The 72089-nt window shown below is 44.0% G+C and overlaps 1 protein-coding gene across 1 annotated transcript; it reads left to right on the forward strand.

Annotated features, from left to right (window-relative positions):
- The first annotated feature begins 8991 nt into the window (after nt 1-8991).
- On the forward strand, nt 8992-44118 carry TMEM242 (transmembrane protein 242). Its single transcript, XM_030195488.1, has 4 exons — nt 8992-9096; nt 24542-24642; nt 27266-27403; nt 43906-44118. Exons 1-4 carry the CDS (start codon nt 9000-9002, stop codon nt 44017-44019), a joined length of 450 nt encoding a protein of 149 aa, XP_030051348.1. The 5' UTR covers nt 8992-8999; the 3' UTR covers nt 44020-44118.
- The last annotated feature ends 27971 nt before the right edge of the window (nt 44119-72089 follow it).

Genomic DNA, 72089 nt, shown 5'->3' on the forward strand with positions numbered 1-72089 from the left:
TGAAAGAAAGGTTGGCGATGGGGTGATAATCTCTTCAGTCACTAGCTAGTTTGTTGGGATCCTTAAGCTTAGGCATTATTGCAGTGACCTTCTAAGCTGTAGGTTCATGACCATCTGGAAGTAAACATTGACAGAAGGAAATTAATTAAAGTTTCTGAGAATGTCACCGCATCTCAAAAAAGATATAGTGGAATTAGAAAAGGTACAGAGAAGGGCGATGAAAATGATAAAGGGGATGGGACGACTTCCCTATGAGGAAAGACTAAAGCAGCTAGGGCTCTTCAGCTTGGAGAAAAGACTGCTGAGGGGAGATATGATGGAGGTCTATAAAGTAATGAGTGGAGTGGAATGAGTAGATGTGAATCGCTTGTTTACTGTTTCCAAAAATACTAGGACTAGGGGACATGCAATTAAGTTACAAAGTAGTAAATTTAAAACAAATTGAAGAAAATATTTCTTCACTCAATGTGTAATTAATCTTTGGAATTCGTTGCCAGAGAATGTGGTAAAAGCAGTGAGCGAGGTAAAAAAAAAAGTTTGGATAACTTCCTAAAAGAAAAGTCTATAAGCCATTATTAAGATGGACTTGGGGAAAATCCACTGCTTAATTCTAGGATACTTACAAAATCAAAGTAAGTAGAGCACTCACTTGGAGTAATAATCAGCCACCTCTGTGATGATTTTTCTTTTGATAATCAAGGAGGAGTCTGATATATTCACCACGGCCGATTTCACTTTGCTTGTGTGTGTATTTTTAATCACAGACTCACCCCCCCCCCCCCCCCCACCTTTCCTTAATTCCTGGAACTTAATTTGCTATAGACTTTACTTTGGTAATCATCTCACTCTGAGGCAATACTGTTGATGCTGGCGGCTAAACAACACTTATCTGTATCTGCCGGTGTGCTCTCATTCCCCGACAGGTGCCTGTTTCGCTGTTCAAACTTTGTCAAGGGGGAGTCATAGCACCGGACCTGCAATGGTACATAAAGCTTGAACAGCAGTTGTGTGCTTTGGATTTTGATCGCACAATTAGTACAATACTGACTAAGGGCAGCTACCTAAGTAACTGCAATTAGTAACAATTATAGCCAATGATTGCAATTAGCAGCTAATTAAGCAACTATGTTCATAACTGACATAGTTCTATAACTTGTGCACATAGCTTTGCACGCTAAGGGCCTCTTTTTCCAAACCACTCTAGCGATTCCTGTCGTAGCAATGCTGACAAAGCCCATTTACTTTGAATGGGATTTGTTGGCATTGCCACTTGGGAATCACTAGCGCTGTTTGGTAAAAGGCTCCCTAATTGTAAAAATATCCATGCGAGATGATAGAATTGGGTGGGGGGGGGGGGGGGGGGGGGAGGAGGAGACAGGTAGTTTCCCATTCCAGCTGTACTTATTTCTTTGAGTTTCTTTGCTTTATGTTAAATGTATGCAACCCCATTGGTTCCCAATTGTTCTCTAGCTATCACCCTTCTTAGAAATTTATTTGAAGACCAGTTATCAATAGAAATCAAACAAAATAAAACATGGAAAAGAAAATAAGATGATACCTTTTTTATTGGACATAACTTAATACATTTCTTGATTAGCTTTCGAAGGTTGCCCTTCGTCAGATCGGAAATAAGCAAATGTGCTAGCTGACAGTGTATATAAGTGAAAACATTCAAGCATTACTATGATAGTCTGACAGGGTGGGAGGATGGGGGTTGGTATGAGGTATGCATGGGGACATCAAAGCATATCATTGATATTCTAACAGGATGGGTGTGGATAATTGAGGGGTGGGGTGATCCTTGTTAAGTCCTTTCTGTTGGGTGTTAAAATATTCAATCATTCTGACTTCAAAGGTCTTACGTTCTTGTATGGTTTTAAAGTTACCTTTCAGGATTCTCACTGTGAAGTCACTGGTACAGTGTCCTGGTCCTGTAAAATGTTGACCAACAGGCGTGGGAACCCTACTGGCACCAGTATTGTTCATGTGATGTCTATGTAAATTGAATTTTGTCTTAAACATCTGGCCTGTTTCTCCAATATAGCATCCGCCGTTACATTTTTTACACTGAATGATATATACCACATTGGAAGATGAGCAAGTGAAAGATCCCTTTATGTTGAATATCTTTCCTTTGTGGATGACTTTGGGATCCTGTGAAATATTTTGGCATAGTTTGCAACTGGATAAATTACAGGGAAGTGTGCCCTTCTGTTCCTTTTCAGTCTGTGATGGAAGTTTACTTCTGATTAGCTTGTGTTTTAAGTTGGGTGGCTGTCGGAAGGCCAGTACTGGTGGGGATGGGAATATCTCTTTCAGTAATTCATCCTCCTGGAGTATAGGTTGTAGATCTCTTATGATTTTCCTCAGTTTTTCCAGCTCTGGATTGTATGTCACTACAAGAGGGATTCTGTCTGTGGAGTTTTTCTCTTTGTACTGTAGCAGATTCTCCCTGGGTGTTTTGAGGGAGGAGGCAATATTCTTGGAGATTATTTTGGGGTTGTAGCCTTTCTGTTTGAAGGATGCAGTCAGGCTTTTAAGGTGTCTGTCTCTGTCCCCTGGGTCAGAGCAGATACGGTGGTATCTTGTGGCTTGGCTGTAAATGATGGATCTTTTTGTATGTGAAGGATGGAAGACCTTTGAAGTCAGAATGATTGAATATTTTAACACCCAACAGAAAGGACTTAACAAGGATCTGGGGTTCCTAGCCCATTATAAACCATAAAGCTGTATTTCTCTGTTGATCACCCCACCCCTCAATTATCCACACCCATCCTGTTAGAATATCAATGATATGCTTTGATGTCCCCATGCATACCTCTTACTCACCCCCATCCTCCCACCCTGTCAGACTGTCATAGTAATGCTTGAATGTTTTCACTTATATACACTGTCAGCTAGCACATTTGCTTATTTCCGATCTGACGAAGAAGGGCAACCTTCGAAAGCTAATGAAGAAATGTATTAAGTTATGTCCAATAAAAAAGGTATCATCTTATTTTCTTTTCCATGTTTTATTTTGTTTGATTTATATTGATAACCTTAAGAGTGGACTAACACGGCTACCACACTCCGCTACTATTTGAAGACCAGCAATGTGTATGTGTGTGTTTTCCTTTTTTTCAATTTGGCTCCACAAGATTATCTGTCCCTACTATTGTACTGCACAGAGCCATAACTAATCTCCTGTGTTTAGCTCTCCTGGCATCCTCATTGTCTGTCTAGCTCAGATAAGATTGACAGTTAAGTGTGAGCTGCTGCAGAACATTCCTGCATCACAGATCTGAGACTTTAACCATTTGTTCCCTTGTTTCTCCTGACTCCCTGCCTGGCACCAGCCCACTTTTCCAAAACAAAGTCCATAGGGGCCGATGCAGTAAAGTGCATATGTTTGGAATACATGAACACTTAGGCTTTGTACAAGTTTAAGCACGGGGGAACAGGGCAGAAAGAGAAGTGTGCTGAAGAATGAAAGTCTGAGAACAACGCTGGGGCTTTAACACCAAGGGCCAGATGCACTAAACTTAACGAGCCAGCAATGTGGTTTTTAAACTGGTTCTAGCCAGTTTAGCGCACAAGTAGTAAACCGGGGCATGCACAAAAGGGTTATCCGAGCCATTTTCCAGTCATGGTAGCAGCTAACGAAAATGGAATGCAAATGAGCTAATTTTTATTATAATGTGAATGCGATGCGATGCACTACTGTTTCCGACCCCATGCACAAAAGCAGTCCCTACCTTTATTGTGGAAATTTTAACATGAGGTGTGAACCTGCCGGTTCTTCAATATTGCACAGAAAGGGGCTAAACCAATTGGACAGCATCAGCCTGGGATGTCCCGCCCATGCATTACTGGAGGGGGACACCAGGAAGTTCGGATCCAATCAGTTCACAGCTCAATGTCATCAGGGAAGTACTACAGGAAGGAGGAGGAGTTGGGACAGCAGCCAGCCAATTAGAGTCCATCTTCAGGGAAATTGGCGTTCTAGGATGTCAGCCAGCCAATAGAAGGAAGCAGCAGGAACAGCTGGGGGTGGAACCAAGCCCCAATGCTGCTGATTCCTCACAGAAGAGCGGAGAGCAGCAGAGTGAGTTTTTTCTCACTTTTTCCCAGCAGCCGGAGGCAGGGAGCTGCAATACAGGTATACCCATCCAAAAAAAAAAAGCGCTTTTGTGTCTGCCAAAAAAAAAAAAAAGGGTAAATCTACTGCTATCATCATACACTCAGCTTGTCTGTGTTTATGAGAGCCGTCTATAGCATGTGCAGAGCAGCCACGCATAGCGATTGACCTGCGCATGCTCAGCTCACCAACTTGCTTCACCCATATCGCATGCAAATGAGCTGGTTCGCAAAAGCAACCAGCAGCTCATTTGCATGCGATTTTCTAAGTGAATCCCTCTGTGTTTCTAAATTGGTAAATTTGTACCGATTTGGAAACGCAGACAGATCCTTAACGGGACCTTTGTGCATCTGGCTCTAAATCTTAGCACTTCACCTTAGATCACCAATTTCCCAGACCCATCTCCTTTGACCCTAAAGATGAACCATCCGATCCCCCCCAGACCTAGAGATGACCCCCTGATCCCAGTGATGACCCCCCACCTCCAGTCCCCAGAGATGACCCCCAATCTCCCCAATACCACCACAAAAAATTCAATGGCCCCCTCCTCGATACCCCATCACTGACCCAAGAGATGCCCCATGATCCCCTCCCTGCCACACCCCACAACAAAATCCCTAGAGGTCTAGTGAACCTTCTCTCCGGTGGGCGCCCCTCCCCCCACATACATTTAGTCAGAAGGCAGAAGCAGTGCCCACTCATTCCTGCCTTCACGCTGACACCTTTCAAACTTGCAGCACCTGCCCCATGCAATGCACCATGTGTCATCAGTCTGCCAACCCCCCCCCCCCCCCCATTTTTGCCATACTTGTCAAACTCTATACAGACTCTGCTAAATAAGGCAAAATTCCCTTAGTTGGCAGACTAATCCCATTTGATGCATCGCAGGATTTTCCACACAGGGTCAGTCACCCCCATTTTGAAAGATAGGGTCTTGGAGACAGGAACAAATGGGCATCACTCCTGCCTTCTGGCTTAAAGGTATGCTGGAGATCAAGGGGGGCAATGGATAGAGGGTCAGAGATTATTTTATGGGGGTCAGGGGGATCATATTTGTATTCAGGGATCAGGGTTTCACTAGACCACCAAGGATTGTTTGGGAGGTGTCGGAGGACTAGGGGTCTACTAGACCACTAGAGATTTTGTGGGGAGATGTTGGGAGGATGCAGGGGACCTGGAGGGAGGAAGTGGGATTTTTTTTTTATGTCTTCCTTCCTTCAGTGTTGAGCCAATCAATATTCATATTACTGCAGCAGTGTGCACATTTTTTTTCTGACAAAGCACACTTTTTAACACAGTGGTAATTTGTATGCTACTTGTTTATTGTATTGGGGAGATTAGGCTTGCATTGGGAAGCTGCACAAGTGTCAGTGCACAGTTGTAATGCAAACTTACTGCATCAACTCCACAGTCACTATGTAAGGGGGTCTTTTACTAAAGATTAGCTTGAGTTATGTGCAGCAGGGCCTATTTTATTCCTGGCCCTGCTGCAGATAACTGGAGCTAATCTTTAGTAAAAGACCCCCTGAATGACTAGAAGACTCTCAATCTGTAATCATATGTACTTGAAGGCTTTTATATCCTACAGAACCAATTAGATTTTCAGTGGGTTACAGAAAACAAACACCATAAAGAAAAATACAGTTAAAAAGGCATAAAAACATGGACAATTACGTAAAATAACTTAAAACCTTAAGAAATGCAAATCTTTCCTGGGAAGGAAAGGGGAGAGGAGACTATTGTTGTCAACTCAGCCTCTCCTATAAGCTGTAGAACTGCAAATCCTTTTGAAATTCTCCTTTAATTCAGTCCATAACACCAATCAACAATCTTTCAGCAAGTTTAGCAAAAGTTAGCTGAAATATCCTCGGTTCTCTACAGTATGAATTTGCCATGCAAGTTGTTTATGCACTGAAGGATAAAATTTACAGGCACTCAAGTTGTAACAGAGAGTTAATTAAAATATGTATGTACACTTGTGCTTATTCTTCCAACTTCCTTCCCCTCCCTTTTCCTCTCCTTACCCTAAATACCACCCCTGTTGCTTTCTGTTAGCTGATTCTTTTCTGGCACAGCAAGTCTAGTGATTAATATGATGACGTTGGTTATTGTTGGAGAGAAGACCTGTTACTTGAGTGTCCTTGTACATCTATAACAGTTTGTCATAAACTGTATTATTACTGCCAGTAATTCACAGTTATCAGCTTAATTCTTGTTATATACTTAGCTCCATCCTGTATGCTATTACAGTTTAGTAGACCTTCAGATACATATATATTTATGCTTCATTTTATTTATTTATTGGGATTTATTAACTTCCTTTATGAAGAGATGTACCCAAAGCAGTGTAGAGCAGGTACAGGTTAACATAAAACTTATAATTCTGTTAACAATAAAACAATAGTAAAGTTACCAAATATAAGCATATGATATGAAGTCAGTATAATACTGATGAAGCACCTAATAGGCATGTATTATTTTATTACATTTGTATCCTGTGCTTTCCCACTCATGGCAGGCTCAATGTGGCTTACATGGGGCAATGGAGGGTTAAGTGACTTGCCCAGAGTCACAAGGAGCTGCCTGTGCCTGAAGTGGGAATTGAACTCAGTTCCTCAAGACCAAAGTCCACCACCCTAACCACTAGGCCACTCCTCCATGCCATTAAAATAACATAGATATGATGCTTTTTTGTACAATGCAACAAAATATCTGAATATGTAGCCAAGGTGGCAAGTGCTTTTGAAATATTTAGGTGGGACAAACTCAATTGGGACAAATGGGTGGCTAAACTGAAGGCAAATTGTATAGTTGAATAAGATATGAGGAACTGGTCTAAGTTACAGGGTGTGCAGTGAGCTAGAACAAAATATAAGAAAACCAATGGACTGTGTTAGGGGCTTATAGCCCATTTAGTTATGGTTCAACAAATGAGAAATCTGTTTGACAGAAAATATTTTTATTATTTTGACCTATAAACCACTTGTCCCTGAAACATGCTCAAACAACAGAATAATCCATTTATGTATCTAAAAGGTAAACTTCTACAAACAGATGAAGATATGATTCCATGTGCCCCAATGAAAGGAGAGTTGAATTCTTCTTCCATTTAATTTCAATATATTCCATCATCTTTATAACACCAGGCTTCCCAAGGCAGATTATAGCGCTGCGTACGTATAGTAGCGCTGTAAAAATGATAAGTAGTAGTAGTAGTAGATTACAACAACATAAGATGAACCCATCAGGAAACAGGATATTGTCACTGAAATTTGGCCATCTGTAGTGTAATACAATGTATTTATTCAGTTTTTAGTGTAGAAAAATGAGCACAAAATACAGAGTTTAAAATTGCTGTTTCTACCAGCTATAATAATTTTATAAGCTGCTTTAGTGATATTCAATTGTTATTTCATGATAATTATATCTACACTAGTAAAAAAAGGCCCGTTTCTGAGAGGAATGAAACGGGCGCTAGCAAGGTTTTCATGGAAGGTTTTCATGGAAGACAGAGTGAATTTACGACTGTGTGTGTGTGTGTGTGTGTGTGTGTGTGAGAGAGAGTGAGACTGTGTGAGAGTGTGTGTTCGAGACAGAGAGTGTGCCACAGGGGTCCCCCCTGCATGTGTTGGCATCCTTCCCGCTCCCCCCCCTGTGTTTCCTTTTCCCATATCCATCTCGTCCCCCTCCCCCTCCCAGCCTCAGGGTCGTGGCGCCCCCCCCCCCTGCAGGATCGTGGGCCCTGTGGCGGCGTTTTTCTGTATCGTAGTGTGTGTTTGAGAGAGTGTGTGTGAGAGAGAGTGAATGTGTGAGTGTGACAGAGTGAGAGTGTGTGTGGCGTGTTTGTGCGAGAATGTGAGTGTGTGAGAGGGAATCCCAGCTTCAGGGTGTTGGCCCCGCCTCCCTTGGGCTTTCAGGATGGTGGTCCCGCCGTCTGCCGGCGTTTTTCCCCCTTCCCTCCTCGCAGATTGAGGTTCGAGTGCCCCCCCTTCCCTCCTCACAGGTTGAGGTTCGAGTGCCCCCCCTTCCAGTGCCTTTCATGGTCGTGGCGCTCCCTCCGACTGAAGCTGTCTCCCTTCCTGGCACGTTCAGGCAGGCAGGCTGGCTCCCTGCGTGTGTCCAACGTTCAGGCTGCCTGCCTGCGTCGCTCCCTCCGTGTCTCCGAGTTTGTGCGGGCCCGGGGCGATGGGAGTCCTGCGAAGTTGGGAAATGGCTGCCGAGGGGCAAGGGCAGTGAGATCGCGTGTCGCCGATGCTTACGTCCCCGCCTGCCTCTCTCCGACGTTGTGCGGGCAATGTTAGTCCTCCGGAGGTGGGAAATATCCACCAAGGGTCAGGGACGGGAGATGGCGTTTGGCCGATTGTCATAGCGCCGCCCTCGACTTCATGACGTTATGATGCGAGGGCAGGCGAGACACTCAGGGCAAACCGGATATCTCTGGCGCCTCAATTTCCGGCTTGAGGCTTCAGAACGTTGGAGGTGCCTTTTATTATATAGAGATATGGGAAGCTTTAAAATAAATTAAAAACCTGTCCAATAAGTAAAAACAAAACAAAAAAAAAAACCTTTTGTCCTCCACCTTTTAAGGCACTGCCTATCCAATAGAAACAGCTTTAGACTTGTTACAGATGGACCAACAATTTTAAACAACGACAATGTGAATGCAGCAGCTCACAGGTTTGCTTGCTTTGTTTGAGTGAATGGGGATGACGGCTGCGATGGGAAGGGGAAACTTATATCGTCCTAATTGGCTTCCTTGCTTACAGTGGACTAGATAGGCTCACTTCCACACTCCTGTTTATTAAACCTCCTTGACTAGCACTACCCGCGCCCCCGTACACGCTGGCGCTTGTTCCGCTTCCGGATTCATGGATTAAGCATGGCGGCTCACAGAGAAACCCTGGCGGGAGACGGAGTGAACTGCGGAGAGCCCGAGAGCCCCGCGCCCTCGAACAGCCCCTTATTCCTCATTAAAGGTAGGGCGCGCAGGGAAGCGCTGAGCTTCACGCGCCACTCGCTTCAGAACAACGGGGGTGTGGGGGAGTGCGCTGCCCTGTTACCGTAATTCCCTCACGAAAGAGTTATATTATGTGATCCGTGTTATGTTTATTATTATAATTTCTGATGTGATTAAATAATTAAAGTAAATTCCAATCTGCAAAGTGCTGGTCTATCTATCCCTTATAGATTTGTAAACATAACCCCAAGCACCAAAGACAAAAGAATTATTGTTTGCTTTTAGATTTTCTTTCTTTTAATAGCATTTTAAGTTCTCTGGTAATTTTGAATGATTTGTGGTTAGAGGCCCAAGTCCCAACTGTTCTAGGGATTTTCTGTTGCAGAGTTGGAGGTAGAGGGCTGGTCCAGAAACAGGGTTACCATATTTGCAGAGACGAAAAAGTAGACACAAAAAATAGAATACCACCCCACCTCTGCTGTGCCCCAGTGCCTCCTTGCCACCCCTCCCCCGAAAGCCAGGTTCTATATGTACTGAAAATACTGGTAACATTGTAAATGACATAGTAAACGACGGCAGATAAAGTCCTGTACGGTCCACCCAGTCTGCCCAACAAGATAAACTCATTTTACATGGTATGTGATACTTTATACCCGAGTTTGACTTGTCTTGCCATTCTCAGGGCACAGACTGTAGAAGTCTGCCCAGCACTGTTCTTGTACTAAGTTCTGAAGCTAACGTCGAAACTCTTTAAAATTTACACTCCAGCCCATTCATATCTATTCAGTCACGATCAAGGCGTAGACCATAGAAGTCTGCCCAGCACCGTTTTTGCGTTCCTATTAACAGCATCCCCACCTAATCTCCACTAACATTCCATGGATCCATTCCTTCTAAACAGGATTCCTTTGTGTTTATCCTACACATGTTTGAATTCCATTACCGTTTTCAACTCTACCACCTCCCACGGGAGGGCATTCCATGTATCCACCCTCTCTGTGAAAAAATACTTCCTGACATTACTCCTGAGTCTGCCCCCCTTCAACCTCAATTCATGTCCTCTAGTTCTACTGCCTTCCCGTCTCCGAAAAAGGTTCGTTTGCAGATTAACACCTTTCAAATATTTGAACGTCTGTATCATGTCACCTGTTTCTCCTTTTCTCCAAGGTATATGCATTTTCTTCCATAGTCTAAATGCAAAATTCAAAAAGATGCATTTCCAAAAAAGCAAACATCCATGAACAGTATGTTCTACTTTCCTTTCCCTTCCCATCCATGAGCAGCTTTACCTTCTCCTCTCCCTCACTTCCTCTCCTCCCAGGCCTACCTTACAGCACTGGTGGTCTAGTGGCCTCTTTGGGGCAGGAAATATCTCCACTCTTTGTTGCTTGCTGCTGCCGCTTATCGAAAATGGCTGCTGAGACTTCAAGCGGTGGCCTTGCAAGACTTCCGTGAAGTTATGCAAGGCTGCCACTTGAAGTCTTGGCACCCATGTTCAAGAAGTGGGCAGGAAAGAGTAGGGTTCTTTCCTGCCCCAAAGAGACCACTAGGGCGCTCTATGGTGGGGGGTGGGGGGAGAAGACCCGCCAGCCCAGAAATCCGGACAAATAGGCTGGCTGGAAATAACAAACTGGACCCCCGACAGGCCTCTAAAAAGGAGGACATGTCCAGGGAAATCCGGACGTATGGTAACCCTAAGAAACAGGTCTGGCTCCACACATCCCCCAGAATCTATATAGTGTGACTTAAGTTGCGCGTTCAAATCCGGTCATATTCTGGATTTGTATGTGCAACTTAGCTAACAAGCCAAATGGCACTGATAATTATCAAGCAATTATTGACACTAATTGGCATTAATTAGAATTTAGGCACGAAACTAGCTAAGTGTATTCTGTAAAGTAATGTGCATAATTATAAGGCTCATAGTTGAAAAAGGGTCATGGAATGAGTGGGCTGTGAATGTTTCTAAAAAGTATGCGTGTTATAGAATACACCTGGTCCATGCCTAATTTAAGCATAGGCATTTACACTAAGTTTTACTTGGCGTAATTGCCTGTGACTAAATTTAGTCATGCGGACAGGCAAATGGCATATTCTATAAACCGCCTAAATTTAGGAGTATTCTACACCTAGGCATATTTTTTTTCGGCACCGATTTTTTTGTAGACCTGATATTATAGAATGTAGCCCTATTTGGGTAATGAGGGGCTGATTCTCTTAATACGCGTGTCTTTAGTTGATGGTTTTTATTATGCAGTACTTCGTACACCACTGAAAACTGCTGGTGCAATGATTAGTAAGTATGCAGAAATGATTTTTCGGCACTAATATTTAACGTTGAATACGTTTCCCAGTCATATTCAAATCTGTTCTCAAATTCTTACCATAAGACGTTAGACCCAGTTTTATTAAATAAAATTAGTATCAACTGACCTTGTGGCTCATTGATGTGCAGGGATCTGCTGGGGCTGATGCACAAAGGTTGCCGTTAAATATGGAAGCCGTGAGTGAGCTTACCGAGTTGCTAACAGTGACCGATGAACGCATGCAAATGAGATGCACAGAAATTTAATGGCGACCTTTGTGCATTGGCCCCTGGAAGCGCTTAGCTCATGCACAAAACAGTCTCTTGGAAAGTGTCCATGTTCTGCGCATGTTCTAGGCGCTTTCCCTCCCGAACCACCTGAATACCACCGTTTATACCCTTGCATGTTTTCCCAGGCTATAGACAGAAAATGCAGCCTTCCTCAGGCTCTCTGATTCAAGGTCAAGCGGTGGGTACTAACATCTGGGGGGTTTAAGCCTGTCAAAAATGTGCAAGACATCTCGTAAAGCACTATTAGCAGTCAAAATCTATCAGATCTGAGGCGGGTTGCTGTCCTTGTAGTCACAAATGGAGCAGAAGCCTTTTGTAATTCTTGAGCAGGGCTTATTCTCATATTGCCCTCACACACTACCACAGAAACAACAGCAGCAAAGGTGACAAAGTCCCAAAGGAAGCGGTGTGGTGCAAAATCTTTAATTAGTTGATAATAAAGACTCAACACAAATCATGTTTCGGCTGTAAGGCCTGCATCAGCAGTCTACAACCACAACAAACATATATATTTACACATAGAAGGTAGGCACCCCTCTCTGTGTATCGCATGGAATGCTCATTTTAATGCTAATGAGCTTGTCTATTACACATTTGCATAGAGGTTTTGGTAGCTGCTGTGGTGAACGGTAAGATCAAAGCAGAACCCTTTGTGCATTACTCGCTGAATAACGTGAATGCTAACTTGGTTAGAACCAGTCTAAATCAGATGTTGTGCATTGGCTCTTAAGTTTAGATTCCTCCTAACCTCCAAGGTCAGATGGGTCTGGGTTTGCTATTGAAGTGGTGTGCTGAAGCCTGGTGAGGAGAGAAAGCCCATATTTGCTACCTTGACACATTCTGCTGATCAGTAAGTGGCAGTGAGGATGCAGGGCAGGCTTAACTATATGGCATAGAGAAGCAGTTATTTAGGGTAGTAGCTTTTGGGAGGGGGCAATGAGCAGATGTTTTACTTTTGGGAGGGGGCAAAGCAAAACAATAGGTTCTGACAGCTGTACAAACTAAGGGCTTGATATCAAGCTGAGTGGAAATTCCGATGAAGCCCATTAAAAGTGAATGGGCTTTGTTGGCATTACCGCACTGGGGACTGCTAGTGTGGTTTGATAAAAGAGGCCTTAAAAAATCTATCAGCATATACGTCTATGGACAGAGAGGAGAGGCAGTTCTCAAATAGACAGTACCACAAAATCATTTACAAAGTTACTTTATTGAAAAGCTTTTCGTTAGGTATTTGCACACAAATATATCCATAGGAAATCAAAATATCCTATCCAAAATATCTCTCTCTCTCTCTATATATATATATATATAAAAGGCACCTCCAACGTTCCAATGAAGCCTCAAGCTGGATGAGGCGCCCGAGATATCCGGTTTGGCCTGCACTGCAGTCACTGTAGCTCCGCCCTCGCGTCAAAACGCGATGATGTAGAGGGCGGGGCGCCGAAGGCACAACACGCGACTCACACAGATTCAGTTACAGCACCGCTGCGGCGAGAGCGCTGCGAACTTTCATCGCTAAATCACAAACAAGTGAGTCACTGAGGGAGGGACGGAGGGAGGGAGAGGGGGGGGTTCCAACTCGGAAGGAACGGACGGAGGGGGGGTCTGGAACTCGGGAGGGAGGATGGGGGGGGGATTACCCTGCTAGCACCCGTTTCATTTTTTTCCCGAAACGGGCATTTCTTACTAGTATATGTATAAATTAAATGCAGTCTGGTAAATCCTTGAAAGACTGATGGAAAATCACTTCAGTTATCAATGCTTAAAAATAATTCCAGATGTGATGAACCAAACAGACGAAAACTTGATCCACCAATGATGTTACCACTATTCTGATAACTAAACCATTTCCATACAGTTCCTCCAACCTCCATCCGAATCTATTGATGTTAACTGAAGGATATCGTCACACGTCGTAGCTCTATAAATATAAAATCCTGTTAATTCTTTAGCGCCACCTCTACTACTGATTGTCCTCGCTGTATTTTGCTCAGTGCTTCGTCAGGAAGTACAATTATCTCTCAGGAGGAGAAAATTCCCAGGCATGGTTACAGCAACCGGCAGAAAATGCTGCTCCTGGAGTGATGATTGTACCTCCTGACGAAGCACTGACTGATTTACCAGCATTCAGCACTTTATAATTGCACTCAGTGGCACCATTCATATTATACTCAGGTTTTTAGAACACTACATCCCATGTTTTTTTATAGATTGCTCTTATTTACTTATTTATTTTTTGAGTTTGCTGTGGTTCATGCTAATTATACATGTATTGCAGCATCTCCATTGGACATGTAATATGATTTACACATATCCAGTCTCATCAATGGTTCACTCCAGTGTGTTTTTCTCATCAGACCCTTTTGTTACCATAGTTAAACTGTAGCTTTCTACGGAATGACTGATACATTTGATTACAATTTCTGCATAAGGTATGTGTGCAACATGCAGCTTCCACTTGTCTGTTTCTGATTGCTTTTTTCATTTGATTGATCTGTTTTTGAAATGATTCCTGTTCAATTATTTTAACCTTATTGTTCATTAAGTATTCCTTCATACAGTTGTATACATTTAGCATTATAGCTGTACACCATTGGTTCACACGTAACGTTGTTCTTTTATTTGGTTTCTTTTATCACATTAATGTTTGTAATTTTTTAAATATGTACATTTTTCGCCTAGACCCCTGATACAAGTACTAATTTGATTTCTGTTTTGGGGGGATTTTTTACTTAAAGCACAGATCAACAAATCATGTAAACCTGGTCTCCATGGCAACTAGAAACTACTTATTGGCACCCAGGATTTTCAGTTATTTCCTTTATTTTCTTCCTGTTGCTGCCAGAACAGGTGGTTTCTTGTGAGCCCTGTTACTTTTCGGTGAGTTGCAACTGCACAGGAACTCCCATACTGGTCTAGTGGGAGTGTATAAAGAGATCAGTGTGGGAATTCCGCACCATGCATCTTAAACTCGCAGAGCTGTGTGAAGAGAGACACACCTTTTGGCAACAGCCACCATAGCCTTTAATAGACAAACAAGGTAAGGAGGAGAAGCAGTTAAATGGAGTAGGAGTGGCTGGCTACATGGAGGTGGGGGGGGGGGGGGGGATGGAATGGGAGTTTGAAACAGTTAGGACTGATGGGAGAGATGAGAGAGAGAGTGAGACTGCTGAGGAAAAGTTGAAGCAGAGTGAGGGGGATTGAGAGACAGACTACTGAAAATAGGGTGAGGGGTGAAAAAGTTAGAGACAGGATAGGGGGACTGAAAGAAACTAGGTGAGGACTAGGTGAGAGGATTGAAGAAAGAAAGATGGGAGTAGGGGGTCTGCATACTGTGTCTTCCTGCCAGTGCCCTGCAGTGAGGTATAAAGAACCTGCTGGATCTACATAACTTTGTTTTTCTGTTACAGACTGAGGCCTAATGTGCTAAGCTTGAGCACATAATGTTCTAATGCACATGCTTAATAAAAAACAAAACAAAAAAAACTTTTTCTCTCAATGCAGTAAACTAATAGTATTCAATTTACAAAAGTCTGCCAGATTCTCTGACTCCTCCTGTTCTTACTGACTGCAAAAATTGCCTGGTGGCACAGTGGGCCTGGACACCCCAGCACCCTCGCCCTGGTTATCTGTCTGACACAAGAAGACCCTTGACCAGAGAGCCGCTATAACGGTGGTCTTAGGGTTACCACATGTCCTCTTTTAGGACATCTTCAGATATGTCCTACAGGATTTTTAATTTTTACGGAAATGGCCTCTTTTTCTTTTATGTGCTTATGACCAACACACCTACCCACATAATGAGAAACCATCTCAGTCTGGACACATGGGGGTGCTAAAGAGAGAAAAAGGCATTGCTGAGTCCCCTCTCTGCTCCCCTGCTGGTTGAATCTGCCAAAGGAATTTTGTTCATGCAGCACAATTTTAAGCATATATCATGCAAAGATTTTCACACATATCTCAGAAGCCAGCCAAAGGATATGCACTCTTACAATAAGTACGCTATTAGTCTCAGACTCAGTCGAACTCAAATCCAGAAATTATTGAAAAGTAGAATCTCTACTGCTATACTGTAAGTCACTGTTTGATGTGTGTTCATTAACTGCAATTAAATATTTCTTTAGCAAAGGTAGCAACTATTTTTATTTTTTCTGTCCTCTTTTTTGTCTCCACAAATATGGTAACCCTAGGTGGACTGGACCCCCTGAGTCAGTTATATTTACGCGGGGAAAGTATCCAGTGGCTTCCTTTTTTGACAGACTGATCCTTAGCAGTAGATGATGCCACTAGGGGCCAGGTGGTGAGGGAAGGATACCACTGGATGCTTCCCTGGACCAGAGAAGTAATTTTGTTTGTCTGGGAGGGGGTTCTACAAGCATTGATGCCCAGCTTATCACTGAGACCGACTGCCAGATCTGGGTGGTGGGGGAGCAGACAGCCAATCAGATAGAGGGAGACTTTGAGGACTACAAGCGGGAGGTGCTGGAGTCACTGGGAGAGGTGATGGTGAACAAAGCCTGAACGAAAAAGTGAGCAGGAGCTCTTGGGCCCAGAATCCAAAACCATCATGTCTGGATCCTGCTCACTAACGAACTGTGTCAAGCTGTAAAGCTGATAGCAGAAAGAGGTGGGAGGCCAGAGGCACCTCCTGATTTTATTCTGGACAATATATAGTTATATACTGAGATGGAGGTTGACTGTGATCTTGCCCTTGCCATAGGGTTTTCCTGTGCCCAGGCCTTGGGTGCCGTGCACCACATGGCCCCCGGGGGTATTCATAGGTGCATATACTGCAGCAGGACGTGTTTATCCACTCCTGCCCTAGCTGAGATAATATTTAACCATCTCTCTGACCTCATGTGCAACTTTCTTTAAATCAATCACCTTACTTTCTAACTCTTCCTACTTTCTTACCTATCTATATGTTACATCTTTGCTTTACCCTTCACTATCAATTATAATTCTCTATTACGTATTGTGTTGACATTGTAAATAGTATACCATGCCATACTTTGTATTGTTTTTGAATATTTGTACTGCTGTAATTGTCTATTGCTCATGTTTGATCTATTTTTACTGTACACCACCTTGAGTGAATTCCTTCAAAAAGGCGGTAAATAAATCCTAATAATAGTACATAAGTATTGCCACACTGGGACAGACCAAAGGTCCACCGAGCCCAGCATCCCGTCTCCAACAGTGCCCACTCCAGGTCACAAAAAAGTATAAAACATTCCATACTGCTTATCCCAGAAATAGTGGACTTCCCCAAGTCCATTTAATAATGGTCTATGGACTTTTCCTTTAGTAAGCCATCCAACCCTTTTTAAACTCCGCTAAGCTAACCGCCTTTCCATATCATCAAGCTGATCAATCCATAGACTGGTGGGTTGTGTCCATCTACCAGCAGGTGGAGATAGAGAGCAAACTTTTGCCTCCCTATATGTGGTCATGTGCTGCCGGAAACTCCTCAGTATGTTCTCTATCTCAGCAGGTGGTGGTCACACACAGCAGCAGCTCTGGCTAGGCCTCCAAGCCTAATCCTTAGGTTTTGTTGAGGCCTGGGGTTGAGGGCTCTTTTGAGCAAGTGCAAACCTGGTGGTGCCAGGTCCCTCCTTTTCTCCCCCCTCCCGCTGGCTCCGTTTAAAAAAAAAAAAAATATATATATATTTTTAAACGTCTTTAAAGGCGTTTAATTCGACGTTTCTTTAAACGTTCATTGCAGCTACTCACTGGGACACCAGTTCGTTACAGCTCGGAGCGGCAAGCAGGTAATTTTACCTTTTTATAGTGGGCAGGGGGTTCCCCGATTCTTCTCCTCGTGGCAATGGCGTCGGAGGGCGAGGGCGCAAAGGGTCGCTCCCCGGATCGCTGGAGCGCTTCTAGAGGGGATGCGGGGGTTTTACAACCTGATTCGCCCTTGATGGGTGATAGTTTAGTGACCGATGAATGTCCCGGTCGTTCCTCCGGCGTGGCGGTTTTTTCCCGCCATAAACGCCCATCCCCCGCTCCTCGCCTCCGCCATCTTGGCCGGCCACGCGGCTCGGACGGCTTCTTCGGGGCCGCCCTTGAGGTTGGAGACATTAATGCCATGAACGCCCTTAATTTGGGCGACGGCACAAAAGCGGCTAAAGTTAAGCGCCGTTCTTCCCGCGCGGCTCCTTCACGGAGTTTCGCGCCGGACGCCATTTTGGATGCGCAGCATGTCTCTCCCCCGCTATTGCGAGCGCCGGTTGAGAGTGCGTCTAGGGCTGTTGCCCAGGCTGCGGAAGTGCACAGTCTGGGGGGTTTCTCCCCCGAGTTTGTTTTGCTGCGGCATCAGGCTTTCCTCATGCAAAACGCTGCCCCTGCTCCCTCTTCTGATAAAGAGGTTGAGGTTCCCAGAGGTAAACGCCCTCGGGTTGATTTCCAGGCCTTGGAGGACTTTTGTCTCCTCCGATGTAGATGAGGGCAGCGTGTCTGAGGTCTCCCAACGATCCTTTGCGGATTCCTTGGAGGAGATAGATCCCCGCTCGGATGGAGCGGATGACCCCTCTGCAGCGCGGCTTTTTAGCCCAGAGGATTTGCCCAACCTGTTGTTACAGGCCATGGACACTTTGAAGATTTCCTCTCCGGAGGACGTCTCTCCCTCAGCCCCTGTTGGCTCTGCCATTATGCTGGGGACGAAGCGCCCGCCTAGAACCTTCCACGTGCATGATGCCATGCACACCTTAATTGCGGCTCAATGGGATGTCCCGGAAACGAGCCTTAAAGTGGCTAGGGCTATGTCCCGCCTCTATCCTTTGGCTGTGAGTGAACGTGAGGCCTATCTGTGGCCTACCGTGGATTCTTTAATCACTGCGGTGACTAAGAAAACGGCGTTGCCAGTGGAAGGTGGCACGGCCCTAAAGGACGCCCAAGACAGAAGATTGGAGGCGGCCTTAAGGTCGTCCTTGGAGGCAGCTGCTTTAAGTTTGCAGGCCTCAGTTTGCGGCTCCTATGTGGCCAGGGCGTGCCGGACTATGGTGCAGCGGGCTTCCCCCTCGGATCATTCCTTGAGGGCTGATTGGCCGGCCCTGGAATCGGGCTTAGCCTATTTGGCAGACTTGCTGTATGATGTCTGGAGAGCCTCAGCTAAAGGCATGGCTCAGACAGTCTCTGCGCGGCGGTGGCTTTGGCTGAAACATTGGTCTGCTGACCACGCCTCTAAATCCCGCCTGGCTAGATTGCCTTTTAAAGGCAAGCTGCTCTTTGGGGTCGAGCTGGACAAAATCGTGACCGATCTCGGCACGTCTAAGGGCAAGAAATTACCAGAGGTCAGGGCTCGGGTTAGTACTCGTCCCGATACCTCCATACCGCCCGGGCAAGTCGGGTTCCTCTGCCCCCTCTTCCTTCAAGAGGAATTTCTCCCCCAAGCAGCATTCCTTTCGCAGAGACCGCCGTCCCGGAGGTGCTCCCTCCGGTCCTCCCCCAGGGTCTCGTACCCAATGACGGGGCCTTGGTCCACGCCCCAGTGCAGATTGGAGGACGGCTGTCCTCGTTTCTGGGCGAGTGGACCACTATAACTTCAGACGCGTGGGTGCTGGAAGTCATCAGAGACGGCTACAAGCTAGAGTTCTGCCAACCCTTAAGAGACGGGTTTGTACTCTCTCCCTGCAAGTCTCCGGTCAAGCTGTGGTAGTGCAGCAGACCTTGGACAACCTGATCCGCCTGGGTGCGGTCGTTCCGGTGCCAAAAATCAGATTGGCAAGGGACGTTACTCCATTTACTTTGTGGTTCCAAAGAAAGGAGGTTCTGTCCGGCCTATCCTCGACCTCAAAGGGGTCAATCGGGCCTGGAAAGTGAGGCACTTTCGCATGGAGACTCTCCGCTCTGTTATAGCGGCAGTGAAGGCAGGAGAGTTCTTGGCTTCCTTGGACATCAAGGAAGCGTACCTGCATATTCCCATCTGGCCTCCTCTCCAACGCTTTCTGCGTTTTACAGTCCTGAGACGACACTTCCAGTTCAGAGCCCTCCCTTTCGGGTTGGCTACTGCTCCGCGGACCTTGTCCAAAGTAATGGGGGTCATAGCGGCCTTCCTGCTAAAGGAAGGAGTACAAGTCCATCCTTATCTGGACGACTGGTTGATCCGAGCCCCCTCTTATGCAGAGTGCGGCAAAGCTATGGACCGGGTAGTTGCTCTTTTGAGCTCCCTGGGATGGATCATCAACTGGAAGAAGAGCCAGCTGCGCCCGACTCAGTCCCTGGTGTATCTGGGAGTTCGATTCGACACCCAAGTGGGCAGAGTGTTCCTGCCAGACAATCGGATTGTCAAGCTTCAGGCTCAGGTGGACTAGTTCCTAGTAGCCTCTCCTATTCGGGCTTGGGACTACGTGCAGCTGTTGGGCTCTATGACGGCCACGATGGAAGTAGTGCCCTGGGCCAGGGCTCCTATGAGACCACTACAGCTATCTCTGCTGCTGCGCTGGACTCCGATGTCGGAGGATTATGCTGTGCGCCTTCCCGTGGACCCAGCAGTGCGCAAGGCGCTGAGCTGGTGGACGCAGACAGACAAGTTGTCTGCAGGATTGCCTCTGGTGACCCCGGAGTGGATTGTCGTCACGACAGACGCCTCTTTGATGGGCTGGGGAGCCCACTGCTTGGGAAGGACAGCGCAGGGGCTCTAGTCTCCTGCAGAGGCAAGTGGTCTATCAACCTCCTGGAACTCAGAGCCATTCGCTTGGTGTTATTGGAGTTCATCCCGGTACTCGTGTTGAAGCCTGTACGGGTCCTGTCGGACAATGCCACGGCTGTGGCCTATATCAACCGCCAGGGAGGTACCAGAGCGCCCCTCTAGCCAAGGAGGCTATGAGTCTTTGCCAGTGGGCGGAAGCGAACCTGGAGCAGCTTTCAGCGGCCCACATTGCCGGAGTCATGAATGTCAAGGCGGACTTTCTCAGTCGCCATACCTTGGAGTCCGGAGAGTGGCAACTATCTGCTCAGGCGTTCTTGGACATCACGAAGCGCTGGGGCCAGCCGAGCCTAGATCTGATGGCGTCATCGGCCAATGGCCAAGTGCCGCGCTTTTTCAGCAGAGGACGGGACCCTCGATCCCTGGGAGTAGATGCTCTTCTCCAACAGTGGCCGACACAAGAGCTCCTCTATGTGTTCCCGCCCTGGCCCATGTTGGGCAGGGTGCTAGACCGGGTGGCAAAGCATCCCGGCAGGGTAATCCTGGTGGGTCCGGATTGGCCCAGACGTCCCTGGTATGCGGACTTGTTCAGGCTCTCAGTCGACGATCCTCTGCGGCTGTCAGTGGAGCAGGGCCTGTTACATCAGGGTCCCGTGGTGATGGAGGATCCCTCTCCCTTTGGTCTTACGGCCTGGCTATTGAGCGGCAGCGTCTGAGGAAGAAGGGCTTCTCAGACAAGGTCATCGCCACTATGCTGAGAGCGAGGAAGCGCTCTACTTCTACTGCTTACGCCAGGGTTTGGCGTATCTTTGCAGCATGGTGTGAAGCAGGCTCACTTTCTCCCTTCACTGCTCCAATTTCTTCAGTGTTGGCGTTCCTGCAAGAAGGTCTGGAGAAAGGCCTGTCGCTCAGTTCCCTTAAAGTCCAGGTAGCGGCTCTGGCTTGCTTCAGGGGCTGCCTGAAGGGTGCTTCCCTGGCTTCGCAGCCAGATGTGGTGCGCTTTCTCAAGGGAGTTAATCACCTGCGCCCTCCTCTGCACTCAGTGGTACCTGCGTGGAATCTCAACCTGGTGCTAAGAGCATTGCAGAAGCCGCCTTTGGAACCCTTGTCGAGGGCATCTCTGAAAGACCTGACGTTGAAAGCAGTCTTTTTGGTGGCTATCACTTCAGACAGAAGAGTTTCCGAGCTCCAGGCGCTCTCATGTCGAGAGCCTTTTCTGCAGTGCACTGAGGCAGGAGTGACTATTCGCACAGTGCCTTCCTTCCTGCCCAAGATTGGTTCTCGCTTCCATGTGAATCAGCAGCTCTGTCTCCCTTCCTTTCGTAGGGAGGACTACCCAGAGGAGTACTCCGCTCTTGAATATCTGGATGTGAGACGAGTCATCATCAGATACTTGGAAGTGACCAATGATTTCCGGAAATCGGATCATCTGTTTGTCCTGTTTGCAGGTCCTCGTAAGGGTCTGCAGGCTGCTAAGCCTACAGTGGCAAGATGGGTCCAGGAAGCCATTGCAGCGGCTTATGTGGCCGCGGGGAAGGTGCCGCCTATCCAGCTGAAGGCTCACTCCACGAGAGCTCAGGCGGCCTCGATGGCAGAGGCCGGATCCGTCTCCTTGGAAGAGATATGCAAGGCGGCAACGTGGGCTTCGGCTCATACATTCTCCAAGCATTACCGTTTGACTGTGGCTGCACGGGCGGAGGCCCGGTTTGGAGCTTCAGTGTTGAGGTCAGGGATTTCTATGTCCCGCCCTGGGTGAGTACTGCTTCGGTACATCCCACCAGTCTATGGATTGATCAGCTTGATGATATGGAAGGTAAAATTATGTATAATCATACCTGATAATTTTCTTTCCATTAATCATAGCTGATCAATCCATAGCCCCTCCCAGATATCTGTACTGTTTATATTCTGGTTGAATTTTAGGTTCAAGTTTAGCCTTCAGTTACTTCAGGAGGACTTCGTGTTCAAGTTCTTCTTTCACTTGGATTCTTCAAGAGTTGAGACGACTTTGTGTTACAGTGAGCTGCTGCATTCCTCTCCCCTCCGTTTTACGGGGCTGGATTGAGACATAAATTCTGCCGGCACTCCCTCCCGCTTCGTGCGGCTGTAGGGCAGCTTTGTACCCCTCCCGCTTCGGCGGTGTTAGGGTCAGTCAGCTCCTCCCGCGGTTGCGGTTGCAGGATAAGCCAGATCCCCCCGCATCGGCGGGTGTGGTGTCCCTCCCCCGCTCCGCGGGGATGAGCTGGACGGATTCCCCTCCCCCACTTGTGTGGGGATGAGCTGGGTTAATTCCCCTCCCCCGTTTCGGCGGTGGTGAGCTGGGCAGAGTGTCCCTTCGTGGGTGTAATTCTCTAAGTGCTGAGTCCTGCGGATGGAGCTTTGATATCGACATACTGAGGAGTTTCCGGCAGCACATGACCACATATAGGGAGGCAAAAGTTTGCTCTCTATCTCCACCTGCTGGTAGATGGACACAACCCACCAGTCTATGGATTGATCAGCTATGATTAATGGAAAGAAAATTATCAGGTATGATTATACATAATTTTACCTTACCACATCCTCTGGCAACAAATTCCAGAGTCCAACTACATGCCGAGTGAAGAAAAATCTTCTCCGATTTGTATCAAATTTACAACATTGTAGCTTCATCGCATACCCCCCAGTCCCAGTAGTTTTGGAAAGTGTAAACAGATGCTTCACATCTACCCATTCAACTCCACTCATTATTATATAGACCTCTATCATATCTCCTCTCAGCCGCCTTTTCTCCAAGCTGTAGAGCCCTAGCCGCTTTAGCCTTTTCTCATAGGGAAGTCGTCCCATCCCCTTTATCATTTTTGTCGCCCTTCTGTGTACCTTTTCTAATTCCTCAATATCTTTTTGTGAGATGCGGCAACCAGAATTGAAAACAATATTCGAGGTGTGGTTGCACCATGGAGCGATACAAAGGCATTATAACATCCTCATTTTTGTTTTCCATTCCTTTCCTAATAATACCTAACATTCCATTTGCTTTCTTATCCGCAGCAGCACACTGAGCAGAAGGTCTCAACGCATCATCGACGACGACACCCAGATGAGCAATGAGGGTCTGAAGGGGTCAGACACCCTTCTGTTCTTGTGCTGCATCTGTATTCCAGCCCTGAACTGGCATAAGGATTCAGTGTTACAAGAAGAGTAATAATCCACATTAGATTATAGTATTTTTGTTTTGTTTTTAAATAGGGAGCAATTTCAAATTCAACATTTTTCATACTGCCGCACTACCCTTCAGCACAGTGCTTTTCCTCTGATTTCCCCATACTAAAAATTGACTGCATTGGGAGTAGGATCAGCACAGGAAAATCTTGAGTAAACCACTACAACACAGTTTACCGTATCGGCTTTCAGAAGAGCGAAAGAGCCTCAGTAAATCAGATCCTAAAAGAGCTGCTGCAAAACTAGGATCAAGATATTTCTTCCTTCCCCACCACTGTTCTTCTATAGAGAAGAATGGGAGTGGGGAGGGCGAAAGAGATCTCAGCTTCTGGCTCCTAAATTCAAAGAAAAAGTTTGTCAAGGAATACGTTAAGGTATCAAAGGAAATGAGCAAAAAACAAATTGCAGTGAATAGGAGAGTCAGTTTTTTGGACATTTTAGGGCTTAAAAACTGTTTGGATATCTTGTGCTTTTGTGAATATTTATTCTGGGGTCCTTTTACTAAGGTGCGCTGAAAAGTGGCTTGCGGTAGTGTAGGTGCAGGTTTTGGGCATGCGCCGATCCATTTTTCAACGCATCTCTTTTTAAAATTTTAGCCGAAAATGGATGTGCGGCAAAATCAAAAGTGGCGCGTGTCTATTTTGGGTCTGAGACCTTACTGCCAGCCATTGACCTAGCGGTGAAATCTCACACGGTAACTGGGCGGTAATAATCTACGCGCGTCAAGTGCCATTTGGCGCATGTCCGATATGCGCATCTGAAAATAAAAGTTATTTTTCGGACGTGCGCCAAAAATGAAATTACCACAAGAGCCACACAGTAGTTGTGCAGTAACTCTGTTTTGGCGCGCGTAGACGCTTATCAGCTTAGTAAAAGGACTCCTCTGTTTCTAGATGCTATGTTAAAGCTGGGAGTGCTAGAACTAGTTGTTCCAGCATTCTGGTTTTCACCCTGTGTCTTCTAGTACAAGTAAAATTATCTTTTTCTCAGTACATAAGGTCTCTGTTTTCTTGACAGGTGGAATTTTTCTTGGTAGTGTTGCCACTGTAGGAATGCTAGCTGGTTTCGGTACAACTCTGTCTTTGGCAAAGAAGAAAAACCCCAACTGGTTTAATAAGGTTTGTTTCATTTTAGATCCTTTAATATATATATATATAATATAATTATTTTTTTTTAAATACGTGTATAAGACTGAGGGAGGGAGGTGTCGTCGTGACTGACAACAGTAAATACAAGACTTGTGAAGAAAAACTAGGCTTGCATCCTAACATGTTAAATTATATTAGTAGTTTTACTTATACCCAGCCCAGGTTGATGGTAAATATAGTTCAGTGCAAAGGTAAGGTGTCTTTCTCACAAGTATACATAATTATGATGTGCACTTGGACCCAGTATTCAGTAACATATACTACCAAACCTGTGAGAATTAAAACAAACAAACAAAAAACTACCTACCAAGGACTTTACCATGTGCAAATGTCAAATCATAAAGTTACGTAAAAAAGAGTAGACTTTTTGGAACTAGTGTGAGTTCCTCCTTGGTGAGCTTTTCGCCTTGCCCTTCCTCCTTCAATAGACTTTAGATCCATAGGTCTCCCAGATATTGTAGCAAGTGCTATAATTATGAAACCATCCATACTGCCTTCCTTAAAAATAATTAATTGGACATTATGGAGCCAGTATTCAGTGAAACAATATCCGGTTAAAGGTACCCAGATAAAGATAACTGACCAGACTCAGGACATCTAGAAAAGTCAGTATTGCTGAGTATAGAATGCTAAAGACATCCAGATAACCAGACACGCTAGGCTAGGGAGTTGGCACAGAGACATGCCAGGGATTATCCTTTGCCAGTACTGGTCCCAGAGGGCCAGAGGAAGGATGACCAGGGCCAGGGCTCTTTCTGTGCCTAGGCACACAATAAGTAGGCATTCTGTGCTCTGTGTACATGGCATGGTTCCCTCTGATACCTGATATGTCCCCTGCTTCAGAACAGAGAGAGCAGATATGCAAGGCAGCTTTGATTCAGATGCTGTCTGCCAGTCAGTATGTATGATAGCTGTGTTGTCGAAGATGGTAGTGTGCTAGTAGGAATGGGACATATGAAGGTAGACTGCGCCTCCTAACCATTATGGCATGACTAGCGAGCTCAAGTGTCTGGTGCCTCTAACCATTCGATAGTGTGAAGGGGGTTAGGAGACAGTGAGACCTTGACAGCATCCCAGGGGGTTAGGAGATAGTGAGACCATAACAGCAACACAGGGCTGGGGGATTGCATGGGAAAAGGCTGTGGCTAGTGTGCTGTGAATGCTGTCTGTGTATAGAAGAGATAGCTGTGTTTTTCTTCACTGTTAGAAAAATCTTGTCATTCTGTTCCAGCAGACCCTAACTCCTGTGCTGTTTATCCTAGTTTCTTAGGGATCCTCTTACTAAGCTGTGGTAAAAAGTGGGCTTAACTAAGGCCATTTTTAGTATAGCCATAAAAATGGTTTTTTTTCCTATTTTTGTATTAATGGCCATGTACTATGGGCACTTATCACCAACCATTTTGTAGGAGGTAAGGCTCACACTATCTGTGTGCTAACCAGATATTGCGTGGTAATGTAGCTATGCTATCTGGTTAGCACAGGAATGCCTGCTCTCCACCCCCTGACACGTACCTTCAAAAATTCTTTTTCTAGCATGCAGTTAGTGTGTGCACATTTGGGAGTTACTGCAGGATGCCTGAGTGCATCCCACGGTACGCCATTTTAACCTGTGCTAGCTCCAAACACAACCGAGTAAAAGGGTCCCTTAGAGATTTATCATACATAAATACATATTGCCATTAGTTCTTCTCAATAGCACTCTAAAAATAGGTATTATTATTATTCATTTACTTCACCATTTTCCTGTATATTTATTGAACTGGATAGGCTTGTGTTCTGCAAAATACTTAAAGTGCATATATACTCTTATGACATTTTTTTTCTCATGCAATTAAAAAAAAAAAGATGGTCTCGTATGAGGATTATTTTACCACTTTGCAGAGATTTATTACTGTGAATTTTTTGTTTTTACTTAAACTGAATTCCACAGACTTCAGGCCCTTTTTACTAAGGCGCGTTAAGCTTTTTTTAACGCACCTACAACTAGCACGTGTGCTAGCCGTGTATGTGCCTATAGGGATATTGTAGGCACGTACACGGTTAGCGCGTGTACATGGTTAATGTGCATTTAAAACGCTAACACGCCTATAATGCGGCTTAGTAAACAGAGCCCTTAGGTATATTCTCTGCAGCTTCACACTTAGAATATAATTATCCATCGGTTAAGTGTGTTGTAGATCCAAAAAATTACCTTTCTCAATTGTCCAAGTCTGATTTTTTTTTAAATTATACTTTTCAGTATAGTTTTGTTCAGAGTTCTTGTTCAGGAGTAGCCTAGTGGTTAGTGCAGTGGACTTTGATCCTGGGGAACTGAGTTCGATTTCCACTGCAGCTCCTTGTGACTCTGGGCAAGTCACTTAACCCTCCATTGCCCTGGTACAAAATAAGTACCTGAATATATGTAAACCGCTTTGAATGTAGTTGCAAAAACATCAGAAAGGCGGTATATCAAGTCCCATTTCTCTTTCCCTTCCCTTTCATTAAACCTTTGTTTTACTGACCTATCTTGGCACATGAAAAGGAATGAATGTTTGAATATTTTAACTTCACTTTGAGCTTGCTTTTAAAAATTGTTTTAACTTTTTTTTCTCAGGGTGTCGCTGCCACAGCTGTATTACCAGAAAGTGGTTCATCCCTTGCCTTGCGGGCCTTGGGCTGGGGATCACTCTGTGCCTGGTGTGGTGTTGGACTAATCAGTCTGGTGATATGGAAAGCTCTAGGAGTTCATAGTGTGAGTACTGATGAACTTGTAGAAGGACAGAGCTGGAAGAGATCTTACTACTTATTTCTAAAGCACTACCAGATGTATGCAGCGCTGTACACAAACCAGGGCCGCTGGGGTGGGGGTGGGGTGGGGAAATTCCCCTGAGTATGGCCTCTGAGGGTGGGCCCGGTGCGGGCAAGCATTTTCCGGGTCTGTTTCTCTCCTGCGTGCTGACTAGGACCCGGATGATTGCATTAACGTGATAATGGGGTGACCCGGGGTATCGTGTCAATGTAATCATCCGGCACACAGGAGCAGTCAGACACAGAAGGTAAGGAAGCGGGCAGCCCAAATGTGGTGGGGGGGGGAGCAGACCAGGTGAGAGGACGGTCTTGCCCTGGGCCCAGATGTGTGTCTCGGTGGCCCTGACACAAACACACATGCGACAGTCCCTGCTTGGCAGAGCTTACAATCTATTCAAGACAGACAAGGGATTAGGGCAGCACATTTATTATGGGAATGATTAAAGCAATTTGGGTATTGAACAGGTGAATAAGAGGTTAAGATTTAAAAGCAGCCTCAAGAAGGTGGGTTTTTAGTGAGCATATGACAGAGACGGAGCATGACATACCAACTCAACATGGAGTCTGGAGTTGGTGAAGGAGGAGAAGGTTACAGGTAAGAGTGACTTAGCCTGATGAATGGAGTTCCCAGAAAGGAGTATAGGGAGATAGAAGAAATATGAGTTGCTGCAGAGTGAATGCAATTGTAGGTCAGCAAGAGGTCATCTAATTCCTCCATTATATTTAATGTAGTCCACACCAATATTTCTCTAATTTGCTAAATCTTCTGCTCCTTCTATGATGGCACTCTGTCCTTTTTATTTCCTCTTATCATATCAGAGTTAGCACATATAATTCAGTAATGCACGGTAGCTAACAGGAGTCTGTCTTGAAGTTGCTCACTGGCTGTTCGATCAGAAGCTATGTAGCCAACAATAACCAAGAGAAGTCATAGTTGGAAAACTAGAAGTTTATCATAAAATGGATTCTTTTTTCAGTAGTCTCCGTCAACCTTTCCTTTACCAAAGTATTGAAAGGTTGGGATAAGTTCTTCCTGGGCCTTGTTCAGAACAAATGTCATGTCAGTTGAATGAGTACATAAGGGGCTAATTTTCAAAGTCATTTCCACACAAAACTGTGGTTTGTGTAGAAATGGCTTGTTCTAAAATTACTTGGACGTTATGTGAGAAAACCCAGTTCAAGTGGAGGAGCTAAGGCAGGGACTGGAGTTAAATGCATACTTTTGGATTTTCAAAAGTATGTGAAGGAGTGTGGTAGCCGTGTTAGTCCACTCTTAAGGTTATCAATAGAAATAATTGATAACCAAAAGTATGTGTAAATTTTCTTGAAATTTTTTTTATCCATATTAAATAATAGATGAAAATGTGCAGGGGTGTGTTTGGTAGGGTTTTCAAGGGAACATACCTTTCCTTTGAAAACTGGTATAAAATAGGAATGTATTTGATGCACAGTTTAGAAGGGTTGTTACAAAATTGCCATCTAAGCAAATGGTAGTTCTGTTAATGTTAACTGTGCAACTACACTTCTAATGTTAATCCTATAGCACCTTTCTAGCTCATGCTGTACATTAGCCTTACCTGTAGTTGATGCTGGATAAAGGAAAAATAGGAATTATCTGAATGCCATTTTATACTTCCAGTTAAAGTGCAGTAAATACACAAGTAAGTGATTGATTTTGCTAGGTGGAAAGATGAACCAGTCTATACGGTTGTAGACTGGTTCGTCTTTCCACCTAGCAAAATCAGTCATTTACTGATGTATTTACTGTAGAAGCTAGACTGCATCATGACTCTGTTTCTTTATCCCTAGTCTGGTCAGTGGTTCCTAAACTTGGCCCTGGAGGCACCCCAGCTAGTCAGGTTTTCAGGATATACACAGAATATTCATGAGAGAGATTTGCATGCAGTGGAGGCAGTGCATACAGATCTCTCTCATGAATATCCATTATGGATATCCTGAAAACCTGACTGGCTGGGGTGCCTCCAGGACCAGGACCAGGTTTGGGAACCACTGGTCTGACTGATACATTTATTCTTAGGATGTGGTTTATCGTTAGGCATGGTTTTAGACTTAGGTCTAAAAAACGTTTAGTAGCAGATGTATTTATAATGTATTTTCTCATATTTTACAGCTCTGCTCCCAACTCAACCTAGTTCATTGATCATAGACATGTATTATGGTGATGATAATGTATTTAATTAGTGTATTTTATTGTAAACCTCTGGGTCAAACTTTATTGTTTGAGGAAAGCACTATACAGTTATAACATCAGAACATGGTAACATAGTTAACAGGGAAGTTAGTTATGCAAGAAATCCATACTTGAAAATGAATGCAGCACTTGATGTCAGCACTAGAAAAATACTACTTTTTTTTTTAATTGTTGTGGAACTTGGGGTGAGGTGTCAAAATGGATTTATCACAGCAAATAATAGCCATGGAACATTAAAACATATGCATTCAAGAGATTTCATTTTGGACATCCTTTTCTCTCTAGAGGGACCCTTTAAAAAGGCACTTTTAAAACACCAAAGCATCTCTGAAGGTAAAATGCCGTTTTTGAGTGTGAGGTGCTAATATACAGTAGGTTTACACACTTAAAAGGAACAAATTACTTTGGTAACTTTCTTTTCCAAATTTTCATGCCTTGTACTTGTCTGCCTCACTGTGGAGCAATGTGCTCTTGCAACAGCTATAATACCAAGTTTCATGATATTTATTTATTTGTTACATTTGTATCCTACATTTTCCCACATATTTGTAGGCTCAATGTGGCTTACATAATACATGTATGTATCAGAGGAAAATTTGTCTTTTTCATGTAGACATTACCTTGCCTCACTGGGGCAGTGTTTCCAAATGGGTTTTGTGCACACCATGACATAAATTAACTTTGTTCCTACACCAGGGTATGTGGAGTATGATCCTCTAAGGGGATATGTATGTAGTGAATAAGGTATCTTGTAATGCATACCCTCAAAAACATTTCAGTGTTGCTGGTTTTGTGAATCAGTAAAATGTGTCTCCAAAGGAGCTGAGAGAAAGTACGTTTTGATGAAATATATGCTCAAGAGTGGCGGGACCTACTCACTAGCTCCCAAATATTTAACTCAAAAGAAGAATGCTCCAGATACAACATCCTTGCAATTACAAAGAAAGATGTCTGGAAAACAACATTCCATCTGGTTCTGCATTTCACTCCACCTTCAGTAGTTTTAGCACACCGATGTCTCCTAGTGACAGCAGTAATCTGGCAATAAGATGCTCTCACTACGAATATAAAACTTGGAATGCAACTTGCTTATAAATGAAGAGAAAGGTTTGTAAAGAAATGTGGAACATTAAATAGTTGTCACCTGATGAAATATGCTAGGGTAGTGTGATATGCCTAATTGTCTGGGGGTGGGTGACTGCGGCGGCAGTCAAAGCTAACGTAAGTAGACACTACTTATGCAAGTCAGAATCATAAGAGCTAGGGGAGGAAGTGATGTCATCACTGGGTATGGCTGCATGGAAGTAGAGCTCCTGGAGATTTCCCCAACATTAGCTTTAAAATCTATACCTGCGGTCCTGGCTGATGGAGTACAGTGCTCTTTAGCTTGTAGTGTTCTGGAGGGTGTATCTGGGCATGTGAGCGCCCCAAAGCCATGGATTTATCCCCCTTTGCTTACTCTGGATCAGCAGGGTACAGCACCATGAGGCGTGACCCAAATAGCAAGATGGCCTCAGAGCCCTCGCAGCTTGAGTGCTCCCAGTCTCCTGTCCTGTTTCCAGCTGAGACAAATCGAGCGGTATCGCCTACACTGCAGGGTAAGCCCCTACATGAAATTCCAGAATGGCTCTGGGATATTAAGACCAGTTTAAAAGCAGTTCAAGAGGGGCATGGCAAAATGGCGGTGTGATCTCCGGTGAGAGAACGCTATCCTGCTGCTTGATGCTTCTTCGGAGAAAACCTTTTGCTTCTTTCCAATATGCCTCATACTAAGAGGAAAGGGAATGTCAGGTTAGTTCCCCCAACTACCTTGACTTCGTCCTCAGTCCAGCAGAGGCTGGATCGATTCCTCACCGGAGCCTCTCCATTGAATTTGAGGGCGGATCCCGCGGTGGAGTGTACCGAGGGAGCGGAATCTCCACAGGGACAAGAAACATCACTATCGCCTCCCTCAGTTTCCAACAACCCTCCTTGTCTGGCTTCCACTGCTTCGGTAAAGGAAAGTACATAGGCTACCGAAAGTGCAGCGTCTGAACTTCCTGTTGGGGGAATACCGTTTCAGAAATGGTGCCTGGAAAAGTGAGGCCAGTGGATTTTCTGCGGCCTCGGAAACAACAAAGGAGGTTGACCTTGGACAAATATGGGAAATGCTCAACAAAATGAACTTATTTCTACAAAAATCTTCAGGTGAGATAACTACTTTGCATCAAAAATTTGAAGAACTAGTTAACAAAGTGGATATTGTTAAGGAAGATCTGTCTTCCCAGGTTAAACAGATACAAACTGAAGTAAAACAAATTCACGATTTTAATTCTACAACAATCAAAGATAAAATGGCTCTCCGTAAAAAAATCGAGCAAATAGAGAACTATAATAGATGTTTGAATCTTCGTATACTAAATTTTCCTAAAGTTCCTGGGATCTCTCCAAATGATATGTTTAAAAGATATTTGTTAGAGAATTTGAAAATTCCTCAAGAAGCAATTCCTCCTATAAATAAGATTTACTATTTGCCTAAAAACCCAGTGAATGAAGGAGAAAATAGAGGAGGCGTTTCAGCAATTTTGGAACAATCATTAGAAAATTGCACTGAGAGAGCCACTCTTTTGGTGGCATTTGTTTTTGAACAAGATCTTAAAGCTATTCTTAGACTTTACTTCAAACAATCAAGAACTCCTTTTGGTGAAAATAGGATTTGGATTTATCCAGACGTTACAAAATCGACCCAAGAAAAGAGAAATTTTTTTCTGACTATGAAACAGGAGGTTTTGGAACTTGGGGGCACTTTCTTCCTAGCCTATCCGTGTAAATGTTTGATTCGATATCTTGATGTAAAGTATATGTTTTACTCACCTGAACAATTAAGAGCATTCTTGGATTTGAAAAAGTTGTAATTAAGTTGGATTTAATTTTGGATAAATACGGAGAGGAAGATCACACGTAGTCTTTCCTAAAAAGTATAAACTTTACCTAAATACTCCTATTAATATTACCACGTCCCCACATTTATAGTGGTCTAAGGAAGCTGATATTGTGTTATGTATAAGCTTTGTTTCTTTTTCTTATTATTTGTTATAAGCTGTGTTTGCTTGCGCAAGTGTTTAACTTGTAAAAAAATTGTTAAATGATAATAAATAAAGAATAAAAAAAAAAGCAGTTCAAGAGGAGCTGGCAACACTGGGGGTGGACCTCTGCTTGGAGATCACAGAGCTTGGGCACCAGGTTGAGGACTCCGAGCAACATATAGATGAGCATACGGAGGCCCTTAGTGGAGTAGATGCACAATTGCAGGAACTGCGGACCTCGAATGCAGTGCTGATGGATAAGCTTGAGAACTTAGAAAATAGGAGTTGGTGCTCCAGTTTACGCTTCCGAGGGGTACCAGAAGCTCCCAACTACCTGGACTGTAAGCGGGTGGTGCAGGCTATAGCAAGCTCTCTGTTGAATAGAGATGGGGCCACCATTGGACTGGACTGTGCCCATCGTGCACTGGGAGCACTCTAAACCTAAAGATACAGTTCTGCTTTTTAGCGACTTTAAAACTAAGGAGCAAATATTGCGTGTAGCATGGAAAATGGATAATTTCCAGTGAGATTTGTATCCTATTGAAAACTACCAGGATCTGTCTAGGGCCACCCTGAAGCGCCGCTTGGAGCTTCGGCCTGTGACCCTACAACGCGGGAATACAATATAAGCAGTGCCATCTGTTTGCTTTGCTATCTTACAAGGATGGCAAATTTACACCAGATCCGCACGGCAGCGGAGGCCCAACATCTCTTCCTGAACTTGGAGGAACACATTGTGGCACCACCATCAACCAGTCACAAGTCCACCTTGAGTCTCTCTAACAAACCAAAGTGGCAGCGGGTCACCAAAGGATCTGGCTGCCTGAAGCGTCAGCATTTGGTGAAAAATTTGCCTGCACCAACTGCAACCTGAAAAGACTATGAGTAATGGTCACGAGGCCCTGTATGTTTTCTGGCCACTCTTGAGAGCTACCACTGCATTTGTGGACTGGCTCGACTTATGAATGAGGCGCTGGTGTTCTGCAGTCAGTCATTTGGTTTTGGAACATATCGTTGGATGTTCTTGGTTTCTCGTTACTGGTTATGAATTTTCCATAAGGGATCAGCTATTCGGTAGGGGCCCTCTGGGAGGGTATTTGCAACCACTGGGGAGGAGGAATTACTCTTGGATTATGCTGCTGCTTCTGAGGGGGATCCCCAAGAGATTTGGAGTATTTTCTTACTTTGATATTACTAGGGGGAGAGGGAAGGGAGAGGATTCAGGGAGGAGGAGGGGGGACTTAGTTTTTGAGGTTGCATATGAGGGTTTTTTGGGGAACTAGTCTCTTCTGGAGGTCTCTTACTCTTTCTGTTGCCTTGGGAGTGCAAGGTGAACACTTTCCTTCTGTATATTTAGGGATCTGGATATAATTACATTGATTAGTTATAATGTTAGGGGTCTTAATTCTCCCTATAAACGTCAATTGTTATTTAAAGAGCTGGGGCGGATGAAGGCAGCATTGGCTTTTGTTCAAGAAACACATCTGCTTCGTGCTGATGAAAAGTATTGTAAGAATTCAAAATATCCCCATTTATATTATGCCTCTAATACTGTACACAAAAAAAACTAGAGGGGTGCTGATTGCTGTATCTGCAAAGTATTCCTGGACAGTTAAGAAGGTAATATGTAATAAAGAGGGTCGCTACCACCTTATTGGGCAGTGGGCCCAATAGTTTACACCTTACTTAATATTTATGCCCCCATTGAGGATCAGGGGACCTTTGTGTTAACTTGTGCGCAGGGACATCTTCTAGTTGGAGGAGATTTTAATCTCACGTTAAACCTATTTATGGATAACTCCTCCACAGGCATTGCTTATGCCTGGAAAGACAGGAACTACACCACAACCCAACACCTAAATCATATACTCCAAAAGCTATGACTCCTCAGCAGGCAACTCGTTTCACATGAGTCTCAACTCATGGCACACCTAGCCTCCTCATCAGGTCAAAATAATGCTTTTGGTTTGGCTACTAATAGCATAGTATTCTTATATAGCATTTTAATGAAAAATCAAAAAACACTTAGCTTCAATTGCAGACTGACTGATATTGGCCATGTTTCGCTGCTGCATCAGGGATGGTCCTTCAACAAACCAACATTCAATAGAACAGTATACAAAACCGTTCAGTGTCACATTATACAAACTTTCCTCATGCTACTTACTAACAGATGTGCTCACACCAATTAGAATCTTCACAAAGCATGAACACATAGTGTTAAGTAGGATTTAAAAAGGAACCAGCTGACCCACCCCGCTAATCAGAACACCCAGTCAAATCAAAGAGCTCCAGTCCAACTCAAGGTTCAAGCCCACTGGCAACATGGAGGTGTATTTTCAAAGCACTTAGACTTACAAAGTTCCATAATAACCTATGGAACTTTGTAAGTCTAAGTGCTTTGAAAATGAGCCCCATGGTGTTCAAAGAAAATATCCGCATCTGTTCGTTATAACGTATTAGAATCATCCCCTTGACCCCAACTCAATCATATCAATAACTCTCAAGTATGTCCCTTCTGTAGCCAATGGGAAACCAAAGGCGCCATCAATGCAATTTATGTTCATTCAACTGCACTTTAATAGGATGAACAGAGCATCCTACATACAATAAGCCACAGGGATACATAACAACATAAACCACACTAGCTGAATTACAGGTGATACAATGTCTTGCATTGAACTTCTTCCCAGACTGAGGGACCTCCCATTCTGTTCCCTCAATAGTATAATCACATCATTGACAACTATTACATTTTCTATGACCCACATTATCCGTCAAATGTGAAACATAGTCCAAACGTTTGTAAGAAAGGAATTTTCCCAAAGATCTACCCCGTGTATATTCTATCAAAAGGAGTTCAATAAAACAATGGTATAAAGACAGTACTGACCAGTACTTAAGTATAAGAGATATCACTGCTACTATCTCCCATGAATAAAGAAACACAGCTACCAAATGATCCTGGCTGGCTTGCGTATTGTATTGAAGAACAGCATCCCGGTGAGCAAATTTAGCATGCAAAAATGCGCTCTTAATCACTGATCTAGGATATCGTCTAGACAGGTAACGTTGCCACAGTTCATAAGTATACTCCCCGTGGATTTTATAGCCCCTGACACAGCTCTTGGAAAGGGTGAAACATGGGTGTCATGAAACACCTAGCTACCTGCCTGGGGTTACCCTGCTGCCACTTAGAGGGTTTATCCCCAGCACAGCTCAGGTCCGCCTGCACCTGCTGCTTGTGCTCTACACTACCACCCTCCTCCCACTGACTGGGTCACAACCACCTCTGGGTGAGTCTCCCACTCTCAAATTATCCCCAGTGATTTCTAGGTTACTGGGGCCACACTCCCAGTGGTCTCATAGTTCCCAGAAAGCAGTCACAGACCCCACACACAAACCATGAGGTTTATCAGTCTAGACAGGCAGAACGAACAAACAAATGTGTTTATTCTCAGAACTTGGAACAGTGGACAAAGAAATGTGCAAATAGCAAACTAACAAGAAACTGAAAAATGGATAAATTAGAAAACTAACTAAATATTTGCATACTTCCTAGAAAGTACCTAGGGAGATCAGTGCATATATAGCTGTTCACCAGTTATCAAATATAACAGGTTTTTTTACAGGGCTTCAGCAATGAGCTCTCCCTGTCTCTTCTCCCGGGCTGAAACTGAACTCAAAACCAGTAAAGTCCAAATGAGATGAGCTTCTGGGCCAATCAGAGCCCAGTCAACAAGATTTCAAATATATACTGCTTCTTGCTTCCTGCTTGTGTTAAAGAAAAAGAACATTGAGTTCCCTATAACAGCTTTACAGCAAAGAAACACCACCTGCTGGCCAAATAGGAGAAATATACTTACAGGATATAATTAAAACAGGAAAATATCTAATACATTTTACAGTCTTAAAACACACTGTTTCTTCACAATGGCCTTGTCGGGCATTTAATTATTTATGTCTTTACGTGGTAAATAAAACCTTCGTACTATCGATCTGCAGTTTTGTTGTCCATCTTAGATTTTGTAGTTTGCTTACCTGTTTGCTTTTTGGGTTTAAAATTAAATACCGGGAAAATCCACACTAAGCCCTATTCTATAAGGGGCACTCTGGGCTGAGCACCTTTATAGAATAGTACTTGGCATGGATTCCCGTACCCAACTTTGGATGCGAAAACTTAGAAAGCTGGTGTAACCACAGTATTCTATAATACTGCACCAAAAACTTTGGAGCACCCCTAACCTGCCCATGCCCCTCCCTACTGCTGCTGCTGCTACTGCTGCAACTACTACTACTACTTATTTCTAAAGCGCTGCTAGATGTACGCAGCACTGTACAATTGAACATGAAGAGACAGTCCCTTCTCGACAGAGCTTACAATCTAATCAGCACAGACAAACAGGACAAATAAGGGAATTACTAGGGTGGGAATGATAAAACCAGTGTGTTTTTTCTAGCGAAAAAGGTGCTGGTACTCAAATGCCAGGCCACCCTTCAGGGTTGGGGTGATCACTGAGGGTCCCACCCCACAATAGCCAGGCCCCCTTCAACCAGTCACAGAATCTATGACAAGGCAGAATTGGTGTGTAGAGCCTGAGCTCTTTTATTAAAACTTGGGGTCCATGGGTCAGGGTTAGCAGATAATAGAAAAGGTGCCGGTACTCAGTACCCCCCAGTACCCCCCTCAAATAAAGCCCTGGATAAAACAGACATGGGTACTGCCATGGCCACACCCCTTTTTTGGTTGCACACGCACTTTGGGCGCAGCTTTATAGAATAGCGCATAGACAGATCTGTGTGTAAGTCCAAATTAGTGCCAATTAACTTCAATTGATAATAGCTAATTAACCAATTAGTTTGCGCATGGATTCAGATTCATGTCCAAATTTGGACAACCTTTACAGAATCCGGGGGAAGGTTTTCTGAGTGCATTTGTGTGCTACTAGGATACTTCTGCATTTAGCACCCCCCCCCCCCCCCCCCCAAGCTTAGATAACCACATCTTTCTCTTTCTCTGTCTTTTACTTCATTTACATTCAGAAAACATCTCTCAGGTTTTTCTCTTATGTTAAAGCTGATTTTTTTTTCACGTAATGTGATAGCTAAAAGATGATAGCTCACTGATAGCAAGTTCATATAATTGCTAAGCATTGTTTGATGGTAAGGCAATTGGATGGTTTCTGCTTTGTTTCCATTGTGCAGTGAGACGATAATTACAGTGTTCCAGCCTTTATCCCTCAGCAATGGTCTAAATTTTAAACATTACAATAGAGTGTTGTTTTTTTTTTAAATTATTCTTTAGTCTTCCACTGTAGGATGAGCAGAATTTCAGATCTCTGCTATTGCTACATTGAAACTGTAGTCTTTGAATTGTTGCTTTCTTCTGTAAGTGCAAAGCTGTCATCCTCCAAGTATACTGCTTGTTCCCTGCTGGGAAATGGACTGATAACATTAAGCATGTGTAAGGCGCAATTCAACTTCCTTAGCAGAGTCATTTTTCTCAGAATAAATAAGACCTTGACAGGATGTAACATGGGACCCTGAGTTTACCAGGGGTGTTTAAGAGCTCCCTAAAACGTAGTGAAAAAGAATGTTATGTCTGCCTTTTACTTTTGCGTATTTTGGGACTTTAAATTCAAGGTCTGAGTATGTTAATAGATTTTATCAGCAGCCACAGACTGCTTTGCAACAAGAAAAGGAAAAGATGATTAGATCTGTGCTAACCATACTACATTCTTCTGATGCAATTTAGTGTTCAAGTTAATCTCACTTCCTGGGGGGACCTTAGATAAGTGCATTTCACTGGTAAGTGGACTGAAATAGAGTTGGTTTACAGTACTTATTTATTTGGATGTTTGCACACACCTTTTTCAATAGTAGCTCAAGCTGAGTTACATTCAGGTACACTGGGGCCCTCATGATCAAAAGCAAACTCTGGCGCTAGAGGCTGTTAACGCCATACTAGCGCCAGAGTTTGCAGCCGACCCATGATCAGAGCCCTCGAGCGCAGCGCACTCGAGGGCTCTCAGCGCAAGTAGCATGCAAATGCATGCTAATTGGCGCTTAACGCATTCATCCCCAATGATCAGCGACCAGCGCGCCAAAGATTGGGTCACTGGCCGCAGCAAAATCAACGCCAGCTCCGAGCTGGCGTTAGATTTTGCGGATCATTGGAGAGGAATGGTGAGCCCTGTCCAGCATGCAGTTGCATGCTGGCAGGCCCCCCTTCCCCCCCCCCAAGGCAAGCGTGAACGGGGGCTGGAGGTCCGGTGGGTCTCCAGCCCCCGAAACCCCCAGAAATCGTTGCTCCATCGACGGGGGGGCCACCCCAAATCCTCCCCCCAGCGTTCTCCTTAAATTCCCTGGTGGTCTGTGGTGTCGTGACACCCCCCTGGCCCCAGCCTGGCCCCCTCCCGGCCCCCCTACCTTGTGTTGGAGGAGGGACGCAGCCTGCCTGCCTCCCTCCTCTTCCTGTCAGTCGAAGCCCAAAATGGCGGCGCCCAGCACCGCCCACTGCATCCTGGGATGCACTGGGCGGGGCTACAGACCATGTAAGGGAATCGGGAGGGGGCCGGGATGGGGCCAGGGGGGTGTCACGACACCACGGACCACCAGGGAATTTAAAGACAACGCTGGGGGGAGGATTTGGGGTGGGCTGGAGGTCCACCGGACCTCCAGCCCCCCCCCCCCCCCCCCCGTCGATGGAAGAACGATTTCTGGGGGTTTCGGGGGCTGGAGACCCACCGATCCTCTAGTCCCGTCCCCCCCCCCCCCCGTCGATGGGTGGGAGGGTGGGAGAGGGTTTGGCCGGCGGCGGCCACGACATTTTCTAGAGGTTTGGGGGGGGGGGGGCCTCGTTGTTCGGGCCTCGGGCCAGGCTGTTTGACAGATTTGGGCTTTTGACAGCCCAGACCTGTCAAACAAGTGCGGGAGGATTGTGCTGAGCGCATGCTCGGGCGCAATTCTCCCGCACTTCAACATGATAATCAAAGATAATAGCGCTGCTTAGATTTGCATGCATTATCTTTGATCATCGATGCAGAAAAGCCCTGCGCTGTCCCGGCGCTATTTTTAGGGCGCTGTTTGGAACAGCGCAGGGCTTTTGATCATCTGGGCCTGGGTATTTCTCTGGAGGGCTCACAATCTAATTTTTTGTACCTGAAGCAATGGAGGTTTAAGTGACTTTCCCAAGATCACAAGGAGCAGCAGTGGGATTTGAACCGACCACCTCTGCATGTCAAGACTGGTGCTCTAACCACTAGGCTACGCCACATATGTCAGACATTCAGCACAAGTTCAGGAAAGCAAAGAAATTCTGGGCCCTAGTTCATCTAAACTGTGGGGTTGTCACCTGAGCTAGGTCAATCTTGAATGAGCAATTCATCCTTGGTTTTGCTACTGTGACATTGTAGGTTTTTACCTCCACAAGTCCATAAATGCAGAAGAGCAAAACCATAATTGATTCAGCCTGTTATAGAGGACATGAGTCAGGCAAATGATGTTGAGGTATGGTGACCCACCTAACAGGCAGATGTGTGTCTGTCCTACAATCATAGTACTTAAAAACGTAGAACCTAACCTAAGATTTCTGTTTTGGTTGCTACTTAGTTCACCAACAAGAGGAAGAATGTGGGGTTTGAGTTTAGCTCACACTTTACTCAGTAGCTTAGAGTGAGCTATATTTAGGTACAGTAGTTATTTTGCTGTCTCTGGATGACTTACAATCTAAGTTTGTACTTGAGGCGATGGTGGATTAAGTGCCTAGCCCAAGATCACAGCAGGGGGATTTGAACCTGGTGTCTCTGGTTCTCAGTTCACTACCCTAACCGTTAGGCTACTCCTAGCTACTTGAAAAGTTTTAACAGTCTCTCCCACCCATAATCAATATCTTATCAAGAATATTTTATGGGGCTTCTAATTATGTTTTCTTCTGGGATTGCTTGTAGGCAGTTTTAGCTTTTACTGTGCTAGTTTCGTCAAGTCTCGAAGCAGAACAATGCAAAACCAATTCATAGTAGTTCAGAAGAGCAGAAAATATGGTGGTTGTCATGAGCTTTGTTTTTCATTAAAAGTTATAATCGCTAATCAACTTGAAAGAAAACTATATCTGTGATGAGATGTGTTATGGATGGAAATGGACCAACCTAATCGGGTGCTCTTTTGTGAGCATTGGGGAAGAATACAAAATGACCTCATTAACATGAGCTTCATTACATTAGCATGCTATTTGCGTTGTTCATCTGTGCACTCATTTGTTCCGGAGCTCCGGGCCTCTGAACATTCTGCACAGGTAAATGTGTGCACTAGTATGGCGATATGGCCTCTAGTGCCCGCATTTATGTTTGAGCATTAGAGCCTTAGTGCTTTGCATCTAACTTGCCAGTGCTTATGCTGCTTCCCGTTTTCTTCATTTGGATCTGTGTTTTCCATTTTTTGATAGGCTATTCTAGCCAGGAACATCTATTTCACCTTTTATACATGACGGCTATTGTTTGTCCTGACTTTTACCTTTTTCAATACATGGAATACATCTGGTCTGGGCTTCCAAGATAGTATTTTTATACAACGTCCATCCCTGATTTAAACTCGTAACCTTTGCAGCTGCTCTGTTTAGCCTTTTTAGATCTTCATTTTAGTTATTAACTCAGGTTTGATTATGTTGTGATCACTATTGCCAAGCGGCCTCTAGAGGCTGACGAAAACTTCTTAAGTTTCTGCCAAAATTGAAACTGCAGCCAAACCTTATCACCTGGCTTTGGCCAAAATTGAAAACCAAAGTTTGGTTGTGTAAATGTGAGCCAATGATGCCCACTGGGGATTGTCATAGCTTGCAGTTGGCAGCCCTTTGCTAAACCCACAGGAGATTACCCTCCAGTTCCAGGAACTGCAAGCACCAGCTGACAACTGGGAGAGCCATTTTATCAAGGACTTCTCAACAAGTCTGGCACGTTTAGATTCCCAAGTCAGTGTTGATGTAGTTAATATCCTCTGAGACAGGAACTTTGTGAGAAAGTTTTAAAAAAAATGATTACCAGCTTGTTATGCTTACCCAAACTGTGCACAAGTAACAAGAGAAAGTAGCAGTGAGATTTTTCCTGTTTTTTATTTACAGTGGAGCACTGCTAGTACACAGCAGATGGGAGGCAAAGACCTTGGAACCACATACTGTCAGTGTGAATGTACGCGAATTATGTTTCTGGAGTTGTCTTACAAAATTTGTCAAAAAGCACTCACAGAACCAGGTTTCTCAGCTGCTTCCCGCCTGTCTCCAGAGTTCTCCAGTCACCAAAAAAGCACACACACAACCAGGTATTTTTGGCAGCCTCCTGTCTGCCTCTGGGGTTGTCTTACCTCATACAGTACTGTCCTGTAAGTTGCACGAACAGTGCCTACAATTTGTGTCCCATGAGCAGGAACAGCATGGAGTGCAGCTGATTGGGGCTTCACAGGGAGGCGATTGCTGTGTGGGGTTTCCTGTTCCACTTTGAGGGGGGCTGGACATGTGCAATGCAGTCAATGGTGAGCGCTGTGTGCTTCTGATCTTTGCCTTCTGTGGAGCAGAGGGGGAGGTTCGGTCGTGGGACCTCATGTGGTGCTCATTTCCCTTGGGGCTCGGTTGAACTTTGTAGCTCACTGCTGCAGGAGACCACCAAAAAACCTGGTGGGGTGTGTGTGCTTTTTTGGCAGTTTTTGTAAGTGAACTCCAGAGGTAAGTGGGACGCTGCTGATTACCCCCCCCCCCCAAATAATAAAACTAGGGCTGCACGTTAATTGTAATTAACGCATTATTAATTGCAATTAAGTATAATTTCAATTAATAATTAACAATGTGCTGCCCACTTTTTGCATCCCTCCTGCACCTCCCCCCTCTGAGCGTGGTTTGTCATCTCTCTCTCTCCTGGACTGCCAGCGGCTCTCTCTCAGGTCTTCTTCCCTTCCAACTCGGTTACCTTGTCAGCAAGTCTTTGGCCCTGCAGTGCCAGTGGCAGCCGTACTGAAAGGAGGGTTACGGCCTGCGCCAAGCTTTGTGACCCGTCCTGCCCCCTTCTGAAAACACAAAGTTATGTCAGAAGGGGGGGGGGGGGACGGGTCAGAGGGAAAAGCCTGGTGCTTGCCTCAAGCCTCCTTTCAGTACGGCTGCTGCTGGCGCTACAGAGCCAAAGGTAAACTGGGTTGGGAGGGGAGGGGACCTGAGAGAGCCGCTGGCAGTCCGGGAGGAGAGGGAGAGATGCCAGACTGTGCATGCAGGGGAGGGGACAGAATTGAGATAGAACCTCAGGGTGCAGATAGGGGAGGGAGAGAGAACAGCAGACAGGGCAAAAAGGGGAGGGAGAGATGCTGAACTGTGCACAGGGATGGGAGAGGGAAGGGGAAAGTAGGGAGAGGTGCCAAATTGAGGGAGAGAAGGAGGGAAATGGAGAAGAGAGAAGGAGAGATGTTGGCTCGAGAGAGAGATAATGGACTTGGGGTTGAGGAGGTGAAGGAAGAAAGAGAGAGAGAGGTGTTAGATTCAGTGGGGGGAGGGGTGTTGGAAGAGAATGAAGACAGATAATGGACCTGGAGGTAGAGGGGAGGAAGAGGGCCTCGGAGACCTGGCTCCTTCCACTTTAGGCTCAGGCCCCCTCCAAAGCTGCAGAACCTGTTCAATGGCTGGTGGTGTATCTAAAGCCCGCCAGCTGAAGAAATCCATTGCCTGAGTCATCCCCTTCTTCCTTGTACTGTCTCAGGAGTGAAGAAGTCAGTGGGGTGCCTCCAGCCACCAATGCTTGCACTCCCCAAGCATGCTCAGTTCATGCATGCTTGGGGAGTGCCAGCTTTTGTGGCTGGAAGCACTCCGCTGACTTCTTCACTCCTGAGGCAGCATAAGGAGGAAGGAGGTTGCTTTGGTTGTGGATTTCTTCAACTGGCAGGGCTTTGACATTCCCAACAGCAAAGGTTTTATATCTAATGTGGGGGTGGGGGGGAGAGGAAATGCATGCCCCCCCCCCCCCCCCCCCCAATGGACTGCTGGTTATGCCACATCTTTAATGGCACAATTTAAATTTTTAATCGAAATGCAGCCCTAAAAAAAACAAAGCAAGACTAGGCAACAAGGATATGTATCTGTATGAGCAGTATACCGAGTATAAATCAGACATTTTTCTTCTCTCCATTTACCTCTTTCAGATGAAAGAATTTCAAGAGAAGATGCAGTCACTGTTTCCAGCCATTCCAAGGAAACCAGAGCAGTCTGCAGATTCTGAAACCTTCAACTGGGAGAAGCTAGTTAAAGCCAAGTGAAGGCATATGACGAAGTCTATGTTGTTGCCTTATGAGAATTTTTGTAACATATTGAGAGCTTTCAATGTACTATATCCGAATATGCATGAAATGAAAGAATGAAAGGCAGTTGATCTGCTATGCAAGAAATAGAGCAGATCACTCACTGAGAGGATATAAAGCACATGATAGTCAAAGTTAAATATGTTGCACTTTTTTTTATACTGTTGCTTGTTTCATCCTGTTCGGAAAGCATTGGATGAAAAAAACTGACAGTAAAAATGGGGAAACATTTAGTTAGACCGCCAGTGACTTAAGATCATTTATTAATTTAGAGACTTATATTCAGTGGGTATTTATCCAAATACCTCAGAATATAAGCAGCTAAAGTTATCAAGATAAACTTAATCTGGATTAAGTGTAGTCCAACTGTTTGTTTTCCATTGGTTATTTTATATGTTTATGTATTTATGTGAATGTTTGTTTTGGCTACTTTATACTCCACTTTGTACATTCTGAAGAATGAATAGGTAGATTATATGTATGTATCTTAAGTAAATTAAACCATGTGACTTGACTTCACAAACCATAGCCCCAAGCATGTCTGACTGTGCTGCCAACTTTGGCCAGATAAAATTTACGTTGGGGTGTCAGGGGGGATGGAATTTAAAAAAAATTTGTGTGGGGAACTCCTTAAGTGCAGCCTCTTATTTATTCTCCCCCTACCAGGTAGGGTGAAACTATTTTTTTAAGTTGTAAAGCTAGAACGTGTTCTGCCAGCTGAGACAAGTGCTTAAGTGTTTTTCTAATTGCTGGTATCCAGTGTGTACATTAAACCTCTAGTTTGTAGCTGGCTTTCTGTAATAACAGACAACGGTTGGCTTCAGAAAAGAAACCAAAAGAAAAGATGTTCATTCCTTCCTTCTCATTTTGGGGGTCTTTTACAAAGGTGCACTAGCGTTTTTAGTGCACGCTAAAAATGAACATACGCTAACCGTATAGACACCTGTAATATTCCTATGGACATCTACACAGCGCATGCTAATTTTTAGCACGCGCTAAAAATGGTAGTGCACCTTTGTAAAAGACATCCCTTGTTTCAGACAGACACAAAGTGAGATTGAAGGGATACAGCCTTGTTTTTGGGCTAGCAAAACGAAATTTTGCAAAGAGCAGGGAGGTTCTAAGCTTAAGGATATAATATTAGTGTGTTTTAAATAATAAACGAAAGTGTTTATTCATAGTTTTGATGAATCACCAAGGGGCCCTTTTACTAGGCAACCCAGAACTACCGCCAGCCCAATGCAGCCACCGGAAATAGTTCTGCCTCAAACGTGCCACTTCAGACACTAAGGAAAATAATTACATATTTTCTAGCGTGGCACTAACTCAGTGGTAAGTGGGTGCTGGTAAGTGCTCTCCCCTACATGGCCAAATGGTAAGAATAATCTTACCACATAGCTATGTCTTTTTTTAGGGGCTTTTTACCCACTGCGGTAAAATGGGCCCTGGCGCGAGGCAAAAAGCCCCAGCCGCTATCACAGGATCCTTTTTACCGCAGCTTGGTAAAGACCCCTAAGCGATGTACAATCTCAGCTTCCAAAGAGAGAAAGGAACTCCAATAAATGACAAGGAAGAACTCCACTTCATATAAAGAAGCATCCAATCTTTAAAAAAATAATGTATAAAATCTATAAACAGATAAAAACTTAACCATGATTGCTCCTGATCTTGATCCACCAGCATTAAAGAAGGTTGAGAGCTAATGCAAATAAGTGTGTTTTTAAACCAGTTTTGAAATTCTTAGGGGCCCTTTTACTAAGCCGCATAAATGTGTACGCACGCCCAACGCGCGGCAAAATGGAGTTACCACACAGCTACCACGTGGCTATTGTGGTAATTTCATTTTTGCCCCACGTCTGAAAAATAATTTGTATTTTCTGCCGCGCGTATCGGACACGCGCCAAGTGGCATTTGGCACACATAGGTCATTACCGCCCAGTAACTGCGTGAGACTTTACCGCTAGGTCAATGGCTGGCGGTAAGGTCTCAGACCTAAAATGGACGTGCGGCAATTTTAATTTTTGCTGCACGTCCATTTTTGGCAGAAATAAAAAAGGCCTTTTTTATAGGTGCGCTGAAAAATGATTCTGCACATGCCCAAAACCCGTGCCTACACTACCGCAAGCCATTTTTCTGTGCACCTTAGTAAAAGGACCCCTTAGGTTTCAGCATGGAGTCCCAGAGGTAAGGAGCTAAAAAGATAAAGGCACCCATTTTTGTTGATTCCCCGGTTCAAATCCCACTTCTGCTCCTTGTGATCTTGGGCAAGTCACTTAACCCTCCATTGCCTCAGGTACAAACTTAATTGTGAGCCCTCCTGGGACTCCAGTGTACGTGAATGTGACTCACCTTGAGCTACTACTGAAAACTTAGATTGTGAGCAAAAAAATCGAAATAAATATAAATAAATAAATGACCTAGTGATGTATTTTAGTAAAATAAAGTATAGATTTTTTTGTGTTTGTTTTCTTTTTGTTTTTTTTGTGTGTGGAAAGGGCAAGTAATATACTGTTAAGATGATGACTGGTTTATTTAGTTTTATTTTTGAAGTTTCATGAAGCCATGTAAGAGAGACTTGGCACACGTTGCTTAGGTCAGGGAAACTGCAGCGTATAGACAGATAAATAATTTTTATGGTGAGAGCAGGCTAATTCTTCATGAGTAAAAACTGATTTCTTAGTGGTAAAAGATAAATCATTGTGGTTTCTAAGTAACTATGAGATCCCCAAAAGCTGCTGATACTTTCAGATGAGAAAGCACATAATTTCTGGAAATAACTCCACTGAAGACATGAGGGACACACTGTTAATTTGATTGAACTGGTAACAGAATGGGAGTCAGTGGTTTTCTTTTATGATTTGCAAAAGGCTGACTTTTCTACCGTTTTCTATGATGATATAAAATTTTCTTACTGTAAGAAATTTTATTCTCATTTCTTATGGAGTGTAAGGGTGTAAATGTGTAGTGTGAAGCTGAATGTACTGTGTTTACTTGCACTGTTGATATTAGCACTTTGTAAGCTCCTAAGCTTTGTCCCTACCTTTTGGAAACACTTTAGCTGTGTAGGCTTAATTAGTACTTTAATTAGCACAGCTGAGAGTTATTTATTTAACCCTGTCCTGCATCACTAACACACAATTTGGTCATCCAAAATTGCTATCATTGTTCCTTACCCTAGCTGCTTTATCAGCAGGAAACATCAGTGCTCTCCCTTTAGTCTGGGTGCCAATTGTAAGGGTGGAATGGAGGTTTTTGTTAAAATTAGGAGTGTATGATTTCCATAAGAAAACAGGTCGTAGCTGGATAGGCATAACTACATTCCATAAATTAGAAGCAGTGCATAATTTCTGGCAGAATGACCTTCTGATATATTTTTTTCAAATCCCAGCGGAAGTAGAGTTGAGTTGACTGGCTCTATCAACTTCACCTCTTCACCACCCACCCACCCACACTCCTAGAGGAAGCAGAGTCAAGCCAGCAGCAAGGACCAGCTGTAAACACAAACAGAAGGGTGTGTTCCAGGGAAGAATGCCAGTCCAGTCCTGGTAAACCTGTGTGAAGGCTAGCAAGTGAATGTCCTCTGGGGAGAGAGGGAATGTGGTTTCTTCAAGCTGGGAAAGGGCTATCAACAATCACAAGAACGTTACACACGGTGACAAAGATGATAATGCAGTGGTAGCCAGCTTGTGGAAGGGGGCACTTGCTGATTGAGTTACTTGAGCAGCACTGCGGTCCATTGTTGGATAAACCTGATATAGATAGACCCAGCTTAGGGGGAATGAATCAAAATGGGTTCAGCAAAGGAAATGTATTACCAATTTACTTGATTGTTTTGGTGTAAACAAGTGGATAATGGTGAGCTGATTGATGTGGAGTGACATTTTCGATAAAACATCTGATTTTGGACATTTTGCTAGAAACATCCAAAAATCAAGTGGTGAACATAGCCATTTTAGAACCTGAAAAATGTCTTTTTGGTTTGAAAATTGCCTTTTTTTCCTAGAAATGTTATGCTTAGTGTATTTTTCTTTTGGGATTATTTTAGAAAATAAAACATCCAAGAGAAAAATGCACAAAAACCAGCCATTGGGATGTATGGGGATCATCATTCTTAGTAGACTGGCCACACAGACATCCTAGCAGAATAGTAGGACAGCCAGGGCACTGCAGTGGACTTCACATAAAAGGTCTCTGGTACACATATCATCATAACCTTATATTGTATGGTGAGCCCTCCAGGAGCAGAAAAATACCTACTGTACTCACTGTACACCACTACTACAATAGCTCTCAAGCTTGCATGTGTCACCTATATGTGTGTATTTTGGAGGGCTTACATGTTCCACCACATGTGTACCAAGAGTGGGATATGGGCCTGGGTCTCCACCGCTACAGTCCACTGCACTGATCACTCGGCTATTCCTGGGATCTGCTTGCTGCTCTGATAGGAAAGGCCTTAACATCTGAAGCTGTCATAGAGCCTGGTATATATCTTAGGGGACTGAGAGGGGGCCAGTGAGTAATGGGGGGGGGGGGGGGGGGGGTCATGCCTTTATCCCTCCAGTGGTCATCTGGTCATTTAGGACAACTTTTTGTGAATTAGTTGTGATTGAAACAGGTCTAGCCAAAAAGTCTTAATTTTGGCCCTAGACATTTTGATTTTGTTCCATTATTGAAGACATCTATCTTTTGGTGTTGTCCAGGTCCCACCCAAAACATGCCCCCTTTAAATTTGGATGAACTGTAGAGGAAAACATCTAAAATTGGGGTACCAAAAATCGCAACTTGGACATTTTTGAGAGAAAAACGTCCTGCCACCTTATGACGTGTTTTTGGACATTTGTGTTTTGATTTTCTTAAGGCTTATGACAAAGTCTCTCATGAGAGACTCCTTAAGAAATGAGAGAATTATAGTATAGGAGGTAATGCCTTTTTGTGGATTGCAAACTTAGAGGTCCTTTTACTAAAGGTTAGCACGCGCTAAAGGCTGCGTACCCAGTGGTGTACTGGTAAATGTTTAACAACAGGCTCTCTCCCCGGTCCACCTCTGTGCCCCCCCCCCCCAATTGCAGAGCTGGCTATAGCTGGGGAGATAGCCTGGGGGGGGGGGGGGGCAATGCATTACTCCAGGAAAAAAAATTTAATGATCCCAGGTTCCAATCTAATTCATGTTTAATGTGGGATAAAATGCCATAAATAAGTAAATAAATATAAACTTTTAATGTTGAGCACCTGATTCTCAAAGTGGACATATTCCAAACACTATAATGAAAATAAAATGATTTTTTTCTACCTTTGTCTGGTGACTTTGTTTTTCTGATCATGCTGGCCCAGTATCCGATTCTGCTGCTATCTGTCCTCTTAACTCCGTTTCCAACAGAGAGGGCTCTGCGTGCCCTAGGTTTGCCATCACTGTCCTATCCCATGACTCGCCAATTTCCTCTGGAGTTTTTCATTAGGTACTTTGTCAAACGCCTTCTGAAAAGTCAGGAAAGCAAAGATGCAAATGTCAGAAAAAAATAGCCAGTAAGGTAAAATGGGGGGGGGGGGGGGGGAAGACATTTTTTAGATGTGTTAGTGATAGGAGGAAGTGCAAAAGTGGCATTGTGAGACTCAAAGGTGAAGGGGAGGAATATGTAGAAGCTGATAAAGATAAGGCGAAATTGCTTAACAAATATTTCTGTTCTGTGCTCACAGCTGAAGGGCCAGGAGCAGGTCCACAGTAGACAAAAACAAATAGGACTGGAGGGGTGGTAGTCCCTGAATTATTTTCAGAGGACTGTGTTCATGAGGAGCAGGCTAAACTAAAGGTGGACAAAGCGATGGGGCCAGATTACGTATATCTGAGGGTACTGAAAGAAATTAGGGAAGTTCTAGATGCACCACTGCTTTCAGTGCTTCACTAGAGTCTGAAATGGTCCCAGAGGACTGGAGAAGAGCAGATGTGGCCCCTGTCCACAAAATCAGGTCAAGAACTACAGGCTGGTGTCATGGCCGTGGCCATGCCCTTTGCCCGACTCACTTTTCCCCTCCGGTGGTCGGGCTCTGTGGCTTCTTCAGGGTGTCTGGCGATCTTCCTTTCACAGAGAGCCACCTATGCGGCCATTCCTGGTGCTCTAGGGTGCTCCTCAATCAGTTAGTCTGATCCCGTGCTGCGTCTTCTGCGCCAGTTAACACCAGTTCCCTTAGGCACACACCCCAACACACACATGCACTGAAAAATGTGTTTTAAAGGGACAGAGGTGGGAATTTGTCCCTGATGCTTGAAGATGACATCATGAAGCTTGGGCCTTATAAGAGATCCTGGGGCTTTCCTACCTTGCCTTTGCAACAAGTCGTCTAGCCTAGTCTGGTGCAGCCTTGTTACAACCCTGTTGCAGTCTATGTCTTCAGCCTTGTTTCAACCTTGTTCCAGTCTTCGTCTTCAGCCTTGTTTTAGCTTTGTTCCAGTCTTCGTCTTCAGCCATGTTTCAGCTTTGTTTCAGTCTGTGTCTCCAGCCTTGTTTCATCCCTGTCCAGTCTTCATCTTCAGCCTTGTTCCAGTCTGAGTCCTCATTCCAGCCTTGCTCCAGTCAAGTCCTTGGGCCATCCAAGCTCCAGATCTCCAGGTTCCTACACTCTCTGGCCTCAACTCTGTCAGGCAGCCCCCAAGGGTTCTTCTCAGACCCACTCCCCATCCTCGACTTCATCAGGCTGCCCCCAAGTCCTCTTCTCAGAGCCACTCTCTGCTTTGTTGGGCTGCTGCAAGGGCCCACTCTCTGGCCTTGTCTCCACAACTCCACCAAGCCACCCTAATGTTTTGTCTAGAGCTACTCTCTGATCTTGTGTCTATCAGGGCTTGACTTACTTGCCGCCAGTCAGGCCTACCCAGCCTTCTGGTTGGTTGGTTGTGCAGTATACGTGATTGCAGTCCAAGGGCTCACCTACCCCGTGTCGTGACAGCCGGTAAGTCTGACTTCTGAGGTAAGTAAATTAAATGAAACACTTTTTAAAACAGAGAATAGTAAACTTTTTGGAATCCAGTGGATTAGAGGACTCAAGGTAACATGGTTTTCACTAGATGCAGGTCTTGTCAGACAAATCTGATTAATTTCTTTGACCAGAGAATTTGATCGAGAGAGAGCGCTAGATGTGGTGTATTTATATTTTAGCAAAGCCTTTGACTCAGTTCTGCATAGACAGCTAATAAATAAACTCAATATGGGCCCTAAAGTGACTGACTGGGTTAGGAACTGGTTGAGTGTAAGGCAACAGAGGGTAGTGGTAAATGGAGCTCAGGCTGAGGAAAGGATGCTACCAGTGGTGTTCCACAAGGTTCAGTTCTTGGGACAGTTATTTTAAACATTTTTGTAAGTGATATTTGTGAAGGGCAGAACAGCCGGCGGTAAGGTCTCAGACTTAAAATGGATGCGTGGCAATTTTTTATTTTGCTGCACATCCATTTTTGGCAAAAGTTTTAAAAAGGCATTTTTTGCAGGCGCACTGAAAAATGGATCTGCACACGCCCAAAATCTGTGCCTACGCTACCGCAGGCCATTTTTCAGTGTACTTTAGTAAAAGGACCCCTAAAATAAATATGTGGCATAAATGCACATGAGGCAAGTCTCTATAAGTTGAAAGGAAGTTCTAGAATGAGGGGGCATGGGACGAAGGTGAAAGCTGATAGAAGTAACCTGAGGAAATACTTCTTTATGGAAAGGGTGGTTAATTCGTGGAACGGCCTCTCAGAGGAAGTGGTGGAGACAAAATAGTGCCTGAATTCAAGAGAGCTTGAGACAAATACGAAGGATTTCTAAAGGAGTGATAGGGAGAATAAATGGCATGGATGAACATATGGTCTTTATCTGCCTACATTTTTCTCTGTTTCTATGAAAAACATGTGTCTGGGGCTGCCCATGTCCTGCCCAAAATACACCCCCTTTATTTAGATGAACTGTGGAGCAAAACATCTAAAATCAGAGTGTTGAAAATTGCAACTTGGATGTTTTTGAGACAAAAACGTCCTTCTACCACCTTATGACGTTTTTTAAAAATGTTTTTTTGCTTTGAAATTGAGCCCCTTTACTTGTGGCCATTGTAGTACGTGTGATGATCAGATGATGGAAGGTCCAATTTGGTAACCCTCTATGAACCATCATAAATTGCTTTCTCATAACCGTACCATATGTGACTGAATTTATGATATATATTTTGATATGCTGATGCTCAATAATGTAATGTGGGCCATTCTACAAGAACAATATGGTCAAGACTGAATGGATATTAAAACCACATATGTACCAAATCCATAAATGTACTGGGTGCTGAACATCCTTTTTTAGATTTAAAGTGGAGAGTCATTGATCAACTAGAAAAGTCCTGGACAGCTACTGGCATATCAGATATTGTTTCCCCAGCCAGGATTAATGAAGACATAAAATGGTATGCAGTATGTTGATTTTGAATGCTTTGAGGCAAGCAATATGATTTGTTTTGAACTATTATTTGATTCTGCTGATTTGCTATACAAATAAGAACACTAATGCCATGGTTCTTACAGAATGCTTGTGTGATGCCAGGATGTTTGGTAAGCTGTTCAACCCTGAGGCAGAGATCTCTGAAATATTAATTCACGATGGATGAATGGAGGAATTAAGCCAAGTAATTTTGATAGATGAATGTTGATTTTTTTAATGGATTGCAAAGTTTTTGATAATAAGAAATGTTTATTCAGTTGTATAAATGCACATATTGAGATTTCACAACATTGATTTAGTATTTTTCATAATCTGAATGTCACATTTGGACCAATGATTATATTGAACACTAGTAAAAAAAAGGCCCGTTTCTCAAACAAATGGAACGGGCGCTAGGAAGGCTATCTTGTAATGGTGATTATGTTTTTAAGGCTCTCGTCGAAGCAATTTCTCCTCTCTCCCCTGGCTTCCCCTCCATGTCCAGCGATTCTTCCCTCCCCTCCGTATCCCGAGATTCTGACCTCCCCTCCATGTGCAGCGATTCTCCTCTGCCCTGCCATCCCCTCCGTGTCCCACGATCCTCCTCTGCCCTGCCGTCCCCTCCATGTCCCACGATTCTGGCCTCCCCTCCATATCCAGCGATTCTCCTCTGCACTGCCCTCCCCTTGTCCCACGATTCTGATATCCCCTCCATGTCCAGCAATTTTCCTCTGCCCTCCGTATCCCAGAATTCTTGCCTCCCCTCCATGTCCAGTGATTGTTCTCTGCCCTGCCCTGTCCTCCGTGCCCCGCAATTCTGGCTTCACCTCCATGTCCAGCAATTCTCCTCTACCCTGCCCTCCCATCCATGTCCCGCAATTCTCTCCTCTCCTCCCATCCCATCCATGTCCATTGATTCTGCTCTGCCCTGGCCTCCCCTCCATGTCCAGCGATTGTCCTCTACCCTGCCCTCTCCTCCGTGTCCCGTGATTCTCTTCTCCCATCCCCTCCATGTCCAGCAATTCTCCTCTACCCTGCCCTCCCATCCATGTCCTGCAATTCTCTCCTCTCCTCCCATCCCATCCATGTCCAGTGATTCTCCTCTGCCCTGCCCTCCTATTTGTGTCCCACGATTCTCCCCTCGCTTCCCATCCCCTCCATGCAGTGGCATTCCTAGGGGGGCTGACACTGGGGCGGATCACCGATGCGCCCCGCCCCCAGGTGCAGCGCCCCCCGGATGCAGTGCGACACCCCCGGCAAAAGGACACCCCCCACAAAAGAACCCCCTGGGTGCACGCCACTGGGGGGGTTGCATGCGCGCCTGTCCTTCGTTCGTTTCATGCTCCCGCTCTGCCCCAGAACAGGAAGTAACCTGTTCCAGGGCAGAGGGAGCATGGAACGAACGACGGACAGGCACGCGCCCCCCCCAGCGGCGTGCACCCGGGGCGGACCACACCTACCGCCCCCTTAGGATTGCCACTTCCTCCATGTCCAATGATTCTCCTCTGCCCTGCCCTCCCATCAGTGTCCCGCGATTCTCCCCTCGCCTCCCATCCCATGTCCAGCGATTCTCCTCTGCCCTGCCCTCCCATCCATGTCCCACGATTCTCTCCTCTCCTCCCATCCATGTCGATTCTCCTCTGCCCAGTCCCCTCCCCTGATGGAGCACCTCTCACTCTTGTGTCCCCCCCCCCAATGGAGCACCTCTCACTCTTGCGTCCCCCCCATGGAACACCTCTGACTCCTGATTCCCTCCACCCCATGCAGGCAGGTTGGGCTCGTGTCATCTGCATCGTTCCCTGCAGGCAGGTTGCTCTCCTCACCTCCAGCATTCCGTTGCTGCCTTAAGTTGGGTTCATAAAATCCAGACGTCAGCTCGCCTCCAGCGTTCCCTTCCCTCTCAGTGTCCTGCCCTCTGACATCATTTTGTCTTTATGCGAGGGCTGGTCAGTGAGAGGGAAAGGAACGCTGGAGGCTTGCTGATGTCAGGTTATGTTATGAACCCAGACAGCCAGCCAGAGAACGTTGGAGGTACAAATGATATTTATAGATGAGGTTGAATTGAATGCATTTAAGATGATTAGGCCTCCTACATTTATGATGGTCCATAAAACATGGTATTAGGTTGCTATATAATACCATGGTAAATTAGACTGGTATTTGAGCAATTGATATTTTGGAGTATACTAATTTTGCAGCATTATTGCATACCCTTTTGATTAATCTGTGGTTGTAGTCTTTATAAAATAGGGACAATATATATGCCAATGTAACTTCTTCCCAGCCTAGATGCCCTTCTATAAACTAACAGCACATATAAAATCATCATGCCAATTAAATTATATAAATCTGTACGAAAGACATTTGTAAGATTATAAAACCATGATTAACTACAGCCAGGACAGCATTTTAGATATTGCAGTTATAGTATACCAAATGTCCAGTAGAGGGCACTCTAAGCATGCAAAAAGAAAGAAATCACAAAATAAAGCAAAACTGATTTTTGTTTGTGAACCCCATTCAGGACCATCTTTGAAAACTCTGAAGAGGCAGAGCAGTAGAATATTACAAAACCTTGCGGAGCTCATGCTTTCATCTAAAGGCATTCAAATGAAAGATATTCTAGTGCAGGACAGATGGAAAATGCTCTATTTTTTGATCAACGAAGAGCCGAGTTCCATTTTATATATGGAGAATTGATAATTCCTTAAGTTTGGTTTTAAAGAAAATAAAAAAAGAAATACAGTACATTTCTGTTGTCATTTTGCAGCTATAAAACCCAAAGTCACACATTTTAGTCATAAGCGTAGTTGACATCTTAGGGATCCTTTTACGAATGTACGCTAACAATTAGCATTTTTAGCACGTGCTAAAACTTAGAGTGCACTAATGGTAGAGACACCCCATGGGTGTCTCTAGCATTAATGTATGCTAATTTTGCGCTAAAAACACTAACGCGCCTACAGCATGCCTTAGTGAAAAGGGACCTAAATGCATATAGCCCACTATATTCCTACAGACTGCACGGCATTTAGCGCATGATAATCATTAATTTGGTGAGAAAGGACATTAATTGAGGAGAGAGATTGGACACAAACACATATACACTCTTACTTCCTTGGCCCTTTGTGTGGAAAGAGTCAGAGGGGCAAGGTATGGGTTAGGGTGTACAGCGCTGCGTATGCCTTGTTGCACTACAGAAATTATAAATAGTAGTAATAGTAGGGTTCCTTTGTGTGCTATGCTGTGTGTATGAGGGTAAAGACGTGTGCAATGAGGTATGTAATTGAGTATGTGCAGGAGAAGGAATAACTATGTGGGTGTGTGTGAGGACATGTATGTGACACACTCTAACCCCTTTCACCTCCCCACTAACCTGTGCTTCGATATGTGATTAATGTGGTATGGTATGAGTGTGTGCACTGTGCAAGATGTGGTGTGAACAAGTGGGGGATATGTATGGTACTCAAACCCCTTTCCACCTTCCCCATTCTCCCTACTCCATTTCTCTTCATTCTCCCCTCATTCCCCCCACCCCCACTATCGCCTCTTTCCTATTTTTCCTCCCATATATTTTTCCTGAACTTTAAACACTACACAGAACACATTATCAGAAAGCTTGTCTTTTTTCTTTCTATATTTATAAATTTTAACAAATATATCCAAGCATACTGCTTGTACCAGCAATACAAAGACAAAGTGAAGAAAACACAAATTTTCCCCAAGAAATATTACAGAAGCACAATAAAGAAACGTCTGTTCCTTAGACCTTCATATGGAGAGGGGTGGCTAAAGAATATAGGAGATTTACACAAAGGAAAAAGATTAAACAATTAGAAAAGGCTTAACATGATTAATCCCACATCATATTAAATTAGTCAGCGTTAGATGATACAACCTCATTGGAGATTTGCTTTAGGTCCAAAAATGATCTCATCTGTTTTGGAGCAAAAAACACATATTTAACTTCCAAATATCAAACTTGGCGTTTAAAAGTTTCTTAACTTCATCTCTCATTGAAAGAAAAGTCTTACGTCTTTCCTGTGTTCACCTTGTCACATCTGGCCGCAGAATTGTGTTTGACTATTCCAAAAATAAAGTCTCATAATAGCATTTAAGTCCTGCTCAAAAAATCAATGAGTCCAACAACGTTTTTCTTTCCTTCAAATCAGAAACAATTTTACAGTTCCTTCAACACACATCATCCTACAATCAGATTCAAAATTGACTACTCCCCAGAAAAAGTAAATTTGTTGGATACCACGGTCTCAATCAGCAATGACTATATACAAACATCTATATACAAGAAACCCACAGACAGAATCCTTTACATGCTCATCTTCCAATGTGGTATACGTCGTTCAGTGTAAAAAATATGACGAAGGATGCTATATTGGAGAAACAAGCCAGATGCTAAAGACAAGATTTAATTTACATAGACATCACATGAAAAATGCTAGTGCCAGCCAGGATTCCACTCCTGTTGGGCAGCACTTTACAAAACCAGAACACTGTACCAGTGATTTCATAGTAAGAATACTGAATGGTAACTTTAAAACAATACAGGAATGTAAGACCTTTGAAGTCAGAATGATTAAATATTTTGACACCCACCAGACCAGACAGGACTTAACAAAGATCTGGGTGTTCTAGCCCATTACAAACCATAAAGTTGTATTGCTCTGTTTGTCACCCTCCTTTCACCTATCCACCCCCATCCTGTTAGACTGTCACTGAAATGCTTTGATGTCTCACTTATATATACTGTCATCTACCAACACTTGCTTATTTCCAATCTGACAAAGAAGGGCAACCTTTGAAAGCTAATCAAGAAATGTATTATGTCCAATAAAAAAGGTATCATCTTATTTTCTTTTCCATGTTTTATTTTGTTTTATTTCTATTGACTTCCTTTAAAAGTGGACTAACACGGCTACCACACCTCTCTACTTCAAATCAGAGAAAGACTTTTCTAAAATAGTAGTCAAATCTTTAACATTATTATCTTTCCTTATTTTCGATTGTCTATTTTCAGAAGTCCCAGGTGTACCTTCTGGTTTATTAGTGGCATCTGGTAAATAATATTTATTTATTTGGATTTTGTTCACACCTTTTTCAGTAGTAGCATAAGGAGAGTTACATTCAGGTACACTGGGTGTATATATATATATATATATATATATATATATATATATATATATATATATTGAGAGGGAGAAGAACTTCTTTCTTAATCATATTAAGAACTTCCAAAGGCAACTTTAAATTTTCAATGAAATATTTTTTAAACAATTCCAGTGGAGATATTCCCAGGACCTTAGGAAAATTTAATAAATACAATCAAAACGTGTCTTGTCTACCAGTTTGCCAAAATGATAGCTTCTACATTTCAAGTGGACCTTGAACATTCTATATGACAGTTACAAATTGAATTGGTTTTTTTTAAAAGATAATACAGAAGCACCTGTTAATTCTGTGTTAAAGAGGAACATTGATACACTATCTCTTCTGGAATTCTTTTTTGTGATCCTGACCTTGGTTCATGTGTTGTATTGCCTCTTTATCTCACCTAATCATACTTTACTCTAGGATTCTTTGCTCATCTCAAGCAAATTTATTAGTGATTTATCTAGATGCTATTCTAACACTTAGAGTTCCTTTTACTAAGCCGCGTTGAAAAGTGGCCTGCGGCAGTATGGGTGCATGTTTTTGGTGCGCGCCAGGCCATTTTTTTACCATGTCTAGGGAAAAGGGCATTTTTTTTAATGGGCCGGGAAATGAGCGTGCACTAACATTAAAACTAGCGCATGCTTATTTACGGCCTGAGCCCTTACCACACCCATTGATCTAGCAGTAAGGGCTCATGCGCTATATGCGCGGTAACTGTTCAGCACGTGCCAACTGCCAATTACTGCCTGAAACACCGCAATCAACAGAAAATAAAAAAAAATAATATCTACCACTGGAATGAACATGCGCCAAATCCAAAATTACCACTGGAGGGGTGTCCTAGCCTGGAAGTAGTCCCGTTTTGGCATGCACTACATGTGCGTAGGCCCTCCCATGGCTTAGTAAAAGGACCCCTTCCCTTTGGAACAACATTCCTTCTTACATTAGACAGGAAATCTCTCTAATTAGGTTTTAAGATCATTTTTAAATGTATCTTTTTCAAAAGCCTTATGAAACCTAATATAGCTTCTCCTTGGGGAACCTAGTGCAAGCGCACGTGTGTGTGTGTGTGTGGGGATTTTGGACACAGCTCTCTAAATTTCTCTTTGTGATGTACTTCTATATTTAACTTTTTCTATTTTGTTTTACCTTCTACTATTAAATCATATCCTATATAATAATTTGCACCTCCAACGTTCCATGTCTGGCTGCCTGGGTTCGTAACATCTCTTGACATCAGCCAGCCTCCAGCTTTCCATTCCCCCTCACTGTCCCACCCTCGTGTCAAGATGTAATGACGTCAGAGGGTGGAACAGTGAGAGGGAAGGGAACGCTGGAGGTGAGCTGACGTCAGGAGGGATGTTATGAACGGAACAGAAGCCAGCGCCAGCCAGCCAGAGAACGTTCAGGTACAAATCGAGGGGAGGAGAGAATCACGGGACATCGACGGGAGGGAGAAAGGGAAGAGGAGGGGAGGGCAGGGCAGAGGAGAATGGATGGGATGGGAGGACAGGAGAGGAGAGAATCGCTGGACATGGAGGGGAGGGCAGGGGAGAGAGAAAACAAAAGCTTACATGACAGCCTTCCTAGGGCCCGTTTCATTGTTGAGGAAACGAGCATGGTTCCACTAGTTATTTTATATTTTAGCTTATTTTAATTGTAAACATCTGAGATGCTATGCTAAATCATCAGTATAACAAAAATAAATTTGAGGGAGGGGTACAGAGTTATTCAGGGCACTGATGCCAGTTGTAGGTGAGGAACAAGCTGAGGGAAAACTCTGAGCCAACCAAGGTGTTGTGGTGAGGCCGGGCCTTTTGAGTTGATTGCTCCATCCCCTGCTGACATCAGTGCACTGGTGATCTTGTTTAAAAGGAATCAGTCTCTCCGCCCTACTAGAGAAAGAAGGTACTGAATCATCCAGGGCACGGATGCCAGCTGCAGGTAGGGGAGCCAACTGGGGGAAATGCTGGGCCAACAAAGCTTTTGTGGTGAGGCCAGGCCTGTTAAGGTAATTGCTCTGCCCCCCCCCCTCCCAGTGCCATCTGTGCACTTGCATTCTTGTTTAAAAGGGATGAGTCTCCCTGAAGTGCAGCTGCAGGCATGTAACGGAAGGGGCATGACCAAAGGAGTACACCGGACTCCTTTAGAGCCACTGAGAAACCACCGAGGATGCACATCATACATCTAGTCTTTTCCTAGGAGTACTGGCCCTATGGTCAATACATTGTGATAATTTCTTCAGATATGTTGGCTGTGACTTGAGGTGATGGCCCCCCCCCTTCCTTTGACTTGCAAAGGACCCATTCTCAGGACCCCCTCCTTTATCTTCATTGTGTTTGGACGATGATGATGCAGGAGTTCCTGCTCCAAGGCAGGTACATGCTTCTAGCTCTCCTCTCCCATCTGGTTAACCTAGGACCTCTTTGCCTTGAGGGTGACTGTTCCCCCCCCCCCCTTCCTCAAGAGTGACTGTTGTATTCTACTTCAAATTTTGATTTGAACTTATGTTGTTTCTGATTGTATCTTTTGCAATTATTAAAGTGAGGGAGCCTGGAATTGAATTGGATTCATCTGGATTCCAACTTGTTCTGGCCGCTGTAAGAAATAGGAATCTGAGTAAAGAGTGTTAATTTGAAGAAACAATAGGATTATAAATTGTTATTAAAAATACAGATAACAGAGGTGCTATAGTTACACAAGATTGAGAGAAATATATTAAAAAAAATAATATGTCATCTGCCTAATTCATGGGTCATTTTACTAAGCTGCGGTAAAAGGGAGCCTGCGCTAACCTCAGCGTGTGCTTTTGATGCGTGCTGAGGCCCCCTTTTACCACAGCGGGTAAAAGGCTGTCTTTTTCTGAAGAAAAGAAATGGCTGTGCGGTAAGTGAAGCACTTACCGCACGGCCATTTTGGGGGAAGAGTCCTTACTGCCACCCATTGAGATGGTAGTAAGGGCTCCTGCACTATCCCAGTGGTAACCGGGCAGTGCATGGCACTTCTCGATTACCGCTGGTTAAGTTCCGGCCCTACGAATATAGGACGTATTTCTGTAGCACCAGAAATGGCACAAGCTAGGGGTGGGAACTACTGCTGGGCTTCTGCGGTAGCCCGCTGGTAGTTCCAGATTGGCTTATGGTAACCCCGCGGTAGGTCTTACCACTGCTTAGTAAAAGGGCCCTTCAAGTTCTTATAAGCCATCTTTCCAGTCCTACCAATAGAAAACTGTACTGAAGATCCCCCCAAAAAAGGCTATCAGCAAGGTTTTCTAACAGAGAAGAAATTTCCAGTTTTTGTATTTAAAGTATTCTAGTATTTCAGTAATTTACACTCTTTCAAAGATTTATATTAGTTTGGATAAAACTCCAAGAAATCTTATAACCTCATCGAAAAATTCATTCTTAGAATCATTGTCTCTATATATATTGATAATTTTTTAAGACCGTTAGTAGAGAACAGTTTGTCATATTTAAAAGACCCCCATTTTTGAACATTCTGGCTGATATTGATGGATGTTCCTTTTGTAATGGTTAGTTTAGATGTGAATTATTTGTATACTTTATTACTACTACTAATCATTTCTATAGTGCTACTAGATGTACGAAGTGCTGTACACATTATACGCAGGCACTTTCTCTGTCCCTAGAGGGCTCACAATCAAAGTTTTTCTTTTACCTGGGGCAATGGAGGGTTATGTGACTTGCCCAAGGTCACAAGGAGCTGCAGTGGGAATTGAACCCAGGTTGCCAGGATCAAAGCCTGCTGTACCTAACCATTAGGTCACTCCTCCCTCTAATTTCTCAAAATGAGGCTTTGGATGTCTTAGAAAAAATTTTAGAGGTAAGATTTTGACATTGTAGAATACCAGCGGGGTTTTTTTTCAATGTCAAGGATTGCATTGAAAGAAAACTTCTTTATGTTTCAAAAACATTTATATTTGCAAATATTGGGCAATGAGTGTTACATTTGCTCCACCAGTAACAAATTTTTATATGTTCAAATTTGAAGAAGAATGGATTAAAAACTTTCCATTTTGGAAAAAATCTTTTTATGGCTTAGGTTTATAGATGATATTTTTATTTCATGGACAGGTAATAAAATGGAGTCACAATCTTCTGTTAAATGGATTAACACCTGTAGTAGTAATATACAATTCACCTGTCAATATCTGGATGTAATGTTTTTTTTTTCAGAAGAATAATTATTTTATAACTAATGTGTATAAAAAATTGACAGTATAACCATATTGCATTATGAGTTATCATCCAGTACCTTTGAAGAATAGTTACCATATTCACAATTTCTAAGATATGAGGATTTGTGGGACAAAAGAGGAATTTAAGGTATAAGCAAGAGGATTATACAAGACAATGGAAAAATGTAGATACTATCTGAACTAGCTCAGTACATGTAAAACTGATTATATAGCATATGTCATGAAGTGTCCTTGTTCTAAAATATATGCAGGAAAAACCAGTTAGGGCATTCAGCCAAAGGAGAGCAGAACATCATTCAAGTATAAAAAGGTACACATTGGAAGCATTGTTAGTTTTCTCATTGTGAGACTTTGGAACATTTAATTCTTTACGATATACCAGCATTTATAAGAGGAGATGATAGAGGAAAGTGACTGGTACAATGTGAACAGAAATAGATCTACACATTACAAAATATCAAAAATAAGAGACAAAAACACTGCACAATTATGTGAATAAGACTATAACAGCAAATATTACAGCATAATAGTAAATAAATATTTTAAAAACATAAATCAAATATTAATATAAATACAAAAATGTAGAAAATTTTATTTAAAAAATACAAACTGACCTTACGTAAATGCTCTTTATGTAAGGTCAGTTTGTATTTTTTAAATATTTTTTGTACATTTTTGTATTTATATTAATATTTGATTTATGTTTTGAAATAAAAAAACAGACACAATGCTGCTGAAAAAAAAAAACAAGGAGAGAGGGGACTTTGTATAAGTCCTCCACTATAAATTCTTTTGAATATTGACCTGATAATTTCCTAAATGGAGCTTGAACACTGCAGTGGCATAGTTACAGGAGGGCCTGGGTGGGCACAGGCTCACCCAATCTTGGCTGAGGCTCACCCAGCAGCGCCACAGTGCTCTCTTCTCCCCTCTCCTCCATAGCGTCCTGGCATCTGCATTCTGGTCTCCGAACCCTTTCCTTCCCCGGTGTCTGTACAGGTGTCCTCGGCGCCTAGAGCGACTCATTCTTGCTGCTTGTGCTGGCCCCACAGGCTTCCATCTGCCGTGTTCCACGAGACAGGAAACAGGCAGTGATGTCAGCGAGGGCGGGACATGACAGATGGAAGCCTGCGGGTAGGGACAGAGTTCAGAGACAGGAGCGCAGATGCCGGGACGCCGCAGAAGAGAGGGAGAGGATGTGGGGTAGGTGAAAAAAAACCCTTTTATGTTCTTAAAAAATACCTCTGCGAAGATATTTGTGGTGTGTGGTTTGGGGAGGAGGGGAGGGGAGGGCATGGGTGCCACTTCTGCTAGTTATGATCATGGGCAAGTCACTTAACCCTCAGGTACAAAATTAGATTGTGAGCCAGGCAGAGAAATACCCAGTGTACTGCAATATAACTCACCTTGAACTACTATTGAAAAAGGGGTGGGCAAAATCTTAAATAAATAAATATGCACTCACTTTTGAAGACTCCATGGGACAACATCAGGCTTATTCCAGCCAACCATCTCATGCTGCACAGCTCAGTTTCTATAGGCCTTTCTTAGGACAGACTCTTCCCTGAAAATGAGCAGCAGGAACACCAAACTGACACAATTCTTTGAGCTGCTAGGGCTAGGGGCCATAGAGTGTACACACACTACCATTAGACCCCCTGCTGGCAAGGAGGTCATTTATAGGGACCACAAGGCCTATCATTCCCTTAAAATGCAGGTAGGTCTGTAATGCCTAAAAACATAACTGATATGTGTGCCTGCTACCTAGGCTTATGTCATGTTTCCTACATTCTGTCACAATATAGCATCCATGACCGTTGTGAGTGGCAAGATCACTGGCAGATGGCTGCTAGGTGAACTCACTACACCCACCCACAAGTCCTACAGTTAACTAACCTGCTCTTTCTCTCCCCACAGATGACTCCTTCACATGCAACAACTAGCCCTGTGAGTTTTTGAGATCTCCAAGGCTATGCCAACTCCTATTACACTGGCACTCACTTTGCTTCTTCTCTTTCCCTTAAAGGTGACAGAGGCTACTCTCTCAAGACATGGCTGATAACCCCCCCCCCCCCCCCCAGTCTACACCAAAGGCCCAGCAGAAGAAATATGAGGCACACAGAAAGACCAGGGCTGTCATAAAGCAGACATTTGGCATGTTAAAATCCTACTTCAGGCGCCTGGACAGATCAAGGGGAGAACTTGCCTAGTCAGGTCAAGGGGAGAACATATCTACACCCCTGGCAAAGAGAGCAACATCTTCCTGGGCTGTTGCATCCTTCACAACTATAGGTGTCACTATGGAGGTGCAAATATAGCCCCAAAAATCTCAGTTGCACCCCCTTTGCACCCTGAATGCAGTGGTGTGCTGGAGCTTATGCGGAAGCAAGACTTTTTACCATTCCTGAGTGGTGAAAAAAACAAACAAACCGCAAATACCGCTGGTGTCTTTCTCCCCCCCCCCCCAATTATAGTATCTTACTTATGCAGCCAGAAGCAAGATCCCCACCACAGGTCTGCTGCAGGGCCTTCCTTCTGCTGGGTCTCGCCTTCTAATACAACTTCCTGCTTTGCAAAGCAGGAAGTTGCATTAGAATGTGGGAACTGGCAGAGGGAAGGCCCTGCGGAGTAGGCTTGCAGATGGGATTCTGTTGGTGGCTGCTGGCTGCATAAGTAAGATACTGTAGCAGTGGGGGAGTAGTGGGGAGAGGAAGACAGTGCTGGACTGTGGGATGGGGTGTTGGAAGAAGGGAGAGAAGTCCCTGTGGGAGGGGGTGCTGGCTGGAACTGAAGGGGAGAGGTGCTGGGTCCACCGGGTCTGCTGGAGGGAAGGTGGAGGGGGCTGGAGCAGGAGGGGAGGGGAGAGATGCTGGACTGTAGGGGACTACTGGAGAGAAGGGACAGAGGTGCTAGAGCCATGGGGGGCTGGGGCAGGAGGGAAGGGAGAAAGGTTCTGGACTATGGTGGGGGGGGGGGCTGCTCGAGGGAAGGGACAGAGGTACTGGAGCCATGGGGGGCTGGAGCTAGAGGGAAGGGAAAGGGGATGGGAGCAGGAATGAGAAGGGAGGGAGAGAGGTGCTAGACTGGGGAAGCTGGAGAGTGAGGCACTAGACGGTTTTGGAGGGCTCACATTTACCACCACAAGTGTAACAGGTGGGGGGGATGGGCCTGGGCATAGACGGTCGGTGGCCCAACTGTTTGGGGAGGCTAAAGGGGGCGGGGTTAGGGGTGGAGCCAGGGGCGGAGCTTATAGCCACAATTAACACAGAAAAAAAATAAGTAAAAATAAAATAGTCACAATACCTTTTATTAAATTTAGATATTAGATATGTATCATATGTCAAAGAATAAAGTGGTTGCTCAAAGCATATACTAACCACAATCGCTCAACTGCAAAACACTATGCACAAATTTGTGCAAAAACACACTCAGAACCTTACTGTACCATAACACTAGGCAGACCCTAATACACCAATATACCACCCATATAGAAAATGCAGACCGTCAACAATATGAAACAAGGGATCATAATATCACAATTCTCATGTAGAGCCACAAAACACCCTTTTAGGGTGGATAGTGTTCACAATGAGCTCCTTTTATTAACAACTATATGTAGATCCTTCAAGAGGTAGTGTGTCATGATTTAGGCTCTAAAACCCTTTCCGATGTTTTGGTGCCACCTCAGTAATGCCAATACACAATCTCTCCACTGCAAAACACTATACACAAACTTGTGCAAAAACACACTCAAAACCTTAACAAACCATAACAGCACTAATTCCAAGGACAAGATGAGCTACAACCTTATGCGTGGAAAAGCAGCACTGTAATTACACCGGGCTCTAAAACACCAGTACACAACCTAGTGAAACAAAAAAAACAAAAAGGGCTGTAAATACTACACACTAGTAGAATACTGCACCTTGATTACACATGAAAAACACATGACACAACAGATATGAAGGCAAAACTGGAAAGTTACCTCAAGAAGTCAGACTCAGCATGCAGCAATACTAGAAAAATTGAAACTTACATGCAAAATATCACAGATGCACATTTCCAAAAGCTGACATATTCCAGTTAATAAATTCTGAATAAAATACTTTTTTCTACCTTTGTTGTCTGATCATTTAGTTTTTCTATTCGCTTTGGTCCCAGTGTCTTCTTTCCATTTGATATTTTTTCTCTCAACATGTCCACCATCCTCCTGTGTCCTTATGCATCCTGTCTACCATCTGTAGCCCTGTCCCTATCCTTTCTCCAGTTTCAGCATCTGCCCTCAAAGTGTTCCAATCCAGCCCTTAAATTCAGCAATTTCCCCTCCATCCAAATCCAGCATGTCTCCCCTCCCCTCCATCCATGTGCATGAACTTCCTCTGTCTTTCCTCCCCTCCATCCAAGTCCAGCATTTCTCCTCTCTCCCTTCCACTCCATCCACGTGTATCTCCTTCGTTTGTCTTTCCTTTCCTCCATCCTTGTCCAACATTTCTCCTCTCTTCCCTCCCCTCCATCCATCCATGTCTTTCTCTTCTACCCTTCCATCCAGTGTCATCCCTCTTTCTCTCTCCATCCTTCTACCCATTACCCTCTCCCAATCCTTCTGTCTATTGTCTCCCTCTCCTTCCATCCATTGTCTCCCTCTATCGCCCCTTCCTTCTAAACAGTTCTCTCTCTCGACCCTTTTCCATTCAGCATGTCCTCTCTATCCCCATCCTTCCAGTGTCTTTCCTCTTTCCCTCCCTACCCTTACATCCAGTGTCTTCCCTCTTTCTGCCCCCTCCTTCCAGCATTTTCCCTCTTTCTCCCTCCTTTCATTCAGCATTTCTCCGTCTGACAGCTAGGGTCTCTCCCAGTTTCTCCCCAGCAGCTTCTCTCTCTCCTGCCCATGTCCCCTCGTTCTCTCCCCATTTTTCCACTAATCTCTCTCTCTCTCCTCTTCCATTCAGCATCTTCTCTCTGGCTCTCCCATGCTATCTTCCATGTCCCCTCTTTCTCTCTGGCTCTCCCCTGCTCTCTTCCATGTCCCCTCTTTCGCTCCCCGTCTCTCTCTGGCTGTCTCCTGCTCTCTTCCATGTCCCCTCTTTCGCTCCCCATCTCTCTCTGGCTCTCCCCTGCTCTCTTCCATGTCCCCTCTTTCTCTCCCCATCTCTCTCTGACTCTCCCCTGCACTTTTCCACTTTCACTCTCTCTCCTCCAGCGTCCTCATGCATCCCACCTTTCTCTTCCCTCCCCTTCTTGCTCCCATCACTCTCACTCCTTTCTCCACCCCCCTTTTCCCATTCCCTGCCATTGCTTTCCTTCCTCTTCCCCTTAGATGTGGCACCTCACATCCTCCTCTCTCCACCCCCTTTCCCTTTGGTCTGGCAGCTGGCTGGCATGATGCATCGCTCCCCCCCCCCCCCCGGACTAGTTCGGTATCGTTCTCCCCCTCCGCTCCTGTCATGTCTTTGAACGTCGAGGATTCCTTCCGGTAGCAGCAGAATTGGCAATGATGTAAGCGCTGCTTTCAGCCTGCCCCAGAAGCCTTCTCTGGACAGCGTCCCTCCTACATGGGAAACTGTACAGAGAGTGCTTCCGGGGCAGGCTAAAAGCAACGCTTACATCATTGCCGATTCTGCTGCTACTGGAAGGAATCCTCGACGTTCAAAGACATGACAAGAGCGGAGGGGGAGAGCGATACCGCAGTAGTCGGGGGGGGGGGGGCGGGGGGTGGTAATGATCGCGCTGTCCACGCACCAGTCGGGGGGAGGGAGGAAGATGTTCAAGGCTGCGGGATCTGCACTCGGGGCATTCCGCCCCACCCCGCCCTTGCTGCACTTCTGGCTGGGGAGGCTTAGCCTCCCCAAGCCTCTTATACCGGGTGCCTATGGGCCTGGGTCCGCCTGCCTGAAGTGCACTGCACCCACTAAAACTGCTCCAGGGACCTGCATACTGCTGCGATGTACCTGAGTATGACATTTGAGGCTGGCACAAAATATTTTTAAAGTTATTTTTTGAGGGTGTGAGGGAGTTACTGACCACTGGAGGAGTAAGGGGAGGTCATCCCTGATTTCCTCTGATGGTCATCTGGTCAGTTCGGGCACCTTTTTGTGCCTTGGTCGTAAGAAAAACTGGACCAGGTAAAGTCGTCCAAATGCTCATTAGGGACACCCTTTTTTTCCATTATGGGTCGAGGATGCCTATGTGTTAGGCACACCCAAGTCCCGCCTTTGCTACGCCTCCGACACGCCCCTGAGAACTTTGGTCGTCCCCGCGACGGAAAGCAGTTGGGGACACCCAAAATCGGCTTTCGATTATACCGATATGGGCGACCCTGTGAGAAGGACGCCCATCTTCTGATTTGTGTCGAAAGATGGGCGTCCTTCTCTTTCGAAAATAAGCCTGATGGTGTTCCAACAAAATAAATCTTGACTTAAATTTCAATTGCAGCGGAAATAGTCTGACACATTGCACTTTCTTTGAAAGTGGAATCCAGTCACAAATTCAGAGTGCATTGGTTTCTCTTAATGAACAACTACGTGGTTCCCTAACTCTTACAACACCCCTGGACCCAGTGTCTAATACTTGTCCTCATTTGCTTTACTACATGACCACTCTCTTATGTCACATGCTGCAGAGTGGCAGTGAATAATGCAGGATTATAACTGATTATTCTATAGCTGATTGTATTTTGGAAGTGTTATTTTATTATATTTGTATTATATTGATGTTGTTTTATGTTTTATTTAATTGTACAAGATGAGTACATATAATCCACAGGATAGAAGAATGAATATAAATAAATAAATAGATAAATCAACCTCGAGTGCAAACTAATGGCCCCCAAATCTTCTTACTTGGAAGCTTCTGTAAGAACAAAAAAGCTGATTGAATTGCAAAACAAAACAGGACACCTTCCAACAAAGAACAATAGCCCTAAGGATAAAAGCTATCTCCCATTGCTTAGAACATCTTTACTGCTTATCCAAAATCTTAAATCCCAAGACTGTCTCCATTTCAGGGATGGGTAAAAACTGGTGATATTGTCCCTGTAGTGGTAGTCTGGAAAAACAAAGCCCCTTTCTATGGGCTAGTAGTTTGTCCATTCTGGGAAATTTCCAGACATACAAGATTGAGTAAAATCTACCATTTGGTTTGTCTCATTGCCTGTATTGCTCAGTTCCTGGCTTCACTCAATTCAAAATTGGTAAGTATAACAGAAACCTTCATGAAAATTTTTTTAAACAACAATTTTTTCTCTCATTACTCATATTATGTACATAATTACTTTTTGTGCAGAATCCAATAAAATATATAAATATTTATTTGTTGTGCTCAGTTTTTTTGGTGTATTGCTGTGGACTGAAAATCCAAGCTTTGCAGGGACACCACCCTTACATCATCGCACATCCTACCTCCATCCTAATAATGCTGTTCAATAAATGGGCAAAGTCCAAGAAAAATATTAGGAACTGGTGTTCAAAAAAATGAATAACAGCTACTTAGCTTAAGCAGAGATGTACAGAATCAAAGATCTTCTTCCTGCAAAGTTCTTGTTCACAGCAATACTTTTTTTTCAAAGAATCCTTCCGTGCAAAGTTTAAGAGCAAAGGGATCACAGTTCAGCACTTCTAGTTCCCTACATGGGCCATGTTTCGCCAAACTAATGGCGTCTTCAGGGGAACTGATCTGAAATACAGGTTAGAGATTTTGTAAAACCTAGCACTTCATCCCATATTTAAAAGTAAGTGTAGAATAACCATACAAAACTTAAAATATAAGGTATACTCCTCTATAGCAGAAAACCCAAAATATATAACTCACTGTTCAGCAGAACCAGGGAGGAGCCCCACCCTGTCCGGTTCACAAACCTACTCCCGAACGCCCACACATGCGCAGAATATATGTCAGGCATCAGCTGTTTCCAAACGGCGGGAAAAGATTAAATGAGAGCTTGCCATTCTATTTCTCTATTCAGGCCACTAGGGGCCACTGTTCGCCATCGAAAAATGAATTCTTGCTCTTTCTGAAGTAACAAACGAGAGACATCTCCACCTAAAGGTAAAACAATCTGAAAAAGCACAACAAATTTTAAATCTTTGATGTCATGATGTGCCTGTAACCAGTGATCCACAAGTGGAGCTTCATGTTTGCTGTTTCTTAGATTACTCAGATGTTCCCCAATCCTCTGTTTAATCCGTCTCATGGTGTGCCCTATGTACCATTTAGTACATGGGCACACTATACCATAAACCACTTGTGACGAATTACAATCTGTAGACTTATTCAGGAAAAATGGTTTATTCGTCCAGGGATTAGTGACTCTCATAGTTTGCCAGGCATGCTGGCAGTACACACATTTGTTGTGCTTTTTCAGATTGTTTTACCTTTAGGTGGAGATGTCTCTCGTTTGTTACTTCAGAAAGAGCAAGAATTCATTTTTCGATGGCGAACAGTGGCCCCTAGTGGCCTGAATAGAGAAATAGAATGGCAAGCTCTCATTTAATCTTTTCCCGCCGTTTGGAAACAGGATGTGCGATGATGTAAGGGTGGTGTCCCTGCAAAGCTTGGATTTTCAGTCCACAGCAATACACCAAAAAAACTGAGCACAACAAATAAATATTTATATATTTTATTGGATTCTGCACAAAAAGTAATTATGTACATAATATGAGTAATGAGAGAAAAAATTGTTGTTTAAAAAAATTTTCATGAAGGTTTCTGTTATACTTACCAATTTTGTAATTTGAAACCGTTTCTTATTGAATACCCAGAATTACGTTTGGTATTCACTCAATTCAAACCAGCAGAACAGGCAAAGGCAATTTTCAAACTCATTTAGAGGCTTTCCTGATTAATGCAGCTAGAATGCCCCATTAAAAACCTGACTGCTTTCAGTGTGGCCAAAAGTATGCATGTTGCGTTTTTAACATGTTGAAAGGGGTAGGACCAGGGACAAGGTTAGGACAACAAAGAAAGAGAACACATGGAGAACTGGGTGCAAAGTCTGTGGTTCTCTGAATGGTTTTTTTTTTTACTTGTGGTCCCCTTGAGCCCCAGATTGTCAAAGGGAAATATTGTAGAGAGTTTCCTTTTGAAAATTAACAGGTCCATGGGTTTATTCACATAGAGCCAGCATGGGTTCAGCCAAGGGAAGTCTTGCCTCACCAATTTGCTTCATTTCTTTGAAGGTGTGAATAAACATGTGGATAAAGGTGAGTTGGTTGATGTAGTGTATCTAGATTTTCAGGAAGCTTTTGACAAAGTTCCTCATGAGAAATTCCTGAGAAAATTAAAGAGTCATGGAATAGGAGGCAATGTCCTTCTCTGAATTAGGAATTGGTTATTGGACAGAAAACAGAGGGTGAGGTTAAATGACCATTTTTTTCAATGGAGGGTGAATAGTGGAGTGCCGCAAGGATCTGTACTGGGACGGGTGCTACTTAACATATTTATAAATGATCTGGAAATTAGAACGACAAGGGAAGAGATTAAATTTGAAGATGACACAGAACTATTCAAAGTTGTCAAAACACATGTGGTTTGTGAAAAATTGCAGGAAGGCCTTAGGAAATTGGAAGACTGGGCAGATGAAATTTAATGTGGACAAATGCAAAGTGATGCTCATTGGGAAGAATTATCCAAATCACTGTTACTTGATGCTGGGGTCCACCTTAGGAGTCAGCACTCAAGAAAAAGATCTAGGTGTTGTTGTAGATAATACGCTGAAATCTTCTGCTCAGTGTGTGGCGGCAGACAAAAAAGCAAACAGAAAGCTAGGAATTATTAGGAAAGGGATGCAAAACAAGACCAAGAATATTATAATGACTCTGTATCACTCCATGGTGCGACCTCATCTTGAGTATTGCATTCAATTCTGGTCACTGTATTTCAAAAAATATATAGTGGAATTAGAAAAGGTTTAAAGAAGAGCAACCAAAATGATAAAGGGGATGGAATGCCTCCCATATCAGGAAAGGCTAAAAATGTTAGGCCTCTACAACTTGGAAAAGATAAGGCTGAGGGGAGATAAGATTGAGGTCTACAAAATTGCACTTGTTGGAGATTTGTTTCCTTACTAAGTCTTTTCTGTGAATTCATTCCAACACTGTCATCCTATGTTTCTACCTTTCTTTTATTGTAATCTTTCTTGAACTACTCTACGCCACATTGTGCCTGTGCTTGTGGGAAAATGTGGGATAGAAATGCACTAAAATAAATAA

Source organism: Microcaecilia unicolor, chromosome 3 (assembly GCF_901765095.1).
Source record: "Microcaecilia unicolor chromosome 3, aMicUni1.1, whole genome shotgun sequence".
NCBI lineage: Eukaryota > Metazoa > Chordata > Amphibia > Gymnophiona > Siphonopidae > Microcaecilia > Microcaecilia unicolor.

Bases quoted from the DNA above. Each gene is read 5' to 3' on its own strand.
- TMEM242 (XM_030195488.1), top strand. From the start codon at position 9,000: ATGGCGGCTCACAGAGAAACCCTGGCGGGAGACGGAGTGAACTGCGGA. The intron at 9,097-24,541 runs GTAGGGCGCGCA...TTTTCTTGACAG, and splicing joins CCCCTTATTCCTCATTAAAG to GTGGAATTTTTCTTGGTAGT. The intron at 24,643-27,265 runs GTTTGTTTCATT...TTTTTTTCTCAG, and splicing joins ACCCCAACTGGTTTAATAAG to GGTGTCGCTGCCACAGCTGT.